The 58,449-nt window shown below is 52.3% G+C and overlaps 11 protein-coding genes across 11 annotated transcripts; 6 read left to right on the top strand and 5 right to left on the bottom strand.

Moving 5' to 3' along the window:
• On the bottom strand, nt 1-2,015 carry ENH_00025160 (hypothetical protein, conserved; the record flags this gene model as incomplete). Its single annotated transcript, XM_013579782.1, has 1 exon — nt 1-2,015. A coding segment is annotated over one exon (2,015 nt), but the record flags the coding sequence as incomplete, so codon positions are not given.
• An 841-nt stretch (nt 2,016-2,856) lies between these two features.
• Nucleotides 2,857-5,235, top strand: ENH_00025150 (hypothetical protein, conserved; the record flags this gene model as incomplete). The annotated part of the gene is made up of 5 exons (XM_013579781.1): nt 2,857-3,144; nt 3,405-3,783; nt 4,009-4,289; nt 4,711-4,797; nt 5,047-5,235. 5 exons carry the CDS (start codon nt 2,857-2,859, stop codon nt 5,233-5,235), a joined length of 1,224 nt encoding a protein of 407 aa, XP_013435235.1.
• Nucleotides 5,236-8,842: 3,607 nt separating this feature from the next.
• On the top strand, nt 8,843-11,345 carry ENH_00025140 (ATP-dependent RNA helicase, putative; the record flags this gene model as incomplete). The annotated part of the gene is made up of 3 exons (XM_013579780.1): nt 8,843-10,105; nt 10,527-10,631; nt 11,154-11,345. The coding sequence occupies 3 exons, from the start codon at nt 8,843-8,845 to the stop codon at nt 11,343-11,345; spliced, it is 1,560 nt and encodes a 519-aa protein (XP_013435234.1).
• A 3,482-nt stretch (nt 11,346-14,827) lies between these two features.
• Nucleotides 14,828-18,167, bottom strand: ENH_00025130 (hypothetical protein, conserved; the record flags this gene model as incomplete). Its single annotated transcript, XM_013579779.1, is given in 6 exon segments — nt 14,828-15,025; nt 15,348-15,492; nt 16,026-16,303; nt 16,308-16,317; nt 17,585-17,847; nt 18,096-18,167. Coding segments are annotated over 6 exon segments (966 nt in total).
• A 3,240-nt stretch (nt 18,168-21,407) lies between these two features.
• Nucleotides 21,408-22,976, bottom strand: ENH_00025120 (hypothetical protein, conserved; the record flags this gene model as incomplete). Its single annotated transcript, XM_013579778.1, is given in 3 exon segments — nt 21,408-22,055; nt 22,039-22,380; nt 22,851-22,976. Coding segments are annotated over 3 exon segments (1,116 nt in total).
• Nucleotides 22,977-26,768: 3,792 nt separating this feature from the next.
• Nucleotides 26,769-28,299, top strand: ENH_00025110 (hypothetical protein, conserved; the record flags this gene model as incomplete). The annotated part of the gene is made up of 2 exons (XM_013579777.1): nt 26,769-26,906; nt 27,310-28,299. The coding sequence occupies 2 exons, from the start codon at nt 26,769-26,771 to the stop codon at nt 28,297-28,299; spliced, it is 1,128 nt and encodes a 375-aa protein (XP_013435231.1).
• A 2,626-nt stretch (nt 28,300-30,925) lies between these two features.
• On the top strand, nt 30,926-34,184 carry ENH_00025100 (hypothetical protein, conserved; the record flags this gene model as incomplete). The annotated part of the gene is made up of 5 exons (XM_013579776.1): nt 30,926-31,865; nt 32,040-32,330; nt 32,507-32,670; nt 32,874-32,985; nt 34,039-34,184. The coding sequence occupies 5 exons, from the start codon at nt 30,926-30,928 to the stop codon at nt 34,182-34,184; spliced, it is 1,653 nt and encodes a 550-aa protein (XP_013435230.1).
• A 931-nt stretch (nt 34,185-35,115) lies between these two features.
• ENH_00025090 (hypothetical protein, conserved) lies at nt 35,116-36,999 on the bottom strand (the record flags this gene model as incomplete). The annotated part of the gene is made up of 1 exon (XM_013579775.1): nt 35,116-36,999. One exon carries the CDS (start codon nt 36,997-36,999, stop codon nt 35,116-35,118), a length of 1,884 nt encoding a protein of 627 aa, XP_013435229.1.
• Nucleotides 37,000-41,448: 4,449 nt separating this feature from the next.
• On the top strand, nt 41,449-44,397 carry ENH_00025080 (hypothetical protein, conserved; the record flags this gene model as incomplete). The annotated part of the gene is made up of 4 exons (XM_013579774.1): nt 41,449-41,896; nt 42,222-43,034; nt 43,183-43,985; nt 44,113-44,397. The coding sequence occupies 4 exons, from the start codon at nt 41,449-41,451 to the stop codon at nt 44,395-44,397; spliced, it is 2,349 nt and encodes a 782-aa protein (XP_013435228.1).
• Nucleotides 44,398-46,973: 2,576 nt separating this feature from the next.
• Nucleotides 46,974-47,797, top strand: ENH_00025070 (hypothetical protein, conserved; the record flags this gene model as incomplete). Its single annotated transcript, XM_013579773.1, has 2 exons — nt 46,974-47,154; nt 47,535-47,797. The coding sequence occupies 2 exons, from the start codon at nt 46,974-46,976 to the stop codon at nt 47,795-47,797; spliced, it is 444 nt and encodes a 147-aa protein (XP_013435227.1).
• A 561-nt stretch (nt 47,798-48,358) lies between these two features.
• Nucleotides 48,359-52,034, bottom strand: ENH_00025060 (DEAD/DEAH box helicase, putative; the record flags this gene model as incomplete). The annotated part of the gene is made up of 10 exons (XM_013579772.1): nt 48,359-48,529; nt 48,661-48,946; nt 49,152-49,383; nt 49,582-49,742; nt 49,848-49,972; nt 50,174-50,328; nt 50,664-50,796; nt 50,950-51,228; nt 51,418-51,509; nt 51,629-52,034. The coding sequence occupies 10 exons, from the start codon at nt 52,032-52,034 to the stop codon at nt 48,359-48,361; spliced, it is 2,040 nt and encodes a 679-aa protein (XP_013435226.1).
• Between the last annotated feature and the right edge of the window lie 6,415 nt (nt 52,035-58,449).

Raw genomic sequence — 58,449 nt, 5'->3', positions numbered from 1 at the left:
CCCGGGGGCCCCCCGGGGGCCCCCGGGCCCCCGCGGAGGTCGATCTGGAGCCCGGTTTGGCGGTCTCCCTGGGGGCCCCCGAAGACCCCCCGAAGCGTCAAGAGAGAGGGCGAGGCCCTGACGGAGAAGACCTTTTTGGCGACAACTCGGAAGAGACAAGGCCCGATTTTGCGGACTTTTGCGGCGAAGTCCGCGACGGGGCCCAGCGCAGCCAGCGGGGCCGGCAGGGGACACAAGTCCCCCCGGGCCTGCTGCAGCAGGAACTCCCTGTCATCTGGCAGCGGGCAGCGCAGCAGCAGCGCGTCTATGGCCCCCGGGGCCTCCTCTCTAGCAGCAAAGACGGGCTGCTGCTGCCCCAGCTGCGGGGGGTGGCAGCTGCAGGTGGGGGGCAGCGGGAGCTGCAGCAGCAGCGGCGCGCGGCGGCGCAGCAGCAGCCGCTGCAGCCAGTGCTGCAGCCGCAGCAGCGGGTTCCGCGGCGCGAAGTGCAGCGCCACGTGCAGCAGCTGCTGCTTCGGAGAACACCAGAGGGCCACAGCCCCCCGCCGCAGCGCCCGCAGCCGGTGGTGCGTCAGCTGCGAGATCAGCAGCACTGACACGGGCCCGAACTGGCCCTGGACTCGCTGCGAGCAGGCCTCGAAGGGCACCAGGTGCTGCAGCAGCTGCAGCGGGGCGGCGGGGAGGCCCGTCACCAGCCCCCGCCGCTGCTGCTGCTGCTGCTGCTGCTGCTGCTGCTGCGGCAGCAGCGCGAAGTCGCTCGAGCCCGCTTCGGTCGTCAGACTCAGCGAGGAGACTGTCTCCAACTCCAACGCTCCCCCGCGACGAAGACCCAACAGGCCCAGCGGGTACGAAGACCCTCCCACGCTCCCGCTCTCCTCCGCTGCTGCTGCTGCTGCTGCTGCTGCTGCTGCTGCGGGGGGGGGAGACGCCTCCAACGGCTCTCCCCCGACGCCCAAACCTTCTCCTGCTGCTGCTGCTGCTGCTGCTGCTCCGCCTTCGCCGTCCTCGGCAGCCCCTGCTGCTGCTGCTGCTGCTGCTGCTCCCTCCGCCCCCAACGACTCTGCTGCTGCAAACTCTGCTGCTGCCGCTCCGCCCTCCTCACCTGCTCCAGCGCCCGCTGCGGAGCCCCCAGCTCCACCCGCTTCCGCTGCTGCAGCTTCTGCTGCGGCAGCTTCTGCTGCGGCAGCTTCTGCTGCTGCAGCTTCTGCTGCGGCAGCCTCTGCTGCAGCAGCTTCTGCTGCAGCAGCTTTCGCCGCGGCAGCTTCTGCTGCAGCAGCTTCTGCTGCAGCAGCTTCTGCTGCAGCAGCCTCTGCTGCAGTAGCTTCTGCTGCGGCAGCTTCCGCTGCGGCAGACTCTGCGGCTGCAGCCTCTGCTGAGGCCCCTTCTGCTGCTGCTGCTGCGGCTGCCCTTTCCGACGCCTCGGCTTCGGCTTTTGCTGCTGCCGCTGCCGCCGCTGCTGCCTCTTCAGCCTCTGCTGCCGCTGCTGCTGCTGCTGCTGCCGCTGCTGCTTCGGCTCTCGCTGCTTCTAGTTCTGAAGCCTTTGCCTCTGCGAGCGCTGCTGCTTGCGCGGCGGCCTCCGCTGCTGCTGCGTCTGCGTCAGCGCGCTGTTTGGGGGGCCCCGGCAGCACCGTTTGCTGCTGCTGCTGCTGCTGCTGCTGCTGCTGCTGCTGCTGCTGCTGGGCAGCAAAGGACTTTTCGGTGGCAATTTCGACGACGCGCCGCACAGCAGCGTCCAAGACAGAGGGGGGGAAGAGAGGCACTTCAGCGAGTTCTGCTGCCAACTCGAGAATGGGCCTTTGCCGGCTCTGCGCGTCTGGGCCATCGGGGGGCCCCCTCTCGCCGCCCTCGCTGTGGGGCCGCAGCCCGTAGGGGCTGCTGCTGCTGCTGCTGCTGCTGCTGCGGCCCTCGCGCCCCAGCCTACGGACGACAGCCTCTGCAGATGCGGCCTGGGGGAACTTGGCCGCCAGAAGCGCCGCAGGCAGCCACAAAAGGGCTCGCCGGAGCCGCGAAATCTTCATATCCAGAGCCTGAGGGCGGCAGCAGCGGAACCTGTGGAGGACCGGCCAGCACACGATCTGCAGCAGCAGCCCCGATCGCCGCCCGGAAATCAACCTCTCCTGGCTGCTGCTTTATGCAATAATGACCAATTAAAACCAAATGAGCGCGAAATGGGAGAAAAGAAGGCTTAAAGCGGGCTGCGAAGCGCGCAAACCGTCGATTGGCCGTTTCGGGAGAAGCCCAGGACACCGCAGGGCTGCAGGAGTCCACTAGCGGGGAAGCGGCAGGCCTCGAGCTTCCTTTACAAGTTCATTAAAAAGGCCAAAGTATTTAAATTATACTTTTCGTTAAGACTCAGCTGAAGCGACGAAGGTACCTGGACGAAACCTTCCGCGGCTGCCAGCTGGCCGCACCCACCCAGTTCAACTGCTTCAAACCTGAACTGCCTCCGTTTTGAGGAAATCCGCAGCCGATGCCAAATACTTTTGCCTTCAAATGTTTAAACAGTTCTTTTGCGTCATTTTTAGCTCCAATTTGAAGTAATTTGTCGGCGCTTTCCCGGGTGATCGCGCCGCTTCCCGTTTGGCAGCTGCTCAAACCGATGCAGGCCCAATCTGCTACGACCCCAGCTGTGGGGCCAGCGGTTATTCCCGCGTTTTAGCTTTTGAGTTAATGGCATTTAGGCGACTCTCCTCCATTTCAACATTTAGCTTCTCAGCTTTCTTCGTTTAGGCTCGGCGAGGCGCGGCGAGCCGCCTCTCCCGCCGCGAAGGCCGGGTGTACAGACTCGAGAAATGCGCGCCTCTCGCACCACTGCTTGACTGGTCTCGCCACTTTTTTCCAAGTTCTCCAGCGGGCCCAATGGAAGTGGACGGGGAGGGGGGCCCCCTCGAGGGGCCCCCCCCGTCAGGGGCTTTGCAGGTGCTGCCTCGATCCCAGGGAAAGCCCCCTGCCTTCTTCATTTCCAAAGCAGAAGAGTGTCAGTCTTCTTTTCCGCCAAATGTGGAGTTGGCGGTGAAGTTTTTGGAGAAGGGGGTGTCTGTACACCCCAACCATGTGGGGCTGCTCGAACGCCTCGCAGCCGAATACGCAGAGATGGGCAGGGCAGAGGAGGCGAAGCAGCTGCTGCAGAGGGCCATGGAGCTGCAGGTGCAGCCTGCTGCTGCTGTTGCTGCTGCTGCTGCTGCTGTTGCTGCTGCTGCAGTTGCTGCTGCTGCGGTTGCTGCTGCTGCTGCAAGTGGAAGGGGCCCCCGCGGCCGAATTTTCGCGCTTTTGCAGCGGGCTGCGGGCCCCTGCGCCCCGCCTGCTGCTGAGTCTGCTGCTGCGCCGGCTGCTGCTGCTGCTGCTTCTGCTGCAGCTCACTTTTGCTGCTTTTTGTTTTATTCTTTTCTTTTTGCTGCCGCCCGCAGCCAGACTCGGGGCCCCTCAAGTTCCTCCAAATGGCCCAACTCGAAGACGGCGCCGCCAGCCTGCCGCTGTACAACAAGGCCATTGGCATGCTGGAGTCTGCTGCGCGGCTGGGCCCCCGCAGCAGCAGCAGCAGCAGCAGCAGCAGCAGCAGCAGCAAGAGCAGCAGCAGCAGCAGCGCAGCAGCAGAGTTCTCGCAGCAGGAGGCGAGGGCCCACTTGGTGCGGGCCTACGCCTCTGTGGCTGAACTCTATCTCACAGATCTCTGCGGCGAAGCAGAAGCAGCAGCAGCAGCAGCAGCAGCAGTTAACAAGGCTTTGCTGCTGGACCCCGACAGCCCCGACGCGCTGCTCTGCGAGGCCCAGCTCAAGAACGTCAAAGGTCTGCTGCTGCTGCTGCTGCTGCTGCTGCTGCTGCTGCGGTCGTTGCTGGGTCAGCTGCTGTTGCTGCGGTTGCTGCTGCTGCTGCGGTTGTCTCTGCTGCTGCGGCTGCCGCTGGGGTTGCTCTCGCACTGCAGCAGCTGCTGCAGCTGCTGCTGCTGCTGCGCGGCCCGTTCCCGCTGCTGCAGCAAGCTCTGCTGCTGCTGCTGTTGCTGCTGCGCTGCAGAGGACCGCGAGGGCGCAATGGCTGCTGCTGCGCGCCTGCATGCGGTGCTGAAGCGGCTGCAGCAGAAGGCTGCTGCTGGGCTGCTGCTGTGGCAGCGCGGGCCAGAGCGCGCAGCAGCAGCAGCAGCAGCAGCAGCAGCAGCAGCAGCAGCAGCAGGACAAGAAGAGGAAAATGCTTCAATTGAACTCCGAGTCAACGCCGGAAGACTCTTCATAGATTTAGAAATGATTGAGGAGGCCCTTGAAGTGCTCTGCACCTGTCTAGAAGAAAACGAAGACGACGTATGCTGCTGCTGCTGCTGCTGCAGTGGTTGCTGCTGCTGCTGCTGCAGTGATTGCTGCTGCTGCTGCTGCGGTTGATGCTTTTGATGCTGCTGCTGCTGTGGCTGATGCTTTTGATGATGCTGCTGCGGCTGCTGTGGCTGATGCTATTAATGCTGCTGCACGTACTGTCTTGGGTGCTGCTGCTGCTGCTGCAGCAGAACCCAAGACAGTAAGTGCAGCAGCAGCAGCAGTTGCTGCTGCTGCTGTGGTTGGTGTTGCTGCTGCTGGGGCTTGTGAAGCTCTTGCTTCCGTTGCTGCTGCGCCTTGTGCCTCCGTCTGTCCGTTTGGCGCTGCAGCAGCAGCGTCTGCTGCTACTCAAGGCTTAGGGTTTAGGGTTTAGGGTTTAGGGTTTAGGGCTTAGGGTTTGTTGCTGCTGCAGCCCGAGGTCTGGCTGGTGTATTCCTGCGGGCTGTTGAAAGCTAAGGAATTTGACTCTTGTCTCAGCGCGCTGGATGAGTTGAAAGACGTAAACCCTAAACCCTAATTGCTGCCCCCAAACCCTAAACCCTAATCGCTGCTGCTAAGCCCTAAACGCGGGCTGCCCCCCCGAACCCTAAACCCTAGTTGCTGCCTTCAAACCCTAGTAAATCCTAAACCCTCACTCCTAAACCCTAGTTGTTGTGTCCCAGCAGCAACAGCAGCAGTTCATCAACGCTGAGTTTTGCTGCTGCTGCTGCTTTTGCTGCTGCTGCTGTTGCTGCTGCTGCTGCTGCAGCGGCTCAAGCAATTTGGCTTCCCCAGCGACCACCCAATGGCAGAACAGGAGAAGGAGCTGCGCGAACTGGCGGAGCAGGGCCTCAATGACCCGCAGCAGCAGCAGCAGCAGCAGCAGCAGCAGCAGCAGCAGCAGCAGCAGGATAGCAGCGACAGCAGCCTCTCCTCCGATGACGAGGACGCCTCCTGAAGGCGCTGCCGAACTGGCAAAAATTTTAGTCTTCGTTGGAGTCCACACTTTGGGGTTTAGGGTTTAGGGTTTAGGGTTTGGGCTGGTGAATAGGGGTTAGGGCTTAGGGCTGTTGAGTTAGGGTTTAGGGCTTAGAGTTGCTGAATTAAGGCTTAGGGTTTAGGGTTTGCAGAATTAGGGTTTAGGGTTCAGGCCGCTGAAGTAGGGCCAAGGGTTTATGGCGCACAGATTAGGGTTTTAGCCTTGGGAAACCCCGAACTTGAGCAGCAGCAGGGGAGCTAAGAAATTAGGGTTTAGGGTTTGGGGCTCCCACTGTGTTGAGCAAACCCTAAAACCCTAAACCCTAGATTAGGACCCTGGCTGGCGCGCAGTGTCTGCTGCAGCAGCTGCCCTCATATGGTAGTTGTGTCCTAGGGTTTAGGGTTTAGGGTTTAGGGTTTGGAAGGCATTCGGGAGGTCTACCGCTGCATTTTAGATGAGCGAAGACAAAGATTTGGCGGCGAAGCGACGGGCGTTTGAGGTCTAGGGTTTAGGGTTTAGGCTAGGGTTTAGGGTTTAGGGTTTGGCAGCGCCCGGCGGCTCGCTGCCTTGCTTCTGCGTCTATTGAGCCTTAGATGATCATTTTAATTCTATTTTTTATTATTAATAAATATTTTGAATTAATTTGTCATACAAATCATTAAAACTGGAAAAGAAGAAGTCAAAACAGCAAACGAAAGCTGGGGCTGGGGGCCCCCTCTTGGGGCCCCAGCCCCAATGAGGCCGCTGTTGCTGCTGCTGCTGCTGTTGCTGCTGCTGTTGTTCATCCTTCGTTTATTTTTGGCATTTATTTATTCCTTTTTAGAGGTTGCATGAATTGCTGGCCCTTTTAAAGCCATTTAAGGGTTTAGGGCTCGCGGTTCGGGGCCTGGGCAGAGAGGCTTAGGGTTTAGTGTTTAGGGTTTAGGGTTTAGGGCCTGCCCAGGAGATGCTGAGCTTCGCAGAAGATGAGGATGTCGATAACACTGCGGAGGACGAGCAGCAGCAGCAGCAGCGGCGGCGGCTGCTGCTGGCCCCCAGCAGCAGCAGCAGCAGCAGCAGCAGCAGCGAAGGCTCGTTTGCTGCTCCCGTGTTCCGCCCTCGTCAGCGCGGGCAGCAGCAGCAGCAGCAGCAGCAAATAGGCCCTGCTGCCCGTCCCGCGCTCACCCACAAGCAGTTCCTGCTGCAGCGTGCATCCGAGTTAGCAGCAGCAGCAGCAGAAGCAGAAGCAGAAGCAGCACAAGCACCAGCAGCAGCAGCAGCAACAGCAGCAGCAGCAGCAGGAGACGCAGGGTCGCGCAAGCGAGCGCGGCGCACAGGCTGGAGCGTGAGTGAGGACGGGGCCCCCCAGGGGGCCCCAGGGGGGGCCCCCCAGGGGGCCCCCGGGGGGGCCCCCCAGGGGGCCCCCGGGGGGCCCCCGGGGGCCCCCGGGGGCCCCCCCGCCACCGGGTGGGGGCCCCCCGTGGACCCTGAGGTGCAGCAGGAGCGGCTGCGGGCCATTGAAATGGCTGTGGGGGCCCCCCGAAGCAGCAGCAAAGCAGCAGCAAATAAAGAAGAAGAGGAAGCAGAAAGGACTTTGGAGCGAATGTGGTGAGTTGGCCCGATCCCCAAACCCCAAACCCTAAACCCTAAACCCTAAACCCTAAACCCTCGCGCCCCCTGTCTACAGGTACGACAGAGACGACAGCTCGGGCTTCCAATTCGGAGACATCGACGACGAAGACCCTCGTCTCTTAGAAAAGGAAGAAAGGCTGAAGAGCAAGGGGGGGGCCCCGGGGGCCCCGAGGGGCCCCTCGGGGGGAGGTCTGTGGCGGAAAGACAAAGACAACATGATAATGAACTGTGGGAAAGACTTTTGATGCAGCGGGGGGGGGCGGGGCCCCCCGGGGGGCCCCTCTTGGAGGGTACTGAAGAAGACGAAACTGAAAAAGAACATATTATTTGCAGAAACTTGCTGCCTCCTTTTTTGAAAGATTACAAACCCTCGGAACGAACTATTAGTGTTGTCAAGGACGACACCAGCGACCTCGCTAACCTCGCCAGGCAAGCCAGGGTTTAGGGTTTAGGGTTTAGGGTTTAGGGTTTAGGGTTTAGGGTTTAGGGTTTAGGGTTTGGGTTTTGGGGTTTGTGTCTGTTCTTCGCTGGCTCCCTCGCTTTCTTTGCTGCTGCCGTTTCTTTGTGGCGGACCAGCGAGTCCAGTTGCTGCCGCTGCTGCTGCAGTTGCTGCTGCTGCTGCTGCAGTTGCTGCTGCTGCTGCTGCTGCAGCTTGCGCTTGCCTCCTTGCTTTCCTCGCTGCTGCTGTCATTTCCCTTTCCTCTGAATTGTTTCCGTTTCTTCCTCACTATTATTCTTGAAATATTTGAACTCGGCGAATTGTCGATTGGATTTGTTTCGCTGCTGCTGCTGCTGCTGCTGCTGCTGCTGCTGCTGCTGCTGCTGCTGCTGCAGGAAGGGCAGCGCGTTGCTGCGTTACACCCGAGACGCAACAGACCGTGCTGCAGTGCGGCAGCGGTTTTGGGAGGTTGCGGGTTCGACGCTGGGGAAGCTGATGCAGGGGAGTGCAGCAGCAGCAGCAGCAGAGGAAGCAGCAGCAGCAGCAGCAGCAGCAGCAGCAGCAGCAGCGGGGACGCGGGAGAGCTACGCAGCGGCGTAACAGAGACTGGGAAGGGCTCCGGCGCTGGTTCTGGGTCCAGCAGCAGCAGCAGCAGCAGCAGCAGCAGCAGCAGCAGCAAGAGCATGCAGCAGCAGCGGGAGTCTCTGCCAGTCTTCCAAGTTCGATCTGAGTTTCTCGCACTTTGCAGAGAACACCAAATTTTAATTGTAGTTGGAGAGACAGGCAGCGGGAAGACGACGCAGCTGACGCAGTACCTGCTGGAGGCGGGCTACGCGCGTCCCGCAGCAGCAGCAGCAGCAGCAGCAGCAGCAGCAGCAGAGGCGCACCCCGAAGCAGCAGCAGCAGCAGCAGCAGCAGCAGCAGCAGCGGGAGGCGTGATCGGGTGCACGCAGCCGCGGCGAGTGGCTGCGGTGTCAGTGGCCAAGCGCGTGGCCGAGGAGCTGTCTGTACACCTGGGAGGCCTTGTGGGGTATTCCATTCGCTTCGAAGACTGCACCTCCGCAGACACCCGAATTAAATACATGACAGACGGAGTGCTGCTGCGCGAAAGTCTCGGAGATCCAGACCTCGACAAGTACTCCTGCATCATCATGGACGAGGCCCACGAGAGGTCTGTGCTGCTGCTGCTGCTGCTGCTGCTGCTGCTGCTGCTGCTGCTGCTGCTGCTGCTGCTGCTGCTGCTGCGAGAGCGCCGCCTGCCTGCTGCTGCTGCTGCGGGTGCGGCGAGGGGGTCACCTCACCTCCCGCTGCTGCTGCTGCTGCTGCTGCTGCTGTGGGTGCTGGCGCTAGTTCTGCTGCTGCTGCTGCTGCTGGTGCGGCGAGAGGGTCACCTCACCTCCCGCTGCTGCTGCTGCTGCTGCTGCTGCTGCTGCTGCTGCTGCTGGCAGGTCTCTGAACACGGACATTCTGTTTGGAGTGCTGAAGGGGGTGGTGGCGCGGCGGCGGGACTTCAAGTTGATAGTGACTTCAGCAACGATGGACGCGGAGCGTTTTGCTGCTTTCTTCGGAGGCGCAGCAATTTTTAAAATCCCGGGAAGGACTTTTCCAGTTCAAATTGAGTTTGCGCGGACTCTCCCCGACGACTACGTGGATGCTGCAGTCCAGAAGTGCCTCGCCATCCACTGCAGCACGCCCTGCAAGGGCAGCAGCAGCAGCAGCAGCAGCAGCAGCAGCAGCAGCAGCAGCAGCAGCAGCAGCAGCAGCGGCGAGATCGGGAGCAGCGCGAGCGGGAGCGCGGCCGCTGCTTCGGGCGCCCCCAGCAGCAGCAGCAGCAGCAGCAGCAGCAGCAGCAGCAGCAGCAGCAGCTTGGAGGAGGAGAGTGGGGACATATTGGTATTTATGACCGGCCAAGATGACATAGAAGTCTGCTGCATCTTGCTGGCAGCAAGAGTGGAGCAGCTGGGGCCGCGAGCGCCGCCGCTCACGCTGCTGCCGATCTACTCGCAGCTGGGGGCGGAGCAGCAGGCGAAAGTGTTTGCTGCGAGTCCTTTTCGGAAAGTAATAGTTGCAACAAACATTGCAGAAACTTCTTTGACTTTAGAAGGAGTTAAATACGTCATAGACTCTGGACTTTGCAAAATGAAAGTCTTCAGTGCTGCAGTGGGAATGGATCTGCTGCAGCTCGCGCCGATCTCGCAAGCTGCTGCGCTGCAGCGCAGCGGCCGCGCCGGCCGCTGCAGCAGCGGCTGCTGCTTCCGGCTCTACCCCGAAGCAGCTTTTTTGCGGGAGATGCTTCCCGCTGCAGTGCCGGAGGTGCAGCGTTCGAACCTCAGCAATGTGGTTCTTCTTTTGAAGAATCTTGGAGTTGAAAACATCCAAAACTTCGACTTAATTGACCCTCCTCCGAAGGACTCTTTGCTGCAGGCGCTGCACCAGCTGTGGGCCCTGGGGGCCCTCGACCCGGGGGGGGCCCTCACTGCAGCGGGGCAGCAGATGGCGGCCTTCCCGCTGGACCCCCCGCTGTCGAAGATGCTGCTGGCAGCAGCAGCAGCAGGCGGCAGCAGCGAGATGGCTTCTGTGGTTTCTTTGCTGTCAGTGCCTTCTCTCTTCTTCCCCAACAAGCAGCAGCAGCAGCAGCAGCAGCAGCAGCAGCAGCAGCAGCAGCACAACTCCGAAGCAACGCGAGAAAAGTTCTTCGTCCCCGACAGCGACCACCTCACTCTCCTCAACGTCTTCCAGCAGTTCAAAAGGGCTCACGCCAGCCCCCAGTGGTGCCTCAAACACTTCATCCAACCCAAGGTCTCCTGCTGCTTTGCTGCTGCTGCTGCTGTTTTGCTGCTGCTGCTGCTGCTGCTGCTGTTTTGCTGCTGTTGCTGCTGCTGTTTTGCTGCTGGGGGGGTGGTGGTGGTGGTTCGAAGGAGCCCACGCCAGCCCCCAGTGGTGCCTCAAACACTTCATCCAACCCAAGGTCTCCTGCTGCTGCTGCTGCTCCTGCTGCTGCTGTTTTGCTGCTGCTGCTGCTGCTGCTGTTTTGCTGCTGCTGCTGCTGCTGCTGCTGTTTTGCTGCTGCTGTGGTGGTGGTTCGAACGCGCTCATGGTAGTCCACAGGGGTGTCTCAAACACTTTGTGCAGCCGAAGGAAACTCCTTTACCGCCGTTTTGCTGCTGCTGCTGCTGTTTTGCTGCTGCTGCTGCTGCTGCTGCTGCTGCTGCTGCTGCAGGCAATGGCGCGAGTGCAGGAGGTGAGGGCGCAGCTGGTGGACACCATGCGGCAGCAGGGAATTCCGGAGGTTTCTTGCGGCACGGATTGGGACATTTTGAGAAAAGTCAGTTTTTCATTTCTTTTTTCCTTTTTGGTCTTTTTTGTTTCTTTTTTTTTCTTTTTTGTTTCTTTTTTGTCCCCTTTTTCTCTCTTTTCGGTCCCTTTTTTGTCTCTCTTTTGTCTCTTTTTTATGTCTCTTTTTTGTCTTTCATTTGTCTCCCTTTTGTCTCTTTTAATGTCTTTTTTGTCTCTCATTTGTCTCTCTTTTGTCCTTTTTTTGTCTCTTTTTCGTCCCCTTTTGCCTCCCTTTTGAGGTCTATTAAAGATGTTGTTTAGGGTTTTTCAAAGCAAGGGTTCGTGTTTTACCGAAGTTAGGGTTTGAGAAAAGGGTTTGAGGCTGTCTAGGGTTTACGAGGGTTTGCGAGGGTTTGCGAGGGTTTGTGAGGGTTTTTGGCGGTTTTCTGGCGGTTTTTGGTGGTTTTTGGTGGTTTTTGAGGGTTTTTAGGGTTTTTAGGGTTTGCGAGGGTTTGCGAGGGTTTGCGAGGGTTTACGAGGGTTTGCGAGGGTTTGCGAGGGTTTGTTTCAGGCCATTTGCGCGGGCTACTTCCACCAAGCTGCGAAACTCCGGGGAATTGGAGAATATGTAAATTTGAGGACTTGTGTTCCTTGTCATGTACACCCCAACTCTGCGCTTTACGCAGCTGGACAGACACCCGACTACGTCGTCTACCACCAGCTCCTCCTCACCACCAAAGAGTATATGAGAACTGTCAGCTAGGGTTTAGGGTTTAGGGTTTAGGGTTTAGGGTTTAGGGTTTAGGGTTTGGTGTGGGAGGGGGCTTGAGGGGTACTAGCAGCGCCTTTTCCCCACCAAAGAATACGTGAAAACTGTCCGCGATGGTCTAGGGTCTGTTCTTCGTGGCTTAGGGTTTAGGGTTTAGGGTTTTGGGGCTAGGGTTTAGGGTTTAGGGTTTAGGGTTTAGGGTTTAGGGTTTAGGGTTTGCGTGCAGGTGACAGCGGTGGACGCGCACTGGCTGGCGGAGTTTGGCCCCATGTTTTACACTTTGCGGAAAGTGGGAGTTGGCCTCGAGAATTTTGAAAAAGAAGAACTTCGCCAAAACGCAGGCAAGGGTTTAGGGTTTAGGGTTTAGGGTTTAGGGTTTAGGGTTTAGGGTTTAGGTTGCAGGGTGGGTTTTTTCATTCCTTTTGGTTCTTTTTGTCTCTTGTTTTGTTTCTTTTATTTTGTCTTTTTCGTCCTCTTTGTCTTTTTTATTTTATCTGTTTGTTTCTTTTCTTTTTGTTTCTCATTTGTTTCTTCTTTTATTTTTTTGTTTCTTTTGATCTCCTTTGTCCTCTCTTCTTGCTTTCTTCTCTTTGTCCTTTTGTCTCTTTGCTGCTGCTGCTGCTGCTGCTGTGTGCTGCTGCTGCTGCTGCTGCTGCTGCTGCTGCTGGGCGAAATAGTGCGGGCGCATTGTGTTGCTGCTGCTGCAGAATTTGAGGCCCAGATGCAAAAAGCTGCAGAGGAGGAAGAGCGGAAGCAGCAAGCAGCAGCAGCAGCAGCAGCAGCAGCAGCAGCAAAAGCGAACTTCGCAGAAGCAGCAGCAGGACGCCGCCGGCGGCCCCCCGCAGCGCCTCTGTCTTTGCCAGTTCCCGTGTCTCTGTCGGAAGAAGCAAAGAATGAAATAAATGAAATAAATGAAATAAATAAAATAAATAAAATAAATCAATTTAATCAAAAAAAAACTAAAGAAACTAATGGCAACAATTGGGAAGACACAGAAGAAACTGCTGCTTTCAACAAACTCAAACTGCTGCGCAAAGCCGCGCAGCTGAAAGGCCCGAGAGTGAAGGAAGAGAGAAGCGACGAGCAGCAGCAGCAGCAGCAGCAGCAGCAGCAGCAGCAGCAGCAGCAGCAGCAGCAGAAGCAGGATGCGGCAAAGCCTCCCAAGGGCGAGTGACTTCTTTTGTCTCTTTCCTGCTCTTGCTGCTGCTGCCACTTTTTGTTTCTTTTTGTCTTTTTGGCTTCTGCTTTGCTTCGGCTTCATTTTGTTTCCTTGTGCTGCGCCAAACCCTAAACCCTAAATTGGGGTTTGGTGCAGCCCAGCCTCCTCTAGCTAGCCCCTAACTCTAAACCCTAAACCCTATTTTTCTACACTCGCAGCCCTCCTAGACCCCGCGAACCAAAAACGCAAACCCTAAACCCTAAACCCTTAAAATTAGGGTTCAGCGAATGCGATGCAAACCCTAAACCCCAGCAAGATTGTAAGAGTTTAGGGTTTAGGGTTTGCGGGCCCCTCTTGGCCCCTAGCCTCTCTGTGCATTTGCTGCTGCTGAGACGCATCCTAGCTGCTGCTGCTGTTCCTGCTGCTGCTGCTGCTGGTCCTGCTGCTGCTGCTGCTGCTGGTCCTGCTGCTGCTGCTGCTGTTGGTCCTGCTGCTGCTGCTGGTCCTGCTGCTGCTGCTGCTGCTGCTGGTCCTGCTGCTGCTGCTGCTGCTGCTGCTCTTCTTCCATCCAGTCGTCCATGAGCGTTTCCACCTCTGCTTCGTTTCTGGGGTCGACAAGAGGCCCGCAGCCTGACTCAGTCTGCTGCTGCTGCTGCTGCAGTTGCTGCTGCCGCAGCTGCTGCTGCTGCTGCGCCTCTTGCCGCAGCTGCTCGGCCAGGGCCTTTTTCCGCGCACTAATTTTCGGCCCTCTTGCCCTGCAGCAGACACACGAACTGAGGTGTACGTACACCTGAACTCCACTGTGTACAGCACTTTAAATAAGCCCCCGACACGAAGTATGGACAGCAGCAGCAGCAGCAGCAGCAGAAGTAGCAGCAGGGGCAGCGCGCAGTGCTGCAGCAGTGCATACAGTCTTGCACAGCAAAGGCGGCAGCAGCAGGAACTGCAGCAGCAACAGCAGCAGCATCGCCACTACCACCACTACCAGCAGCAGCAACAGCAGCACCATGGCCACAACTCCCACAACCCGCAGCAGCAGCAGCAGCAGCGGGAGCAGCAGCAGCAGCAGCAGCAGCAGCGGGAGCAGCAGCAGCAGCAGCAGCAGCAGGACCTGGGGCTTTTGCCGGTGAAGACGAGGGGTTTATTTGTTTGTTTGGGTAACATTGCAGGTCTTCTGAAAAGCCGAACTCCTTTGGGAAGAAAAACTTCAAAAACTTTTATTCCTGATCCACTAATGCTGATCCAACCCAGTCCGGAAATGCTGAGATCGTCTTGAGGTGTACGTACACCTCCGTACACCTGCACTCTGCAGCGAGCAGCAAAACCCCAAAGTCGAAATTCGGAGTTCAAATTCGAATTTAATCCGCTCAAGTCCGGGAAAACAATTAAAGTTACACTTTTTAATAAATTAAAACAAAAAAATGAAATTAAAACGCAAAAATGCAGCCAAAACGTCCGCAATTAGCGAAGCCGCAGCGCTTGAAGTGTACAGACACCCCAGCGGCGGGCGCGCGAGGTGTACAGACACCCCACGCACAGGAGCCGCGAGGCCAAAAAGCAACAAAAGGGGAAATTAAAAAAGAAAAAGTTGTGCATTTGGACAAAAGAAAATATAAAAAGATTAAATAATAAGAGGAGAGAAGCAAGGGGAAAGAAAAACCCAAAAGAAACAAAGAGAAAACTGCAGCAGCTGCAGCAACTGCAGCAGCAAAAGCCCATCAGCTGAAAGGGAGAGCCAGCAGCGGGTCAGCTGTTGCAGCAGCAGGCAGCAGCAGCAGTAGCAGCAGCAGCAGCAGCAGCAACGCGTAGCAGGAGGAGCGAAAGCACCGGAGTAGTTGCTGCTGCTGCAGCTGCAGCAACAGCAGCAACAAGGACGCACTCCGGTGCAGCAGCAGGAGGAACCAATGCATGAGAGAAGTCGCTCCAGCAGCAGCAGCAGCAGCAGCAGCAGCAGCAGCAGCAGCAGCAGCAGCAGCAGCAGCAAACCAACCTGTGTTTGACAAAGGGCTTGAGATTGTTGAAGTCCTCAGGGTGGTGGGGGGGGTAAAGAAAGACTCCAGCTTTCCTATCAAGAAGGTCTTCTGTTTTATTTGTCCTGTTTGCACCCATAAATTAATTAGTTAGTTAATTAATTAATTAATTAATTAATTAATTAATTAATTAATTAGTTTATTATTTATTTATTTATTTATTTATTTGTTTATTAATCCCAACCGCCCACCCCAAAACCCCAAACCCTAGCCCGCACCCGCACCCGCACGTGACCCGAAAACCCTAAACCCTAAACCCTAAACCCTAAACCCTAAACCCTAAACCCTCACTTGCAGATGTGGAGGGTGACCCTGTGGCTGAAGTAGCAGGTGCAGAGGGCCGTGGTTCCTTCCACTAAATCAATTCTCGCCAAAGACCCCACAATTAGGGTTTGGCCTTTTTTGAGGGGATAAGTTAAGGGCTGCATGCGTTTTGTGGGCACTACTGAGAAAAGGTCAAACCCTCGACGCAGCAAACCCGTCACCTGCAACCCAAACCCTAAACCCTAAACCCTAAACCCTAAACCCTAAACCCTCGACCCTGAACATGGTCTCTAACCCCGGAATCCTAAACCCTGATCCCTCATCCCTGAACCTGGCCACAAGCCGCTAGTCCCAAACCCTAAACCCTAAACCCTAAACCCTAAATCCTAGCCCCGAACTCGTAAACCCTAATCTCTAGCCCCTGGACGCTAAACCCCGATCCATAATCCCCGAGCCCTGGCCCCAAGCCGCCAGTGCCAAACCCCAAGCCCAAACCCCAAACCCTAAACCCTAAACCCTAAACCCTAAACCCTAAACCCTCACCTGGTGCTCCGAAGGCACCCCGGGAGTGTCGATAAGTTTGAAACCCTTGGGAAGTCCAAAAGGCAAAATGTCCAAAGTGGTTCCTGGAAGAGGAGACCTCGTGGCGCCTCCCACTGCGCGCTTCAGGTGCAGAGTCCCGAAGTGCCTGCATGCACACGCTGCTGCTGCTGCTGCTGCTGCTGCTGCTGCTGCTGCTGCTGCTGCTGCTGCTGCGGTGCTGCTGCTGCTGTGGTGCCGCTGCTGCTGCTCGGCTTCTTGATCAGGGGCTTCCTTGGAAGGGTTTAGAGAACTATTGGGAATTTCGTGCTGCTGCTGCAGTTTTATTTACTTTATTTTAAATGGTTCAGCCCTATAGTTAGGCTTTCTGCTGCCTCGCGTGTTTGTGGGGAATAAATAGCTGCTGCGCTTAGCTGCCTCTCTAGTGGCTGCTTTAAGCAGCAGCAGCAGCAGCAGCAGCAGCAGCAGCAGCAGCAGCAGCAGCAGCAGCAACAGCAGCAGCAAAATAGCCAGCAGCAGCAGCACTGGGCAGAAGCAGCAGCAAGACCCGCACGAGCAGCAACGCAAGCAGCACTGCCACCCACTCCACCACCATAACCACACCCACCACCATCACCAGCAGCAGCAGCAGCAGCAGCAGCAGCAGCAACTGCAGCAGCAGCAGCAGCAGCAGCAGCTGACTTGTATCCGACGAATTTGAGGAACCTGTTGACGAAGGTCGACTTGCCCGAGTTGACTCTGCCCACAACGAAGATGAAGCGCCCCTGCTGCTGTTGCTGCTGCTGCTGCTGCTGCTGCTGCTGCGCGTCTTCATATGCGTCTGCTGCCGTTGCGAGCGTGCCGCCGCCTGCTGCTGCTGCGTCGCCTGCTGCTGCTGCTGCTGCTGCTGCTGCTGCTGCGCGGGGCCGCAGCCGCGGAGTGTCTTCAGACAAAATCTCTCCAATGCGGCGCTCCAAAGTGTCAAAGCCGAAACCTGAAAAAAAACATTTTTATTTTAGTGCAGCAAATTAATTAATTTAATTACTTTTTAATCCAAAATACAAATCTTGATATCAATTACTTTTAATTCAAAGTATAAGTCTTGAAATAAATTACTTTTTAACTCAAAATATAAATTATAAAGCAGAAATTAATAATTTTTAATTTGAAATATAAATCTTGGAGCAGAAATGAAGGCCTTAAGTGCAGCAAATAAAGCACCTTTTTAATTCAAATAGTAAATCTCAACGTTGCAAACGAAAATAAAAATAAATTATGTATAATATATATTATAAATTAATTATATTTTATATATAATTTATAATATATAATAATATAATATGTAATATAATATGTAATAATATGTGTAGTATATATGATATATATATATACTACACATATTATTACATATTATATGTGTTATACATTGTTATATATAACATATTTATTATATATGTTATGTATATTATATTTATTACAAATATCATTTATATTATATTTATTATTTGCATTACACAAACATTTGCAGCAGCAAAGAAGTAAAATGAAATGAACCATTTGCTGCAGCAAAGAAGCAAAATGAATGGACCATTTGTTGCAGCAAAGAAGCAAAATGAAATGGACCAGCTGCTGCAGCAGCAAGAGCGAAGCAGAATGGACCACTGGTCTGCAGCAAGAGCCAGTGGAGTGGACCAATGGTCTCACCAGTGGCTGCAGAAATCAACACGCAGTCGTCAATGTGCACATTGCGAATTTGCCGGACCATTCGCCGCACCCACTGCCGCACTCTGAAACGAACAGCCACTCAGCTGTACGTACACCTCAACCAGGTGTACATACACCTCAACCAGCTGTACGTACACCTCAACCAGCTGTACGTACACCTCATTCAGGTGTGCGTACACCTCAACCAGCTGTACGTACACCTCAACCAGCTGTACGTACACCTCATTCAGGAGTACGTACACCTCATTCAGGTGTACGTACACCTCAACCAGCTGTACGTACACCTCATTCAGGTGTACGTACACCTCATTCAGCTGTACGTACACTTCAGCCAGGTGTATATACCTAAACCCTGCACCCAGCCCCAAACCCTAAACCCTTTACCCACCCCCAAACCCTAAACCCTGCGCCCAGCCCCAAACCCTAAACCCTTTACCCAGCCCCAAAGCCTAAGCCCTGCGCCCAGCCGCAAACCCTAAACCCGCACCCAGCTCCAAACCCTAAACCCTAAACCCTAAACCCTCGGGCTTGCTGACTCGTTGAGGTCCGCGTCTCGGGGGAGGCAGTCGACTCTGTTGAGGGCCCACAAAACCCTCAAACCCTTTTGTCTGCAGCTTTCGAAAAGCTCCGGAACCACCGAAGCCTCCAAGTCGCAAATATCCACAAGTTTAATTACGAGAGAACTTCGCGGCATTTTGCAAACCACTTTCGAAACCACCGAAGAAACTGACAAACCCTCAAAACCCTCCAAACGCCTCCAAACCCCCGACTCCCACCCAACGTCGATGCTGCGGTAGTGCTGCGGCCCACACCCGCACGCAGGGTTTAGGGTTTAGGGTTTAGGGTTTAGGGTTTAGGGTTTAGGGTTTAGGGTTTAGGGTTTGGGGGAGGCGGATGCGTCTGTCGGGCGCTTGCGCGTGGGCACAGCGGGAAAGGCTCAGTTCGCTGATGCGCGGAATCTAGGGTTTAGGGTTTAGGGTTTGGGATTTAGCGCTAGGGTTTAGGGTTTGGGATTCGGCACGAGGGTTTAGGGTTTGAGGGAATTGCCTGTATTCTGTAGCACCGCTGGCAAGTCAGGAGAGAAGTGCGGACGCGAAATTTGGGCGAGTTTTGCTGCATGCGCACAAACTCAGGCTTAAGGGTTTAGTGTTAAGGGTTTAGGGTTTAGGGGCTAGGGTTTAGGGTTTAGCGGCTAGGGTTTAGGGTTTAGCGGCTAGGGTTTAGGGTTTAGGGTTTAGGGTTGGGCTTGCCTGCAGGACTTCCACTCCGTCTGGCACACATTCCACAGCCTCTCCACGAGGCTTGGGCAGCCTTTTCACCCGGCCACCTGAGACAAGCCAGTCTAAACCCTAAACCCTAAACCCTAAACCCTAAACCCTAAACCCTAGGGGCTAAATTTCAAATCCCCTAAACCCTGAGCCTTGCAGCTTGATCCCCAAAGCGCAGGCGTTGAATTCTGGGCCTCCAGCTCCTAAGCCGCAGCCGCTGAACCCCAAACCCTAAACCCTAAACCCCAAACCCTAAACCCCAAAGCCCAAACCCTAAACCCTAAACCCCCGCGCGCACCGGAATACTCCTCGAACTTGCTCTTGGGAACAAAGCCAACTGCTGCAGCATCTTCTGTCTGCAGTGGGGCCCCACACCCCGAGCAGCGCGTGGGTTGCATGCGGTCGGTCTGCAGCGAACGCATGCGCTGAGGTGTACGTACACCTCGCGGCCCCAGGTGTACGTACACCCCGCGACGGCGCGTGCGGGCCGCCGCGAAGGGCTAATTCAAAACTTTCATTTACTCACTAAATTCAAAACTTTCATTTATTCATTTTCGAGCATTTTAGAAGTTCAAAGACTTTGCAAATGCACAAAAAGACTTGCAAATGATTCAACAAACGCCGGAGGCAGCAGCAAAGAGTTCTCGAGAAGTGCAAACAGACACAAAGGGTATAAATGCATTTAGGGTTTAAGCAACTAATTCTTTTTAAAAGAATGAATTAAGTTGATTCTTTTAAAAAGAGTATTTGCAAGTGTTTGTGGCTGCAAACAAAACGCGAAAACTCGAAAAACGAAAGTGTGAAAAATGCAGACAGAACGAGGTGTCTGTACACCCCAACCCACCCAAAACAGATCCGTCGTGATGCCCGTGAGACTCTTTCGATCATTTTCTTTTTCTTTTTCCAAAGTGCATGCACTTGGCCCCTCAGAACTCAAATGGCGAACAGAAAAACGCAAAAGAGACAAAAAATAACTGCAATTAGACTGAACTCCCGGGCCAACAGACCTCCCCAAAACAGGAGTGAGGAAAGTGCTCCTTGGGGGCCCCCAAGAAGCCTTGAGGGGCCCCTGGGAGCCCCCCTGGGGGCCCCCCGCAGCTCTTGGGGGGCCCCTAGGAGGGGCCCCCAGCGCTGCTTCCGGGGCCCCTCCTGGTGGGCCTTCAGGGCAGCCCACGGGGGGCCCTAGACGGCATTTGGGGCCCCTAAAGAAAAGGCCTAATGCCCTAAATGAGGGTATTGGCTTTGGGGGCCTCAGGGGGCCCCGGCTGTTTCTGTGGGCAGCGGCGGCCAGCGAGCGAAACTTCGTGCGCGGAGTCAGCGGGAGAAACATTGGTGTTTGAGAGTTTAAAATCCGTTTTCTGCATCCGTAATGCTTTTAATTTGAAAATTAAAATTAAATAAAAAAGAAAAAAAGATTTTTGGACGAAAAATGCGAACTTTAGTGACGGGAAGTTCACACGGGCAGGGAGGTGACCGTCGATTCAGATTCTTGAAAAGTAGAAGAGAACGCAGCTGCGCATCTAGTGATCCATTCTTTAATTTAATTTTCAAAAAATAAACATTTAATTTCCCTGTTTTATAATGAAAAAATAGAAATGAAACGCTGGCGAACAGGGGCCCCTCCGACGAAATTGCCGCAGGGAAGTGAGCTGTCTGTACACCTCAGAACGCGGGGATTTCAAGTCCTCAGTTTGAGCTTTAGAAGTTCAGAATATTATCCTCACTTCATTTTATTTCCTGTTTAATACCTCCCACCCGAGGACTTCACACTGTGAGCCCACTGGGGCCCCCAGTGGGCCCCAAGGCCCCCAAGTGAGAGGCCCCCCGTGGCTGTAGGGGCCCCTTTGGGGCCCCCAGGGGCCCCTACCCTTCTTTTGCTCAAGTGTTACAATTTTGAAATGTGGCTGTGGGTGGCTGGCTGCAGCAAATGTTTCTTGTTGCTGAGAGCCAGCTCGCCTGTAAACCCTAACCCTAAAACCCTAGCAAATGTGGGGATAATGAGGGTTTAGGGTTTAGCTTTAACCTCCGATATTCTAGGGTTTGGGGCAACTAAAAGGCATTTTAATACAATTGAAATAAATGCCGTCCAGGGATGAAGCTTACTGTGTTCATCTTGAGGGTTTAGAGCGCTTCAAACCCCCAAACCCTAGCCCCACTAAAATTCCCAGGGTTTCCTTTGGGGCTAGCACTAGGGTTTAGGACTGGGGTTTGCAGCTAGGGTTTAGGGTTTAGGGTTTGGCAAATGCGTGGCGACAGGGGGCGCCTCCCACGGAGCCAGCAGCCACCGGCCAGGCAACGGAAATTTGCGCTTCAGGGTTTAGGGTTTAGGGTTTAGGGTCTAGGGTTTGGGAGCCCCCAAAAGCCCCAAAAGGACAAAGTGGCGGGAGCGCATGCAGTGAAGCAGCAAAATAGAATAAAAGGAGCAGCAAAAGAGATTAAATGAAATGTTTGGTCGGGTCTAGTGAAGTGCAGCAGCTGCGCGTTGGGCTGTCTGTACACTTGCGAAGGAGGTTTAGGGTTTAGGGTTTAGGGTTTAGGGTTTCCTTCTGCTTGCGGGGTTAGGTGGAAATGCTCAGAAGCGGTTTTGTGCAGCAAAACGCATGCAGTGCTGCTGCATCCCTGAGCAGCAAAAGTTTGGGAGAAGGAGCAGCAGCAACTCCTCGAAGTTTCGTTTCGAATTATAAAAAAAAAAAGTGAAGTGAAGGCTCTCGGGCGGCTGGGGAGAGCACTGGCGGTGCGGGCAGCTGGAGTGTACATACACCCCAGCTGTACGTACACCCCAGCTGTACGTACACCGCAGCTGCAGGTACACCGCAGCTGTACGTACACCCCAGCTGTACGTACACACCCCAGCTGTACGTACACCGCAGCTGTACGTACACCGCAGCTGCAGGTACACCGCAGCTGCAGGTACACCCCAGCTGCAGGTACACCCCAGCTGCAGGTACACCCCAGCTGCAGGTACACCCAGCTGTACATACACCGCAGCTGCACATACACCGCAGCTGTACGTACACCGCAGCTGTACGTACACCGCAGCTGTACGTACACCGCAGCTGTACGTACACCGCAGCTGCAGGGAGAGCGGGGGCTAGTGGAGCTGCTGCCAGAGCTGCAGCAGCCGCTGCGGACTGACAGGGTGGACAGCGAGGAAGTTTTGGAAAGCGGCGAAGTCTTCGGAGTCTGCGGCGTAGAGGCTGATGGGGGCCCCCGGGCCAGTGGCCTCGAGGGGGGCCCCCAGGGCCTCCAAAAGGGCCCCCACGAAGCAGTCCTCGTTGCTCAGCAGCGGCTGCCAGGGGGCCCCCCGGGCCAGGAGGGCCCCCAACTCCCCCGAAAGAATGTAGAGGGGCCCCGCAGGGTACGGGGGGTAGTGGGCCCTGTGGGGCAGCAGCGCGGGGTCTTGGTAGTTGCGGTGGGTGGGGTCGGTGATGAGGGGGGCCCCCCTGCGGGGGGCCCCCGCGGCCAGGGGGGCCCCCCGTTTGGCCTCCAGGAAAGCCACCAGCTTCTCCAAGTTGAGGTAAATGTCTGCGTCGGCCTTCACCAAAAAAGCTGCTTCTTTGCAGAAGTTTGCGGCCCACTGCAGCGCAGCTTTGGTCTTGTGCGTCAGCAGCCGGTAGCTGTCGGGCGCAGCAAGCTGGAGGATGTCTCCGTGTTGCTGCGCCTCGCTGCTGAGTTGCTGCAGCAGCAGCAGCAGCAGCAGCAGCAGCAGACACCGACCCCACCACGAAAAACACACGCACTCGCCGCCCCCTCACCACACCCTCGCCACCCCAAGTCCCCCGCACTGCAGCACGAGCTTCCCAGGCCCCAGGGGCTGTCAGCACCAGCACTGCAGCAAACGGGGGGTCTTTGCTGCAGCTGCTGCTGGGCTGCAGCAGCAGCGGCCACTGCGTCTGCACGGGCAGCGACAGCAGCGCAGCAGGAGCTGCTGCTGCTGGCCACTGCCAGCCCCAGCCCTCGCTCGCCAAACTCAGCAGCAGCAAAACCACCAGCAGCAGCAGCAGCAGCCACTGCGCCCTCACAAACTCCCCCGCCGTCCCGTAAACCTCCTCTTGCCCCGAGCCCTGCACAAGCACAAAGCCGACTGCCTTTCCGGGGCTAGGGTTTAGGGTTTAGGGTTTAGGGTTTAGGGTTTAGGGTTTAGGGTTTAGGGTTTAGGGTTTAGGGTTTGGGGTGTTCAACTGAGGCTCAGGCGCTCAAACTAGTGAACTTTGAATTTTCTACTTTAAGTGGCATGCTTCGTGCATTATTACTGAGCCTGCCTTTCCGGGGCTAGGGTTTAGGGTTTAGGGTTTAGGGTTTAGGGTTTAGGGTTTAGGGTTTAGGGCTTGAAACAGGGGCTGGGGAGCTGAAACTGGTGAAAATCTACATACTGAAAGTCGAATTTTCTATTTTGAATTAATCACTTTATGCAATATGTAATGATCATGTGAAGACAAGCAAATGTGTCCGAGAAGCCACTAGTCTGCCAACGCGTCCAAACTGGCGAATTAGGGTTTAGGGTTTAGGGTTTAGGGTTTAGGGTTTAGTTGACTTTCGGCGGTGTTCTCTCGAGGTCCGGGGCAGCGATGCAGCTGCTGTTGGGCGAAGAGGTTTGCGTTTCCAAGTCTTCGAAATATTCTTTTAATTCGAAATTAATTGAAAATTCGGAGTTTTCCATTTCAGCGCAAAACCCTAAAGCCCCGCCGCGAAACCCTAAACCCTAGGCCCAAAACCCTAAACCCTAGGCGCAAAACCCTGAACCCTGAAGGGCTCTGGTCACAGCCTGCTGCTTCGCTGCTGCTGCTTTCCCCGCGATCTCGTGGCCAAGGAGTTCATAATAATAAATTCAAAAGTTTAAGTTCGAAAAATAATTCAAAAAAAGTGGAGTTGCTGGAAATTCCGACCAGTGCGCGCTGCAGAACACTGTTGAATCGAACTGCACGGCCGACTGGCTGTCCCGGGAAAGCTGGCGGAAATCTCTCGCAGCCGAAGTTTTATTTAAAAGTAAATTTTAATATTTCAAAATCAGAAAAGAGAAACGAAGTTCAAGTCTTCAGAGGGCGGAGCCGACAGACCCAGCACCGACAAACCACTGCCGCGGCGCCTCGGCCGAAGGCGACCCGTCGTGCAGCGAAAGCGCCGCCAAAGAACAAAACCCTAATTTTAAAATGACAAATTTATAAATGCTGCGAAGTTCGCAAAAAAGAATTATAAATGTGCAACGAGCAGCTCCTGTGGCTGGCTTCTCCGCCGACTGTAGCAGCGAGGCCGCGCGAACGCGATAATCTGAGGTGTACATACACCCGAAAATTCGGGAACCCCTCGAAGTTCAACCAGTTTTATTCATATCAGAAGAATATAAAGGAAATTTTTCGACTAAGTGCCTCGCTGTGCATGCATGCGGCGACAAATGTGCTCTGGGAGGACAGCTAGGGCTTGGGGTTCACGCCAGAGCGTTAACAGATCTTCAGTGTTCATGCCTTTCCCTCTCCGGAAATAAATCCCCACTTTCAAATTCTTAATTTTTATCTCATTTATTATTTTTCAACTCCAGTTGAACTTCCCTCTGAGTCTGCAACAAGCTCGAGAGCAGCAAGCGGCTTGCGCGGGCAAGCCACGCCTCCGCGCCTTCCAAACCCTAAACCCTAAACGAAACCCTAAACCCTAAACCCTAAACCCTAAACCCTAAACCCTAACCACCACTGCATTCCTTCTAAATCCCAAACCACAAAGGAGAGATATTTACTTCTGCAGAACCTCCTGAATGGCTGTGCATGCCAACGCGGTGTCTGTACACGAATGCACACCCGCTGTACGTGTGTGTTGTAGCCGTATCTGCCCATAGAGGCCTCATTACTTTTATTTTTTAAATATATATTTACTTTCAATTACGTTTTACAGATCAGATATTGAATATTAGATTTTAAATGAGAGTTGCTGCTCTTAAGAACCTGCTGTGGCTAAGAACGCAGCAGTTGAAAGCAGACACTCCAGATATTCTTCTGGAATTTTTTAATTCATTTTTGTTTAATTCAAAAGTTATATTCGAAACTCGTCTTGCCCATTGTTGACAGCCGCAGCAGTCCCCTCACTTCAACTGCAGCAGCACAAACGCCCCTGTGCTGCTGCTGCTGCTTTTGCTGCTGCTGCTGCTGCTTTTGCTGCTGCTGCTGCTGCTTTTGCTGCTGCTGCACTTACTACTGCTCCAGCGTTTAAGGCGAATAGAACTCTTGCAGCAAAAGGGAAGGGCGTGGCTGGCAGCCGCCACTCTGCAGCACTTTAAAACCACGGAATTGTTTATTTTTCAGAAAGCACAAATGATTTATTATTGTTTTATTATTTCTTGAATTTTATTAAAAGTATTTTCGCCCATTCAAATGTGCGGCATTTCCGCTTTCTAGAACCGGCAGCAGTTCTCCAGGGCAACGCCAACTTGCGCGGTGGTTTAGGGTTTAGGGTTTAGGGTTTAGGGTTTAGGGTTTCGGGCTTGAGCTCTGAGGTTTAGAGTCTAGTTTTTACGACGGTGGTCCGGAGTTTAGGGTTTAGGGTTTAGGGTTTAGGGTTCAGGGTTTGGGGCTTGGGCTTTGAGTCTTAGGGCTGTGGGCTACAGGCTTCCTGCTGTGTCTTTTCAAGAAGCTGCACTTTTGCAATAAATTCAAAATTGCAATAATGAAGAAATACAAATCTGATTCAATTTGCATTTGTTAAACACGAAAAAGCAATTATGGAATGAAAAGTGGAATTTTAAATTAAAAAAGAAATCAAAATAAAGCAAACAGATAAAATCCGAAACTTTCAAAGCCCTTGAAGAATTCAATAATTTCAAAATCTGCAAAAAGTGCCTTTAATGAACTGAAAACAAAAGTGGAAAACTATTCAGCTTTCACTCCCGTCTGTGTTCATGGGTTTTGTGGCTGCTGTAGAAGAAGAACTGGATTGTTATGAGGACGCATGCAGCAGCAGCAGCAGCAGCAGCAGCAGCAGCAGCAGCAGCAGCAGCAGCAAACCGTAGAAGGAAACCTGCTGCAGCCAGATGCTCTTTCGCTGTTTCCTTGCTGCTAACTAGTGGGACTCAGCCTGTTTCTTCAGGCCTGGGGTTGGACGTGTCTGGGCGGAGATTATGGTTTAGGGTTTAGGGTTTAGGGTTTAGGGTTTAGGGTTTGGTGCGCTTTGCCGTCGCGTCAAGTTGAAATCAGGAACCGTTGCATGGCCCACTCTGCAGGCAGCTGTGCGAAAGTTCTGATTCAACTGGCGAATTAATCATTTAGCTTTCTTTTTTTCTTTTTTACTTTATTTAATTTTAAATTGCTTTCTTTTTGTCGGCTTTTTTCACTTTTCAAGTTGCTTCCCGTGAGGTATTTCCCCTGCAGTGAAGCCTCGCCGCCGGTGAGGTCGGCGCGGTGAACACCGCAGCAAATAATGGCTTTTGAGAAACTAAAAAATCTCCAAGACTTTCTTTTTGCTGTTTTAAGTTGTTGATTTATTCAATACATGTTCTAGAGCTGGAAATAAGGGTCTGTTCTCTGTGGTTCAACTGCAAACGTTGCCGGTGACGGAGTGGAAGACCTGGTGTTGCGTTGGCGCGGCGTGCTGCTGATCCTGTCCTTAGCGTTTGATTTAAAGTTGTTAAATGCATTTTAAAATGAAAATTGAATTCATTAAAGCACATAAAGGTGCAGCGAGACAGCTGCAAGACTGCCTAACAACACGTGAACAGATCATTCGCCACCAGCATGCGCTGCAACACAGCACTTGAGGTTTCTTCGCTGCGCAGGAGCCACTCTGCTCACTTCGGGCTAACTTTTGGCTTTTTTATTCAATGTTTTGCATTTAATATTGAATTCCAAAGTGTGTTATCGGCGTAAATGCCGGCGGAGTCTGCAGCACGTCGGCTCAGGACCAGCCACAGGACGGCACAGCTTTCCGCCTCGGGTTTCCAGCGAAGGATTGACTTCTCCCTTTACTCCATTTCGCCTTTTTAAATGAATGAAACTCAACTTAGTCTGCACACTGCTGTGCCGGCTTTGGTGCTGACGGCTCGCGAAAGCGGCGGCGCGGGCCGCCCACAGCCGCACATCGCCGGCGCCGCTGAACATTCATCTTTTCGAAAAGTTGAACAAGTTAGAAGTTTGGAACTTCTGGAGGCTCTCAAGGGCAGTTTGTTTGGCCCACGGAACGCAGTTTTGCACTTGTGTGTCGAGCCTTGAAGGCAAGTCGCAAGCATTTCAACAAACTGCTGAATAGCCTGAGACCTCGAGCAGCAGCAGCAAGTCTTGCTGCGCTGCACTGCCTGCGTTGCAGCTGCGCTGCTGCTCGAACTGCCACTTCAGCCAGCCGCGTGGCCCAGTGCATCTCAGGGGGTCTTGCTGCTCGCCGTGGAGTTGAAAAGATAAATATTTGCAATTAAATGCTGTTTTTTGCACTCTTTTTCACTTTTTCTGTTTGCAGCTGCTTTGCAAGTCTGCTTTCGATGGCGCCCTTCTTGAAAATCAGCAACATGGAGGCCGCCGCCGACGGAAGTCCGCCGGAAGGCGGAGGGGGCGGCGACTCGCCCAGCGAGGTGTACGTACACATTTCGCCTCCCCACGAGCAGCGGAAGCAACCAGCTGTGAGTCAGTTTTATCTTTTTGGCGGAAGCTGCCCAGAGATTCTGCAGAGGCTGTCTTCCCGCTGCCCGCAAGTGCCTTCTGAACGCGCGTGCATGAACGCCCCTTAAATAGAGAGAAGTCTATTAAATGCCACGAATTTGAAAATCTCACTTTGTCACACTTTAGCTTTCTTGCTTCAGTTAGGTGAAAACTTATCCGCTAAAGAACGCAAAATGCTCATACTGCCATATTCATGTTGGCACTGTTACAGAGCCCATGGGCTGTGGCGGCAGCGCCACAAGGCTCTAGATAGTCCTCTGCAGCGTTGTTGTTTTATATTTTCAAGTTTATTTCAAAGTTTTAAAGTTTTCTGTTTCTTGAAGCAGAGGCGCATTTGCTGCGTGTGCTGCTGCTGCTGCTCAGAACTTGAACCTGCAGCGCCCCGCGAAGCAGCCGACGCCGTGGTGGGTGGTGTTGCGTCACGCGTTTTACTCGCTGTTGTTTGCTTCTGCATTGCTGATTTATATAATAGTGTCGAGAGCGTGTTCGTGGGAGTGGAAAGGGGAGCCGCAGGCGCCGCTGCTGTCGCTGCCGCTGAAGACTCAGTGGGAACTGCTGATCACCCCCAAAGTCAGCTGCGCCGAAGACCCCCCTTTCGTGGCTTTGATGGCAATGACGGGGCCCGCAGACTTCGACGGCCGCCAACTCGTGCGAAACACTTGGGGGGGGGCCGAAATGGCTGCAGAGCGGCGGGTGCGGCTGTTTTTCTTGCTGGGCACTGCGCCCGGGGTGGAGCTGCAGCGCCTGGTGGAGAAGGAGGCGGAGGTCCACGGGGACTTGATTCAGCATGCAGCCCCCGACAAGTACACGAATTTGTCAATTAAATCCGCCACAATGATCCAGTGGGTCGCAACTTCCTGTCCAGAAGCCAAGTTCGTGGTCAAGGCGGACACAGACACCCTCGTCAACCTCGACGTGATGGTTCCGTACTTGAAAAAGATGGAAAGCAAGGGTGATATCGCTCTAGGAGCCCGCCTAGACCGCATGCCCATCATTACTTCTGAAAAACACAGAAACTACCAGGATCCGCTGGTGTTTTCGCGGCCCACGTTTCCCCCCTACCTCTCCGGCGCTTGCTACATTGTGTCGGGCAGCCTGGTGCAGAAACTGTCAACGGTGCTGTCCCAAGTGCCTCGCGTGAGGAACGAGGACACGTTTTTAGGAATGTGTTTGGAAAAACTGGGAATAGATCCCACCAATATAGGACGGGAGGCGCAGATCAGCCCCTGGTTCGACCCCTCCAAGGGCCCCTGTGCAGCTTTCCGTCTAGCGGCGGCCCACCCCTTCAAACGCGACTTGCTGCTGGCCATGTGGAAGTGGTGGAAGTCAGGGGGCTCTAAGATGTGTCACTGACTGCTGCTTCGCTTTGATTTAGTGCTGTCATGTTGCCAAGCTCAAGGCGGCGAAATTCAATAACGGGAAGGAGTCTTGTGGCGCCCAGCCGGCAGACTGCGAGTCCTGCTTCCCACACTTACGCTGGAGCCTTTTTGTGTGCGTTTTCATGCTTTTGAAGGCCATAAGATGCCTTTCTTTATTCTCCGCGCCTTTTCGTGGTGGCCTTCTGAAGGAAAGGACCACCGCTTTCAGTGTCCACGCACTCAGTCTGAGCCTAGGAGGACCTTGGGCATGCAGGAGTGCACAAATAAACATAAAACTGCAGGTCACCAAATAAGCTACTCAACGGGAAAAGTAGCTCCATATGAGTCCGAGGGTTCTGCGAGGGGCCCCCCGTGGCAGAACCACAACCGCTTTTCACGCACATTCCCCTCCGTTATGGTTAATGCGGAAATACTGCGTGGTGCAGCGGCGTTTGCATATGTATACAAGTGGAATATATATATATATATATATATATATATATATATATATATATATATATATATATATATATATATATATATATACATATATACATATAAACATATACGTTTTTTCGTACATTCGTGGATGTGTATTGTCCAGTGAGCATCCTGTCCGCGTTGCTCTTCTGCATTTTGGCTTGTGTAATGAGAAACAAAAATAGCGCAAAGCGCGGTTTTTATGTCTTTGAATGAGCTTTGTTCCCAGTTCATTTCTCACTCTGAGCTGAAGGAGTGCTTTTTGAATATTGCAGCACTCACATTGTAAAGTGATGAATAGCGAACTGAGCTCTTTCCATTCTTGAAGCGTTTGCAGCTGAAGGCTTTTGCCGTTTTTACTTTGTTTTGGACAAATTTGCCACAAAAGGCCTCCAAGACATTCTAGAGGCTTGCTATGTAACCTCCAAAATGCCTGAGAACGCTGCAGTCGAGCAAGTGCTCGAAATGTGGAAAAGTTGGAGAGTTTATTTCACTAACAGTTGAACATACAGAATGTCAGTTCTGCTGCGCTGCCCCTCAGTGGCCTCAGGTTGCCTAAAACTGAAGCGTATAAACGAGATACACGCATCTTAGCCCATAGCATTTTTTATTGCAGCTTTTAGGCCACGGATCTATTCATTCGCGAGAACAGCGAAGAGGCGACAGCAGAACTGTCGGCAGCCGAGAAAGTGTTTCTCTGGCGAAGTAAAAGCCTTATAAGCATCGTCAGCCGTGTAAAAGCCCGCGAGCCAGCATGCAAAGTGCAGAATGCGATAAACACTACTTATTCGGAAGCTGTGAGCCCCGAATGCTCTTCTGCAAAAGTTTCAGCCGTGAGGTCGCCTGGCCTCGTGCAGAAGGCTAAGGCATTAACAGCATGCTGGGGGCGACACGTTTGTCCACATTCAGTGAAAGATCTAAAATATTTTAGTCTGTTTGCCCAGCACTCAGGATTTTTAGCTTACAGCCTGCTGCTGCTAACCAAAGACGGGGCTCGGGCGGAACAAACACCTCCCGTCTGCTGCAACCCTAGTGGAAAGCCGCACCAATTCACGGACAGAAGCCGCCATATTTACGTTATGGACTCAGAGGCGTTCACAAAGTATTTGTGTCAAAATTTGAACGAAAAAAGCTAGCGTTTTTCTCAGTTTCGGAGAGGCGTGAAAAGTGGCATGTGGTGATGCGCCGATACTGCAGTGCTGCCTGGTCAGGCTGCTGGCATTCCTGCGGCTACTAAGGGCAGGTTAGGGCGATAAGGCGTTTGTTTTCTTTTCAATCATAATTATTGTTTCAGATAATTCTCTGTTTCGCTTCCAGCGCTGATCTGCGTGGGCGCTGTTGCCCGGGGACTGACGACAATCGGTCCCGCGGTTGCAGCTAGCGTGCCGATAAAGGACCACCGCCACCTGCAGGCCCAAAACTGCGCAAGAGTGACACAGCTGTCCTCCTTTTTGATTTCAAAGCTCAAAATAGGTGTTAAATTATTCAAAAACTGTTCTTCCCTAAAGAAAGGGCTATCGTTTTGTGGGCGCCGCTGCCGCCTCAGCGACCGCAGGGACCACAGCCGCCTGCAGTTTGCAGCGAACGTCTGGCTCGTATTTCTTTTCTTTATTTCTGGTCATTTCTTTATATTCACTTCATTACGAAAGTATTCCTCTCCCACTCCACCCTCCAACAGGCCCCGAATAAGCTGCCATAGCCCAAATCAGCGACGCCGAGAGCACCGCTGCAACGGCAGTGGCAACCATCGCTCAGCAAGCCGAGTGCGCCATCGGTGGATCGCAGCTGACAGTGAGATTTTCATCCACAAAGGTAAAACTTCAGAGCAAATACGACTTAAAACACCCCCAACAATAGCACAGAACCGTGAGGTGCCGGCTGAAACTGAGTTTTCGGAAAAGCTGCAGGCGGGAACTTGCGTTGAATGAGCACTGGGACTCAGCCCGTTTGCCGCAGCCTCCAGTGACTATGTGCACAATTTTTAAAATAAGAAAATGCATACGAATAGTGAGCCTGACAGTCAACGAAGAAACCCGCTGCGGAGGCGGAGCAGTTTCCCGCGTTCGCAAGTTTGGCAGCGACAAGCGCCTCCAGCCTCCCCCATGTCCCCCATATGAGCATTTTCGGTTTGTTCAGGTAATATGGAGGGGAACGGCGCGAGCAATGGCTCGCCGCTGAGCGCTTCGCAGCCCAGTTCCAGCCCCAACACGGTGCGGTCACTGATTCCCGAGGCGACTCATTCCTTGAACGCGGCCGGCGCCATTCCCGAGTCGCGTCCTGCGCGTCTAATCTTGCGGCCGTACGAAATGAACTCACCAGGTTATCCGGGCATGTCTCCTCTTCAGTCTCCTCAGTCCGAAAATTTGCGGTTCTACAACTCGCGAGATGCTGGAGCGGGCTCGTTCAAGTCGCAGCAGCTGCGCCAGCAGCAGCCCCAGCCTCCGCCCAAGTACCAAGTCTCGCTGGACGACATGAACAGCAAAATGCAAAACTCCTTCGTTACTCCCATGAAGCCCGTCGTAAGCACTCTGCCGGCGATGCACGAGGCGCCGCATCGGCCGCCGGTAGGCGTCGGCCGCGCCACGCTGCCTCTCAATGCTTATGATCTTCCGCCGCCTCTGCTCGAAAGAAAGCACCCAAAAGAGCAGAGTTTTTTGCAGAGTTGGAGCAAAGTCGACCTCGCGGGCGCCATCGCCACTTCTCGACTCGAGCGTGTGCCTCTGCCTATGCTCGAGCGCGTGCCGGGTGGAACTTGCCGCCCAGGGCTGCAGGGGCCCCTCGTTAGGATCAGACTCCCGCAATTGCCTTCTGTGGAGGGGGATTTGCGGCGCTTCTGCCAGCGAATTTTGGCAGCTTTCAGCGGCGCAGCCGACGATTGCCGCCGGCTCTTCGTTCCCTGCACAGACCTGAGGCTCCCCAGGCTTCAGTGCTGCGCGCCCCAGCCTCCCGTGATACAAGAATGCAAAGAGTGCGGATACAAAGGACATTTCTGTCCAGAATGTGGCACTGGGGCGAACGGGAGTGCCATGAGCGCGGCCGGCATGCCGTACGCTCGTATGCAGCCCTCCAGAGGCGTCTTAGGTGAATTCAGTTTCGACACTGTGAATCTTGAATTGCAAACTAGTGCCTAACCTGATCTGCTAGCTTTAAATTATCCACGAAAAGCAGACAAATATACAGCGCCACCTGGTCAGCTCAGCTTCTGCAATGGCAGAACCAATGGCTCTGTTTTTATGTTTGTTTTTGTGCGAACAGTCGCTCAAGAGGGATGCCTAGAACGTTGCATGCGCTGGCACTGCTCTCTGTTTGAAGAGGTGGGAGACGCGATTGACCAGGAGATCTTGTGTGACCGCGCCGGCGGCATCTTCCGCGAATTCGGCGAATTTGTGGACAACTTGGTGGCAGAGGGGATTCACACTATCAGTCTCAACTGCGCAGGGCTCTGCGGCTCGATTCCTGGCAGAAGCCACACCATAGTAGAGGGGTACCCGATGTACGAACCCGATCCACAGTATGTCCGCAAGGAAAGACCCACAAGTACAACAGGTCAGTGGCAATGCAAGACTAAAGCATAAGACAATAGACTGCATTTTTATGTGAAACTGACATCACGTCTGTGTCAATTTTTGGGTGATTTGCTTGCCCAATGTACGAATAAAGCCATAATACTTGGATAGAGTAAGACAGCGCACTCAAAATTGCTGCGGAATAAATGCCTGCAGGTAACGCATGTGTGGACCAGCTGAATGCTTTCCTTGATGCCTGCCTGGCCGGCCGCTCGAAGTTACCCCCTGACTACCTGCCGCCCCCCATCCCCGATACCCAGAAAACTGGCAACTGGCTGATTGATGCCACTAATGCCGCGCTCGATTACTGCCTGCAAGACGTGAGTCCTCATTCAGGACTGCACAAACTCATGCATTTCTTTTGGCTCAACAAGCTAGCGCTGCGGTGCTGAGTGTTCGCACTTATATGTTTCACCAGTATTTGGGAAAATATAAGCCTCAGCACTGCCTACAGACGAATTCATTCCTCTACCCCGCGCTTCTCAAGGCCTCAGGCTTTACTTGCTGGCTTGTAATGCTGCAGCGAACGCCCCCTCCTCCTCCGCCTCCACGCAAGAAGACCTGCCCGCTAGAAATGCTCGTTCCACCTTGCTGCCGCGAGCGGCCTCCCCCAGTGGTGGTCCCTCAAAAGCAACGTATGCTTCACTCTTAGCACTGTAATCTAGCAATTACCTACACTATAGCGTCCGCAGCTTGGAGGGCAGTTATGAATCGAGGGCTGGAGATTAGCTTAAGCTGCGAAGCTTGGTGATTTGTGTGTGGCTCTGCTGCAGCGATGTGCCCACTACTGGAGCGCTGCATGGGCCGCGAGCGTGACTGCCCGCATTGCCATCAGCCGATCCGTCGCTCTGGAGGCAAATGCAAGTTTATTTAAATTTTTATCTTATACCTGAAGTGCCATGCCCTGAATTCCCACAGTTACCCATTGCGTTTCCCCGTATTTTGCCTCCTTCTCCTGTTCTAGCCGATATGTTTCTCGTGTCTTGTGCATGTGCGAGCATTTCCATGTTTTGTAACTGTCTTCGCCTCTTGCAACAGGCCCTAAGGAGGAAATAGGCGGATGCCAGATCCAGTTTTGCCCCGTCCGTGAGCCAGCAGTTACTGTGCTCCCCACAGGCCCCTCATTGGTTTATCCCTACAGAGAAGAGGGTGGGCAGTGCAAACGACCAGACATTAGGCCCCTTCCTCCATCTTAGCTGCAAATCCACACTCAGGACAGCCATCCTGAGACACCATTGTGATAGCCACTTTCCAATTTCTCATGCTCTCGTGGCTGATTCGTGTAGCCTTCGCCGGAAAGCACGCTGTACAGGTAGTACTTCATCTTTACTGGAGCGATAACATAAAAGGGCGCACGTAAGAGGCGCTGCAGGTGTTATTTGGCTTTGTCTGTGATGTCAAGGCGGCATGCGCTTTCTCTTTTGTATCTTCTCAGCATTTCAGGCTCACGACCGCTCTGGGCTAGTACGGGCATTGGACGATCACGCAGAAGGCGTACCACTCCCTCAAAAAGTAGTCGTGACTTAACTGGAGACGATGCGGCCGCACAATAGAGTTTGTGCTGTTATTGCCGTGCCGAAAATTGCGATGGGCAGCTGTTTCTTCTTTTTAGTCACCCATGGCTCTACTGCACCTTACTCGGATCCTCATTGACCTTGAGTACTGCAGCGCTTTGTCGGTTTGACAAGAGGGGTTTGATGTAGCTGATGAGGCCTCCGCCTTCATTGTGTTACCATTTGTAACAACTTCGGGTAACAACGTCGGCATTACCCCTGCTGCCTGCTGCACCACAGCTGCTCACGATGGACTGACGGACTGCTCTCTGGCCCGCTAATTCGCATTTGTAAAAGGTACCAGCTCCTTGTATATTTGCCATGTCGGCCTTTGCTCTTATGTGGTCAAATATCTCTTCGTAACTCTGGTTTCGCTGAGGGTAGACAATGATCAATACACCCTGAGATCAGCAGCCAGATCGCCCAACTTTCACAAAGGCAGGAACAGATAATTAGCCTCTAGTTTCCTGTGACAGAAGTTGGCACATGTAAAACTGGCTTCTGGCAGCCGCGCGTTCATAGCGCCGCTGCTTGTTGTTCATGTTGGCCCTTTTTCTTCCCGGTGCAGACGCACAGGTCTGATTGTCCGAAATGTTTATAATCCGCCAAGTAGCTCATGAAGTCTTCTTGGTACAGTCTGTCGTCTAGCAGGTTAGTCCTACCCTAGTAACGAATGTGAGACTATGCGGGTATCCCCAGAGGGAAGTCTGTTAGGGTCTTTCACAATGCTACGGCCTTCAGCCGGTGGCACTATTTTACAGCCCACATATACTACAGACTGTAAACTCTAGGCTTACGGCGGGGTTGCAGGTTCCACAGTAGACACTGTGTGGGGAAAACATGGCTATCGGCAACCCCTCACTATCAGCCCCAGAACCTTAAAGTAGATACTGGGTGAGGGAAGCAGCACGGCTATCGGCAGCCCCTCACTATCGGGGCTACCAGACCAGCACGGAGCCTTCGGATGGCTAGGCTGTTGGAAATGCAGATGAAACCGAAACAACGGAGTTGCAGAAGTGACAATGAGCTACTATGAGCGCCAGCACAAGGAAGCAGCTGCTGTCCCCGCAGTCAAGTGTGCCTGTTGCATTATGAGCCCACTGACTCATAGCAAAGCACACAAGATGGCTGAGACTAGGAAGCCAGACAAAAGAAGGACCTTTCTCTGCTTGCTGGACACTGGGGGCAGCAAGCCGCGAAAAAGGAAACCTGTCACATGAAATCGAAGTCTACGAATTCTTCCTTTGGAGCGGCGGTTAGCAGCAGCCAGCAGAACAAACCGACAACGCTGAGTGCAATAGAAAAAGCCTTCAGAAGAGAAAGAACACCGCCCACGGGCCTGCCTTCTGTCGCCGTGCAACTTGAGCCGTATCCGCGGGCTGCAGTGAGTGCTGTGTCTTTATCACGCGGGTGTACACTGCCCAGGCTCGAGCGAGCAGCGGAGCTCCTGCGTAGGTAGGGTTTCGTATTTTGCTGTTTTTGTTGCCTCTGGGTTGTGGATCCTGCACTGACACGCTCCAGCAAGCCCTCCGGTGTGAGGGCCGGAGCTGCGCCGCTGCCTCTGTTGAGGGATCCGCGGCAACCCAAGAACGGGGCCTTCACTGGGGGCTCCCTGCCAGCCAACATATCCGAAAAGTCTTGTCTGAACTGGCGGGCACTCCAGGAGTCGTAGGAGGTGTTCAGCAGCCGCCACAGACACACAATCAGCACTACAGCAAAGCGAAAACACCAGCCAACCCTACCCATAATGCGCCACAGATCCCCGCAGGGTGATAGCCAAACTGAGGCAAATGAGCCTCCGCCGAAGAAAGAAGAAGCTGCGCAGGGTCTCGTGTCGCTGCCAGGGGGCTCATGCCCAAATCCACTGCCGCAGATGTTGAGGCCACCGGCTCCCACGCTCGAGGCTTCTTCCTGCTGTTGGGGAGGTCGCGGCCAAGACCGCAGCTGCTCTTGCTGTGGCTGCTGCTGCTGACGCATTTGCTGCTGCTGCAGTTCCTGCTGTTGCTGCTGCTGGCCTAGTGCCTGAGCCGCGTAGGCAGGTGCTCCCTGTCCTCTTTGTTGTTGACTTTTCTCTGTCATGTTCGAAAGTGCCGAGCCTCTGAGGAGCCCCTCAGCCAGTGAGCGGCCTTCGCCGTTGCTGCTTTCCGCATTCTTTCGCACAGAAAAGCCGTAGTCTTCGTTCGCAGCATTATGCGCAGCAGCAGCAGCAGCAGCAGCAGCAGAGTTGAATCTCGAGCTAGCTGCCACTTCGCGCCCCCGGGCGCTGGTGGTCTCGGAAATGCAGGTGAAGAGGCCAGACCTCTCGAAGGAGGCCGTGATCTGCGACAGCTCGCGCTGGTCAGAGGCATCCAGCTGCAGCGTTGCATCATCAGCTTCGACCAAGTCTGCATGCGCGTTGCCGGCGCTGGTCAGGGGGTCTCGAACAGTCCAGCTGCTGCTGAGACTCCCCTGCTTCCTCTGCTGCTGCTGCTGCTCTTGCTGCGGCGCGGCCACGGGAAGCAGGCTCGTGTGGCTTCGCCCAAGGCTCCACGAACACACCGCCTCCCCCGCCACGCTGCTGTTCTGGCGGCGCAAGTCTGCCCCCACTCGGTTTGCTGCTTCCCCCTCTTGCAGTGCAGCAGGGGCCCCCCGCCCCCGCGGCAGAGGAGGCCCCTGCCGCAGCGGGGCCAGCCGCGGCAGCGCATGCAGGGAAGCAGTTGGAGCCAGCTGGCCAGCAGCTCTGTAGGGGCTCTGGCTGCGGACGCGGGAAGCAGAGGGGTTGTTGGGCGCAAGGAGCTGGCGGGGGGTCTCAGCGGCCACGCTGTGGTCTGCGCCGCCCGCATTTCTGCTGCGCCGGCGCGAGCTGCTGGTGGCCCTCATGTAGTTCCGCTGCGAGCGTTCAAGAGGCTGCGAGGCAAGAGAAGAAGTGGAGCGGCCCACTGACGGCGAGCGCGGCGTGTGGGTCCTCAAGTTCTTTGCAAACAGCCTCGTCTGCTGGTCAGCCCCGCATGCGCTGGGGCGCCGCAGCGGCTCGTTGTCGCTGAAGACGTTGCTGGTCCGCTGCTTCGCAGCGATGCTCTGGGCTAGCGCCCCGGCGGGCGTGGGCGGCAGCGGCATAGTCAGGCGTCCGGGCAACAAAAGGTGCGGGATATGAGTCAAGAACCATTGAAGTCACGCAACAAGTCGCTTTCTGGTTGCGGCTTCTTGAGCAGTCGCGGAGAAAAACAAGTTGACGCTAAAAAACGGATCGCGCAGCAGGGAGGGCTCCAGCTCACGCCGCGCTGGACCTCTCCGTGAGGCTCTCTGTCAAGGCTCTAGACATCCGCAGAAGCAATAAGACAAATGCTAGGTTACGAGTGGACTTTGAACGTGAGCAGGCCGTTGTGTAAACCATCGGGATGGAAACAGGTGTGAGGCGGAGTGGAGGGCGGGTGCGAGGGGTCACAGCCAGGCATTTTCTGGCCTCTAGAAAAAACACCAAGTAGTGAAATAAAGGACGGGCTTACATTTATTGAGAGAGACTTAATTGTCACGTTGTTTCTGACTGTTATTTTCAACGGGGCTGAGTGCCCTGGACATTTTCTGGTGGGGTTGCAGAGTGTGTTCATGTCTTCTCCAAATGAGCAGCATACGTACACGGCTGCATGACCTCCATTGAATTATATTCCAAAAAAGGACTTTTGAACAATTCACGAGCGTCTTGACCGTTCAGCTTCCCGTCGCTACGCTGCACACTTGACGCTCACCGTAGAGGATGTCTTATTAACCGAAAGGCAGTATCTGGCTCGCGTTCGCTTGTAGAAGATGGGGCGAAGTACACTTTAAAACGGCAGGGCATGGCAAGGCTAATTCTGGCAAGGGTTTGCGGAATGCAGCTAGTGCCTAGTGCAACTACTACGCTTCGTACACTTACCGCGCCCAGGCTGACGGCGAAATATGTTAACAGTCCAGTCGTAGGTGAAGAGGCACATGTTGAAGTCACGACCAACAGACAACAACGCTGTAGTAGTTGATAAGTTTTTGTGTGTAGAGACGAAGTAGGATGTGTTCAAACTTAACTAAACTTGGAGGGTCGGCTTCGACGTGGGTTGGGTGAGACGACAGACGGATCCGACTGGTTTACTCAGTCTTGTGCAAGTAGAGTGCTCTAGCCCATGTTATTGTGGTGCTAGCTAATAATTGAAGGTCTTATAGATACCTAGACGCCGCCAGTCACGCCGCGGCTCGGATGGGCTCTTAAATAGGCCGTCCTCTCCTTAGCCGCTTCGATGAGGATCCACACAGGAGAAATGCAAGAAAAGCTTGGCGCCTCTACATAATGAGGAGCAGTATGGGGATCCAAGAGCTCCACTGAGATACACAGCGTCATTGCAATGTCCTTTTTTCAGCAACTCACTGCCGCCGACGCATTTTGTTCACGAGTGTACGCACCAGCAGCAGAATTGGTATCCTGCTATGCCTAGGAACACCGAGCATATGAGAATAGAAACTTTAAATCGAGCAACTGCCCTCCGGCCTTGGTCACACCACTTAGTTTCCGCCGCTCGCAGCTTACCAGCCGGCTTGTTGAATCTCGCCACCAGCGCGTTGGCATGTCTGCTATCCTATTAAGGTTTCTTTCCTATCACTCAGTCTTATAAGCCGAAAATTCACCTGAGTGACAACCTTATCAAGGTTTCTTTCCGACCATTCAGTCTGCTAAGCCGAGAATTCACTATATAATTTGAGCATGGCGGCAATTGCTTGATTAAAGGTTTCTATTCTCATATGTTAGGCGTTCTTGGGCATACAACGATACCACCCCCTTGGCACATCTGCCACCGTATGAAGGTTTCTTTCCGACCACTCAGTCTGCTAAGCCGAAAATTTACGTGAATGATGAGTAATGCGACCTATTAGAAGTGTCAGCTTGCGAACAGATGGCATATTTTTGCACAATAGGCATACAACGGACTGGAACAACAGGTATTACGCATAACGGGAATCTAGGCTGCGATATAGCTACGCCCATAAGTGAAATGCACGAGTGCAATAATTCATGCAAATCAGACAGGTAATTTTGCAGCCATGTAGAGCCTGGATTAGATTCATCGACCTGCAGCAAAGGCTTAATATGTCTTCGCCAGAAATGAGCTCCAGGGCCAGCCTACGGCTTTCCGAATAGGGATGGTATCTTTAAGTATCGGCGTGCATGGTAACACAACACAAAGCAGTCTCGTAGTGGCCAAGCTGAGCTTCCACCAAATAAGAGAAGAGGTGGAAAACACGTACACCGAGCTATTTACTGGGTTTCCCAACTACCGAAACTTCGCCCGCTTAGCTTTCGCTCAAGCGCCCTCATGACCATTGCATCTTTTGCCGTGGCAAGAGTCTAGGTAATGCCATTATCCGTGCATGCTACCTGATATGCTTCACTTCATATGCAGTAGATAGCCAAGCTGCCCAACATGGCGTGGACAGAATCCACGTGCTATCCAGTAGGAGTCTTGTAAGTCGCTGCTACAAACTATGGCGGCAATTCCAGCAGGCAAAAATCGCGAATATTTGCTAAATACGGGAAGTTTCGTGCCGGCAACATCGTTTCAGTTTCTCTGTGGGCCCTTTGGAGACAGTATCGAAGATATTGAGGAAGGCAAAGTATTCTTTCACCCCGGGCTGAAAGAAGGCTCTATAAGATTCTCATGGCAGTGACTTGAAGACGCAGGCCCATCCAGTCGTGAACTCACTTTTATGCAAATCTACTTTTGCCTCCAGCTTAGGGTCTGCCTTTTGTGAAAGCATACTAAGCAGTTCGGACCTAGCAGTGAGCCTTGGCCTTTCCCAGCGCGTTCTGAGCACCTTTCCCATGCATTACTTTACGCTAATTTTCCGAAAATGCAAGTTCGCCGGACAGAAGTTCATCCAGTTGGTCTAATCTGCTGGATCAGATGGTATTGAACCCGCGGCCCACAAGTTAGAAGAGGCGAATGTATCACCAGGGGCGCTCAATAAAGCACCCAAGTGCTGGAGTTCCTCAGTACCACCAAACATTGTTCCATGCGCATGGAACCAGAGTTAGTCGAAGCTCCACACTGCCTTGTTAAACCCACCATGTAGGTTGCACTTTTGCCTGTGCGAGCCTACGCAGCAACTGGTTGGCTACGTAGCCCTTCATGTTCCTTACCATACGAATTTGCGTTGGACACAGGTGCGTTGGTTAAAGTAGGGTGCGCAGTACTTCGAAAAGCGTTGCTGAATGAAGCTACAAGCCTATGCTGAGGCGACGCCCATAATACCGAGCACGCAAGCCAACAAGTACGAAGCCAACGGGCGAATATCCAAAAGTTAAGCCTGTTGCGGCCGTAGACCTCCCAGGGCTCTAAAACTATTCAAATCTTAGCAACATCTCGTGACTTCTGATACCGCTTGAAACCTGATACTACGGGGAGTGACACCTACACGTTGCTCCTGTGCACTATACTAACATCCAACGCACTAACACGAGTCCTGCAGGGCTTGCAGGTGTTGGTGAGGTATTATGAGATAATCATGGGCTTCGTTTTGAGGAGTCAGTTTGGAGACGCACCCAGCAGGGCCGCACAGCAGTAAGCGAGACGGGCAAAGACACCCTCATTACCGCGACAAAACACCTGAAAGCTGAACAGCATACACTTTAAGCAACAAACCGCACAACTCCTTTTCAAATATTGAGTTGGCCCCGCAGTCACGAGATTTAGTGCAACAGCTTGCCGGGCCCCCTTGTGCTTCAGTTTCTGTAAGACGTAAGCGAAGCTAAGAAGCAACAGATGCGTTCATTATTGGCTGCTTCGTTAAGGATGCCGAAGATTGTGGTGGCTGCATTTAATGAAATAATGGCGTTAATATGATGTATTAAGGCTGCTTCTCTTTCCTTGCCCTCTGCATGCCTGTGTTAATACCAAGACTCAGAAGGAGCGCAACAGTCGCGCCTGCGTTCTTCTGTGGCGTGGGAAGCAGTACGAGGCTTTGCATCGAATTCATCTGAAGTCTAATGTTGCACAATTCCCAGCGGTGAATTAATGATGTGATGGGGTAGAAGACTGCAATTGAGCGACATTATTGCGTCCGTCTCTGTTCCTTACCAGCAGTCGTTGTTGCTGTGGTCAGAGCCGAGGGTGACACATGCACGGGACTTTCTCTTTCACTTTTTGCGGATTTCCGGCCTCATGCAGGATGAGCTAGTTTTGCAAATTTTCGGTTTTCTGCCTTTTTTTCTCATCCACTGTCTCGCTGAAGCCAAGACCCCCACATCGCAAATGACTCATTGTCAGGAATGTATGTAGCGCCGCTGGAACTTGCAACATGCCTGCAGCCTGAAGACAGCTACGAGCCGCTGCTGAGTGTTGGGACACCTGTCTGGTGCAAGCGCGATCTAACAGCACTGCGATCTCGGCAGGGAAGGACAGTTCGCGCGTTGCTGATCCAGGGCAGTGGACGCAAATCGGAGCGGTCAGCAGAGAACTCGACATTGACTTTCTTGGCTGATAGAGATCCCCGGCAGAGTTGTGCTGTTTAGTGGGAGTGGGAAACAGTCCAAAAGTAGTGGAAATGCCACGACTGCTAGCTCGACGCTGCATGGCTGCAGGCTCAAGGACTTGCCTTGTGCCTGTAGCGGTTCTGCTGAGCCTGCTGCCAACTGCATCTGTGGTTGCTTCATCGACTGTGAAGCCTTTCCAATCAGGGGATGAGTTTCAGGAGGGCGATGCGCGCGTGCCACATTATAATTCATATCATGTGGTTGAGGACATAGAGGGCATTGATGGGCAGGTGAGTGCAGAGTGGTTGGACCTCCATGCTCATCTCCCACTCCTCAAACTGGCTCTACCAGCCACTTACATGAGCACCTTGACGGACGTCAACGTGCCTAAGTACGCAGGCAAAGTTGAGTCGCAGAACTTGGGTGTCGTCGACCAGCTGAAAGATGGAATTCGTCTCATTGATGTCCGGCTGTGGAGGGACGAAAGAGTTGCAGACCCATTATCAGGGTGGTTTACAGGTGGGGACGCGAGGAAAGCACCAAACTGAGCATCTTCGTACTTAGCCTGTTCATGCACGTGCATGCAACTTCGTTAGCCCTCATCCGTGCATCGCAACCCATGTTGTAGGTGTGCATCGCACCTTATGCTCCTGGTGTTGTGAGTCACAGTGCGATTTGTATCGCACGCGGAATAGTACTGCGCGATAGGGATTTGAAATTGACTTCTGTGTGGTGTTGGGGTGAACCGGCTGAGCTAGTATTAAGTCTAGACGTAGCTCCGCAGAACAGCCTCAAGAGGTGTAGCACGTTGTTACTGTTTCAGTACGCTTCGGATTTTTTGCAGAGGTGCCATGGCGGCTGTTTGAAGACGCTGAGCTTCTAAAAAGCCTCGCAAACAGGAAGAATTTAGGAACTCTCTCAGCGGCTGAGGAGGAGGCTTTGAACGTTCACAGTCGGACGGATCTGGTGGAGGGTCTATTCAAGCCAGTTTTGCAATTTCTACGCAAGTCAAAGACAGAAATTGCAGTGGTTGTCTTCTCGGCAGTCAACGGGAACACGCACACCAAACGCAATGCAATCGCGAAGGGTTCAGATCTCGCAGACTCTCTTGCCCATGCAGAGAAACAGCTAGAGTCATTTTTGCAAAGCGGAGGACCTTACAGCGACAACGAGCATGATGTGGAGCCCCAGAACCCACCCGCAGCTCCCAGTGTAGTGCGGGTTGGGCCGCATTCGGCTTATTACAGTCCATTGCTGGATAGTTTTGTTAAAAAGAGCGTTACATTTAACCATTTTGCGGAGATCACGGAGCTAATCGACAAGTTCTGGGGTGCTCTGCTGCCTCGCCATTCGGATGCATTTGTGGGAGCGGACGAGCAAATTCACCCCATGCGGGATAGTCAAAAGGACCCAGAAGGTTTCAGACAATGGCAGCGAAGCCAAGGTGCAGCATTTCTTGCGAAGCCTGTTTCCGAATTGCGCGATGCGAAAGTGCGGCTTCTGTTGCTAGTAGACGACCCGCTGCTTGCGTGGTTCATTACAACGCAGTCGCAGCACCAGGTGATGGCATTCGTGAAAGCGGATCATATGTATGATGTTTCCTACAAGTCCGAGTCGCATTTTGCGCCATGCGCTTCACCGCATACCGCTCGAAACGGTAAGCGTCACACGGAACAGCTGGGAAAGTTTTCTGTCGCGGTTGAACGGTATTCGTTTTGCTCGTCTGGGATTTATCATAGTATCTGGATACAAATTGTGCAGCCAGTGGATGCTAGCTTGTTGTCCCACCGTGCGGTATGCTTCAGGAAAGCCTTCAACCAGCCGCGTCAGCAGTTGGCCAGTCTGCCGGAGTTTGTGCAACACGGTAGGGCCGAAGGAGTGTTCGGCATGGTCATGGAAGCCCGACGAATCCTCCCAGAGCTTAGAGTCTGTACACAGCCGTCGTGAAGGCGACTTGGGTAGCTTGTGGGACGAGAGGGCGGATGAGGAGCTAGGAAAATGCGAGCTGTTTACAACGCCGCTCGTTGAACTATCTTTTGAAGCTATTACTCAGGGAGCAGATTGTCCCAATGAAGACCTGATGACCTCTGAGCTTCCGTGGGATACTATGTCGGTTGTGGGTGACCTACTGCTTTCAGTTCTTCCACTTGTACATGTGGAGGCACCTCCAAGTGTTCGCCGACATAGCATGCGAAAAATGACAAACGTAAAGTTTGGGTTTGACTCGCGAGTCTGCATGCTCACAACAGGATCCCCGAGCGGCCACGAGATGAAGTATGGCATTTCGCAGAAACTGATTCGCGTCATTTTTGCTCCGCCAACACCGCAGATCCGCATAGAGGCATCGCAAAGACCGGCTTATAGCCAGAGAAGCGATGTGGTGAGAAGATTCAATTCTGCGCTGGCAGACTATGTACTTCTTCTCCTGTCGAGGTACCGTATCCTCGAAAGAGATCTAGTTGTGAGCAGGCCCATTAACGCTATTCAAATTTCCAAGTATCACAGTGTCAGAAGCCGCCTGGAGCCATTTGCGGCTGCGACCTTCTTTGAGCACATAGCAATTTTGAACCCTTCTGGATTGATCGGCGCCAACCTGATGGCGTTTCCGGTGAGTCAGTCACAGCGCCTAGGTTTTGCAGCATCTTGAAGTGCGTTGCATTGGGTAGCCTGGATGTTTTGTTTAGCTACGGTCCAATGTTGCGTTAATATTGGAACTTGCGCATCGTGTGGTACAGGAGGGTGGCTATGGATTTCCGTGGACGGATCCAGCAGCCGAGACAACTACTAAAGCTGTGGAGCCACCGCAGAGCGGGCCCTACGTGACGATGTGGTTGTGCTTCATCGGGATAATTACTGCAGTATCTGTTTGCGTTTTCATCGCCACGCTTTGGTGCCCCTGCCATTTAGCCGGCTTCTTGCGGAAGGTCTGCCGTCGGCGTGCGACAGCGGCTGGCCCATCAGCAGGTTCAGGTGGCGTGGTCAGTTTATCGAATGTTAACTCTTCTGGAGCCGCTGCGTGAGCAGCTAGGGGATTTACTTTTATGAGAGCGGGCTGTGCATCGATGATGATCTGCAGCCTGTGGAGGGTCTCACCTAGATGCAGAGCAGTTTGAACATGAATTCCAGCAAGATAAGTGGATGGGCTGTTTGTAAGCGGCAGCTGCGGAGAGGGCATGAAGAGCACCATTGCTTAACAATCTTAGCTTGCGTGGGCTGTAAGCATTGCCAGCGATTTTTGTATGCCATGGTAGTGCGCGTGCCCCAGACAGAGCAGTTGCAGCCAAGATACGTGTACATGCATCGCTGCTGTGGTGTGCATCGTTGCACCACGCACTACAGAAAGCGTAGAGCAAATACAGGTGCTCGACTAGATGCTTGAGGGCGTCGCTACTTTTGTGGCAACATGGCGGCGAGGCTGTACGGTGATTTTTCTTCGGCACTCACGTGACCTTGCGTGCAAGTTTCTGAGCATGCGAAGGAGAGGGTCTGGTAGATAGCAATTCGGCAACAAGCTTCCGCAGACGGAATTTCCACCGTTTGGCGGACTAAGCATCTCTATTTTCCTGGCCTCCCATGTACTTTTAGTACGGAAGATGAGCAGTTCCTTCGACACGGAAGTAGATTGGATATTACATGACATTGCTCGTAGGATTAGAGTGCTGCTTTGCTGCCGAGTCGACGGAGTTGTACGTATATCAAATGTCCTCGCTGGCTGGCATGTACGTGGTGCTTTTGATACAACCCAGCAGGGTGGCTTTGCTCTTTTTGATGTGATAGAGAGTGCCCGCATCTGCTCTCTGCAGTGGCAGGCGTGCGGGACCAACATGAGTTGCCCCGTTGCTGGAGCAGGAAAAATGCTCCTGTACGCTTACCTATAGAAGCACTGCCTATGGTGTTGAGTTCCTGAAGCACGGCAAATTTTGACCATTGGAGGGGTGGAATTAGCATTTGTTTGCTTTGAGGATTTGAGCATCTTGTCAAGCCAGTGCCAGCGGCCTGTTCAGAGCTTGTTACCATCGGCGAAGGCATGGACAGAATCCCAATTTACACTGCTCATTGGCAAAATGGAAGGGCTTTCACCGCCTCTCTTCTTGAGAGCATCAGCTTTCAACTCATTCGCATATTGCAGAGATGTTGCATGGCGAATGAGCAACTACTGGCTTTTTAATAACAAGAGCTTTACTTAGAAGTAGTGACAAATGGATCTGAGTCCCCGGAGGCAACGCCTCTGGCTCATCAGAGGATGGCGCCTGAATGTGGGACGTGTTGAGACAAGGGAGCCAGGTGCTCCAATAGCATGCGAAAGCAGCAGTGTATATGGCAATTAGCTTAGAATGTGGCCTGTAAATATGTCTTAATCAGCAGTGTAGACATTCCTGAAGTAGCTGGGCTCCACTGGTTGGTGTTATGAGGAGATGTTGCAGTCTGCCTTGCAGGAATGGAAATGGACGTCGCTCAGCATTGCATATTCCTGGCGAGACACTTATGTTAGGGTGCAATCGAATATGGGCTTCACACCATTAGTGGATAAGCCACACCCAAATAGCTAATTAGTTACACCCAAATAGCTACAGTGGTATTGACAGGGTAGCAGTGTAGACTAGCAGGACACTCGGCGAAAACGACGTGATCTGAAGGTTTGCTCAATGTAGCGCCACGGCTAGTGACTCCAATTAAGCATTTTCGAGGAGTCGTGTTCCTACTGCAGGTATTTGTGACCTTAACAGTCAGGTTTCAATTTTCTTGCGGCTTGTGCTATTGGTTTGAGGTGAGGTACAGTTCTATTAATTCGAGCAAATATGAACTGTAAAGAAGAGCAAAAGTTTAATGACAGCAAGCATGCGGTTTGAAATCAACGAGAACACTGAAACATCCAACTAGCAAGCCAAGTTTCATGATTGGAAAATGCAGCGGCTTCCTGTGACCAACGTATTAGTACGGTGTGGGGTGAGGCCTTTGGCGCAAGTGATGAAAAATACCTGCAACTAACAGGCATTTCTTTGCTGCTGATGATCAACGCACTGACAATCAGGTCTCTATTGCTTGATTCCACGGGTTCTTTGCACGATTGGTGGCTCTTTGTAAGAAGATCCGCCGTTCTACATCATGCTACCACACGTTAGTGGCCAGATTAGAGAGCAGTTAGAAAAGAGTTCCAGAAACGTAAATAGGTGCTGTATGCGTGGAACCCCACAATGCCAGTAAAACCCAGGCGTGACATGATGCTGCACGTTAGCTACATTGAAACAGGAGACCGCTAATCGAGAGGTCTCCTTCAATGCACAGCGTATATATGGTGTGCATTGAAAATTTGATATGCCATCTATGCGGCACGTTGTAGAGCGAAAGCAAAGCAGACTCTCAGTAAGAGGAGACGCGGGCGGCAAACAGGGTCACTTTGCGTTCCGGCTCAACCTTGACATTGACTCGACGAGCCGCCAAAGAGGCATCTATATTAAGTCATGAAATGCCAGAGGTACACCAATGTTATTGGCATTCCGGAAACTCGTGGTGCTATTTCGGTGCTGCACAATCCTGGGCGCAGAGGGGGTGCCCCTCACTTGACGCACGCCCGACATTAAATGTGCGCACTGAGATGATTGCTTCTCCGAATGTTCCATTCTTTGTTAACAGAACCTACTTTCCTAAAGGACTCCTGGGAGAGTTACAGCAAATGCTGCCCAAAGTTGCAGCACGGAACAGGGCGCTATCTTGGCTCGCCCTCCTCGGTGTGGTCTTGGCCCTATCTAGCGGCAGTGTTTGCGTCCACTCCTCGAGTAAGCGAATAGCCTATATGGGATAAGATGTCATCAGATAGCCCGTAGTAATACTCTTAGCCGCATCATTACCGCTATGGCGTTTGCCGTGCCGGACACAGCGTCCTTGTAGTAGGCGCTGGGCGGGCGAGTTTCACTGGACCGAAAGTTGAGCGACACCAAAAACACGTACATATTCCTGTCTTCCTGAAGAGCTCTTCAGTCTGTGCAGAGCCGAATGCAGCTAAGCAACTCATATTAGCGCCCACAGACAAGTGGGTACGCAGTTGCAAACTGAAAACTGTAGATCCCCTACGCTCGTGGCCCGCTGCTTGGAATCATCGAGCTAGGCTCACAGCTTTGCAAGGACTGCTTCATAGTGCTTCTGCCTGCACATTCAGGCCTGCCTCCTTGGGCGTGCGACGGGAAGGAAGGCTTCGTACAGCAATGCGGGAAGTGTGTAGCAGACTCCCAGTGTGAAAGCGGTCTATTCTGCTGCCCCACTCTGAGAGTTTGCATGCGCACTCGATCAGACCGATGCCGCAAACCTTACAACGTATGCAGGAGCACGTACAGAATGCGCAGGCCTGAGTACGCAGACGAGATCACTTGGGCAAGGGAGTGTGAAGGTCCGGGCCTTGTAGAATGGATGGAATGCCCATAACCTAAGAACCAATGCAGTGCATTCTCGGCACAAAAGCCGGGGCCTTCTAGCAAACTGTAATTCTTGCCTTGTGGCCTCTGAAACGAGGGATTAGAGCCTCTATCCTTCTGAGCTTCCTTAAAGTCGAACGGGTCCACTTTAGAACTTTAAAGTCGGAAGCGTTCGCATTTGAGCCGAACATTCAGGCGCCCTTATTACCTGTAGGTGATTTGTCAAATTGCCCTAATTTGCTGAAAAATTGCAGAAACTTGTGGCAGCCCTAGTAAGAATACTTTAAATAAAGTTGGAGTTCAAGTTTGCCAGCTGCGAAGCTGATTCCCTAAGCGCCGCTAGAGTAGAATCTAAAGGAGCTCTGCAGCCGTCTGAGCAACCTAAAAAAATGGTTACAGGCCGTCTAAACTGGCATTCCTGAAGAGAAAAAGGCTCTTCGTCATATATGCACGCAACTGCCAAGCGTCCAGAACCTTTTGGCGTTCCTCACGTGGCCAAGAAGCAAGCACGTGCCACAGTAGCAAGTTGCGGAAACAATGATCTTATCCAGTTGATTAAAAATTTAAACCTTTACCACTCTCCACCGTATTTCCCAGTGCCACCGTAGCGGGACCCCGAAGTCAAATAGTCCTTGCCCGTCGAGCCCTGAGTTTGCCTTTTCTGGCTTTCTAACTTCGGGCACTGTCCAATACGATGGCCCAAACCGCCGCAGTATGCACAGCCTCTAACACCTCCAATTTCCTTAGGAGCACAGACACAGTCGCATCGCACTTTGAAAGAAACGTCAGGCCCCGCACGTCGACACGCAAGCATTTCAAAAGAAACTGAATTAACAAACTTGGCTACAGATACTTGGTCCCGAAACCCCATACCTTCAGATTTAAGCCCCTGCTATCTAGAGCATCCAAGAATGGAGGAATTCTTTGGCCGGCCTCGATCAGAAGAGCTTTAAGATCTAGCAGAACTGTCTCCTCGGAATTTTTGTTTATGAAGGTTGTCGCTACTCCTGTACGGCCGCATCTGCCCGTTCGCCCGATTCTGTGTACGTAGTTCTCGATTTCTTTCGGCATGTCAAAGTTGATCACATGCTGAATTGCAGGAAAGTCGAGCCCTTTCGATGCAACATCTGTTCCGACAAGTACGTCCTTCCGACCCTCTCTGCACGTGCGAATAAATCATAATGCGCATTTCCACAGGTGGTCGTGCCCCGCTTGCAGCTCCGCCGGTCTCGATTAACAGCTTATCAATCCCTACAATAACTGAGCTAAAAAAATGAGATCTGCTGTCATCTTGCGCGCACTGAATAGCGTTAGCTGACATCGTCTAAACACAACCAGTGAGATCGCCAGTCAGCGCAACGCACTTAAACAGGCGAATAGCCTCGCTGCGTTCTTCCTGCGCAAGACCGCCGTGAATTGCTACCGCCTCGACTCCCTTCAACAGCAGATATTCCTGGATGTCATCCACATCCTTTTTGTTCTCACAAAAAACCAAAGCTGGAGGCTCTGTTTTTTGCAAGCAGTGCAAAAGATAAGGAAGCTTATTTTCTTGTTTCACGTACTCAACCTCTTGAATGACGTCCAAGTTGGCAGCTCCTGCACGCAAAGACAAGAGATCGGACGAGTGACCAGAAATATAAAGCAGACGGGAAAAAACAAAAGCAAGAAAACTTTTAGTCACCACTGGAAATCGAATAGACTGCAAAGTGAACAAGATTATGGAGGAGTCCACTAAACTCTCTCCAAGCTAATCACAAACGCGAGCACGTGCGGCTATGTGCATCCTGAACGCACCTGCCCTGCCAACGTTGACAACTATGGGATCAACAAGAGCAGATTTTGCAAATTCCTGGATCTTTCGAGGCATGGTGGCGGAGAATAAGAGCGTTTGCCTTTGGTGACCAAAACAATCAAGTACATTCCTAACCTCCTCTTCAAAGCCCATATCCACCATTCTGCAAAAGACACAGTACGCCTTAAGGTACTCCTGGAAATCTCCTACATTTCTTTTACGCCCTATTACAGCAATGTGAAAAAGCGCTCTCCCGAGCTGCAATTACCTATCTGCTTCATCAAATGCCAAATAACGGCACTGGTTCAACCCCATGCGCCTCTTGTTAAGCATATCGGTGAGCCTCCCTGGGGTTGCCACCACGCAGTGAACACCGTTACGTATGAATGCCGCCTGGAGGAAAAATCACAACAGAGGGCAAGTGAAAAAGACAACAATGCCACAATAGCAGCTCTGGCTGCAGAATAAGCAATTTCCGGTCAATCGTGCAATGCAAGGCAAAAACCTTGTGATCGCTAGGTCTACAAAGGAGCTAGAACAAGCCCAAAACTGGCTGCGAATCTCTTCAAGTGGCTTCTCTATGAGAACATGCACCTGTTCCTGCGTACTGACGCCTCCAATCATGCAGAGGCAGCGCAGCTGTGGATATCCACCTTCATGAAGAGCAGTGGCGAAAAAATTGACAACATCAGTTGTCTGGCTGGCCAGCTCCCGCGAGGGGCAAACCACTAGACCCCAAGGTCCTTCCCCTGAAGCGGGATCACGCACTCTCAGCTTGCAAAGGCTTACAGCCAAACATCCTAGGATGACAAGGGTAGCTTTGAACAGCAATTGCAATTGCAAAAGAAAGATTATGCAAAAGCCATATGCTGTATACACTGCGTGGAAACAATATGGCTTGAGGAAAGAGTGTGCTGTGGCAATTCTTATTGAAAGCTCGCAGCAAAAAAACGTGTCCCTCTATTGCCCCTTAGGCCTGCAAGCCTAGTGCCTCCCTGACTTCGTACAGTGCGACAAAGAAATTCACGATGCGAAAATTGATCAAACCCGCTTGCACAGTTGTGTTGCGCTGTACGCTCCTCACCGGCGATATAAGGGGATCTCATCTCGGACTCTAAGGCCCCCATTAACATTGGCAGAGTGAATACAAGAGTCTTGCCACTACCTGTGAAAGCAATGCCAATCAAATCCCTTCCTTGCAGTAGTGCCGGTATGCCCTGAGAGCCTCGCATGACGATGCACGTGCCTAGGCTTGCAAAGTGTACATCATTTCTTGCTTAAACACACGTTCTTTCATATTTACAAGACGGTAGCTCATGAAGTTTCTTCCCCACAGAACTCAGCTACACTTCTTTGATCGAGTCTCTCACTTGCATCTGAATTTGGGTAGGTGCCGTGATATTTTTCTTCTTCAAGGCATCCAGAATCGGCTGCGGAAAGCACATGTCTTTGAAGTTTCGGAATGGAGGTGGCACATCGGTCCCGTTAACGTCAACAAAGAAACGCTCCCGAACTTCTTTTGCTTCCGCTTCCGTCATTTCACGGTACTTTGAAGGCATTGTCCAAGAGGTGGCCATTCTCTTGGAATAGACGATTCCCTTCGCTCGCTCTCTAACGCCTTGCAGTGGGGCTCCCAGTGACTTCGATACCTGCATTTCGCAAGGGCACACCATCAAACACAGAACTTATGCACGCACGGTCGAGGTCCCAGTCGTACTGTTCCTAACCAACTCATGCTTAAGCGGCAGATGAATAATAGTGACAGATTCAGGCTAATATGTAAGCTCTGTTCATGCCTGTTCGAGGATGCGCTGCTCTTCTTCCTCAATTTCCTGCACAACATCCTTTTTGTTCTTTTCTGCTTCTTGACGCAACTTCCGGCTCGTAGCAAGGAGCGTCTTCCTAAAGTCAAGGCGGGCTTTTGAAATGGCTGCACACATCAGGGGATCTCAGATCATTGATTGTCTCCACATAAGGGGTCAGCTCACTCCACTAAAAGTCTGCTCACAGCAGCGACAGATCAAGCACAACTACTGCCTGACTGCTAACCTGCTTCTTTCTGCTTCGCTTCCCTCTGTTTGGCCTCCTCATCTAGTTCAGATCCACTAAGATCCGGTGCCCCCTCCTCCACCTCCAAATGAGCATTAAGTGCCTGTAATTGTTTTTTCAAAAGTTTCTCGCGTATTGCTTTACGTTTCTTAAGCGGGACGTACTCCGTAGCCCCTGCAGCCTCTGTTTCCTCCAGCAGCTGCTGTAACAGGGAGACATCTTCCTCTATTTGAGCTCGTGCTCGTTTGCTAGCTGCCGCTCCCGCAGTGGAGTGTCCAGCGTCCTGATGATCTGGGGCAACGGCAGGAGTATGCAGGGCATCTGCAGTACTTGTGTCCCCTCCAGGAGAAGAGGCGGGCGCCGCGGTTGCCGTTGTCTCACTAAAATGGTTCTCCACGGTCCCCATATTAGAAGAGACGAGGCACTGCGGTGGAACAGTTGATCCCCTCACGGCCTCGTCTTCAACTACCAGTAGGCTACGACACTTCGGTAGGCAGCGTTCTGTGACAGTAGCACTTTCTCCCGAAGGCAACTTCACTCATTAGTCTGGTTTCTTGGCTTAGGGCTGAATTAACAAATAAAACTCAGCCTAAAAGGAGCTCCACAAGACTCATTAGCGGGTGGCGCAGCAAAGGCTGTTGATCTGCTTGGTCTGTGTATTAAGGCGGAGTAGCTGCCTTTGCAGAGTACCCGTAAGTAAGCGCACAAAAAGCCTTAGAGAAACGATAAGGCGCTTATGCATAGGCGCCTCGTAATTTATTTTACATGTCGCATTCTCAGCTTGAGTGCATGCAAGCCCCAACGAATGCAATATCCATCGAGGCCCAATCTGCACAGAGTAATGCGTCGGGCTGCTCCTACACAGCAAAACGATACGCGCAAAGCCATAACTTGATGCTGATTCAGCTCATGATAAGAAATTTGCAACAACAAAACCTTGCGTTGCTGCCACTAGAAGCATTGGTGCGAAATGATGGTGAGTTGCAGATAGATGGTGTTGGATGTTGGGTGTTGAGGAGAGTAATTCCTTCCACCGGATGGCCTTCCACTATTGAATCACAGTCCCGATTGACTGGCTGGTTTTCAACTGACACGCAGCACAATACTGGGAGCCGGAGCAACGGTCAGTTGCATCCGTGCAAGCTACACTTCTCACCCTAATGTTCTAGTCAGCTCGCTCTCTAGCTCCTCTACCACTGTTCGTTTAAGGCACTCCTGCATCTTTAGTTTCTGCATAGGCTTCAAGCTGCTTGAATATGAAGGCGACGTCTTTTTCCACGGCTCCTCAGCGAGGTTCCGCATGTCCGTAAACCAAAGTGTCATCCTGTAGCTCAGCATTTTTACTGTCCTTTGTGGCAGCTAGCGAGAATAACGTAGGCAGATACTAAGTCTATGGTTTGTCTTTTCTCTTTTCCGGATTCCATGGCGGGTGCTTCGGAGCTGTTTACTTCTGCTTTGGCGGAGGACTGAAGCGCAGTGAACTTTGCTTGGTGCAGGAATCCTCATAGACTGTCTATCTCAGCATATGCCTCCTCGACGACGAAGTTACAGGTGAGATTAACGCCAACGAGGGAAAACACAGCATGGTGTGTATTGGGCTAAACGGGAGAAAAGCTCAGATTCAGCAATTGCTTCCCTAGACCTATGGGTGATATCCATGAAGGCCAATGTGCCAAAGGCCGTTGGTGAAGCCTGCAGTTTCGACTTTCCACGGACTAGTCCTCCTGTGTCCCCTTTCCCTATAAACTATCAAAACTTTCTTATTCTTCAGCGAAGATCTGCAACACTGGAACCTCTCTTACCAGCAGCTTCATAAAAATAATCGACTGCGCACCAAAAGAGGCGAAAGAGAGTACACGCCAACAACTAGAATTTCGCTGGCACAAGGCCCGCCTATGACGATAATCCGGCAAAGGCAGACTGGCTCTCCACGCCAAACGCCGCCATCTTCAACTGTCTCACTGAGCTGTAAACAAGACGCTCCCACATTCCTTTGAAGGCAGCCATATCCAATCACTTTCATCAATAGGTTTTGGCCAGCTATTTCATTACAGCATATTCAGTAACTGAGGCATACATTCGGCAAAATTCCTGCTCTGCGTATCATAGATAAGAAACAGCCGTGAGTAAGAATATCAAACAGTTTGAACCGGCCAGCACAACTAAGTGTGGACCTTTCGAACTATCGTTGGAAATGTCTGCTGACTCTGAATATTAGTACCCCACAGTGAACAAATATCCAGACAATGGGCTCCGCCCTTGGCTTCGCTCTTTCCGGATTTGGTTGAGTACTACCTCTGCTTTAGGTCCTAACGGTCTCTTCTTAAGCAAGTGCACAAGTGCTACGTTGAAGCATGTTGATGCATTAATCATAATCCTCTGATGCTGCAGCTTCACAGACTGTCGGACAGCCAGGGATCATTTCAGTATCTTTGGCATACGGTGGTTCGGCACAGTCTTTGCTGTTATATGGCGGAGATTTCTTCCGCCAAGTCCTGAAATGTCATTAAGGCTGCCCTAGAAGACATAGATTGCTCAGAGACTAGGCCACTTTTCTGGACAACCTAGAAAAGTAATATGAAGCTGAAACACAAAAAATAGTTGCGTACTCTAGGAAGGGCACTAACTTCTCCAGCATGTATAACGCGCATGACGTACTATGAGAAGCTAACATGAAAGAAACGTCCGATGATGGGCTGGGCACGAACAGTGGCGTGCTTCCCTTTGAGTTACTATGTACAAGAGCATCTAAGGGTGAAGAGGCTATAGCGGAGACGGGCTGCGCAGGTGTGAGAACCACCTGAAACAGCAAGAGACAAACAAGACGTCGAAAGCCCAAGTCGCGTGTTGAATAGTAGACGAGGATGGCTTCCAGTTGAGAAGCGAACACGCGGCACTGCCATGTGCAGCATGTGCCATTCGAGTAGCTATTTTAATATTCGTATCGAGGGTGTTTTGGGCAGAGTGAGTTTTAGCGTACGTGTAGTGCACAGCACCTACTGCTGCGACTACGCTGCTACCTGCCCACTCGAGTAGGGGCCTATGATAACCGTCTACCTTCGGCGCATTTCCTTAAAACAGTACTCCAAATATCACGAAATGCAGTTATTTATAGTTTTTCAACGTCTGTTCTCTTGACAATCTCTCTTGAAAATCCCTCCCACTCGGTGTTCTCGCCTCCTAGGCCCTGTGGGGAGGAGGCCTGCACCGGTGCCGGCACTATCGCCAGCCCCAATCTCCACGTATTTACAGGCATGTCTAGTGTATGCATGCTAATTCGCGGACAAATTGCCTTACATCGATCCTAGTAAGAGGGTCCTGTCCTCGTTGGGCGTTATGGCCTCTTGGAGGTCGCCAGCTAGCTATCTTCTATAGGTCCCCAGCAAGCCCTAATCTAGTGCCTGCACTACAGTACAGGCCCCGATACAGTGGATTTGGACCCAGAATGCTGTGCCCGCCGACAGCGGCCTCAGAAGCAGCTTTGGTTGGCTGCATTAGCGAAACTGAAAGAACAGCAGTTCGTGCTATGTCAAACTAGGAGGAGGACGGGATGGCCGTTGAGGCTCTTCCCCAGAGGAAGCAACGCTCTGGCTGGCAGGACTGTGTGCACTCCGCTGTACGCTTTTGGCTGCATTTTTGAAAAACAGCAAATTCGTTTAGCTATATCTCCTTTGTCTAACGAGATTAGCAGTGTTACGTCCTGTTGAGCCTGTTGAACCGGCAGAGCGGCAGTGTCAAGCTAGTTGTTCAGGGTTCCTTGTCACCGCATAGGTAATTAGGCTAATTCTGAAGAAAAAGCATCACTTTGAAAATCGCTTGGGGCCACAAACTGTTTTGCGATAATGTGCTGGTGAACTCATGGCTGTTGTTGCTTCCCTCTTCAAAAGCATTCGGAGGGCTGAGGAATCTTCACTTGCTTTTACGGGCGCAGCATAGCATGAGGAATCGCTGGCTTCGACACCCCTCCAATCATCACCCACAGCTGGCATTTAGTCAAGAGCATTGTGAGCACATTTTCTATACTATCGAAGTAATTATATCTGCCCGTGTTTAAGCGCGCGGATCGTTGCAGTTCCAGCGACCATAGTAGTTAGCGCACTATTAGTTAGGGTCTCTTCTGTGTCCAAATTTGGAACAACTCCCTGAACATTTGTCAGTGTGAAGGGTTCAAAGCTTCTCTACAGCGACTTTGTCTTGCCTGGTTCGTCATGGGCACCATCTGAAAAACCATCTGACCGATTATTTTATAGTGGCTTAGAGTAGCATCAATGCCACTCAGTTTGTTTCTAGCATGTAAATAAAGTGACGAGAGGAGGTTTCTGAACCCTTTATCTTCCAAATACTCAGAATGGCCTCGTCTAGCCCCTGAAGTGTACGCCGACGCTTGTCATGCTATTAGTAGATAGGGTCTCTTCTGTGCCCAGATTTGCAACAACTCCCTGAATATTTGTCAGTGTGAAGGGTTCAGAGCTTCTGTCTTGCCTGCACTAAAAAACGCCAATACCAAAATGCAGCAATGGGCCAACTTCTATGAAAGACAAGACTAGAGCAATTCAGAGACAAGCCGAAATGATTCGCGACTTGGGCCACAGCTCGATTAAACTTGGAAAGAAGGAAGCTAACCATAGAAAATGGCTTACTAGACCATCATGCATTTTCAGTGTGAACCTGTCCCAGAAACCCTTGGGGTAAATGAGCAACTGCTCACAAAAATACAGACAGTGAGCGAATAAATACCTACTTAGGTGCAAATTTGCGAGTATGAGGAAGGAGCTTTCCACCGATGAGTGCCACTAACGCTTTCGCATCACTCTCGAGCTTGAGCTACTTGCCTTGTTATCTGACGCAACGAAAGCCTAGCATGAACTAAGAAGGCAAAGTTTACAAGCTGGCATTTGCCGAAACAAGTGGACATCGGACCGAAATATGCATGAACAACCAGGTGAACTAAACATTGCCACCCTAAAACCTGTATACTCTGTTGAAAACGAAATGCGCGATGTGCATGCACAAGATACAAGCACATTTTCGTTTTTCTCTTCAAGGCTGGTGAAGCTCCTACACAAGAAGCGCAACATAAGAAGTTCCAGGAACACTTAGGGGGCCTTCTACATTCTATTCAGCACAGTATTGCATACAAAAGGGATAAGCGCAACGGCCGAGACAGGCAAATGCAATGCGCAAGCCTCCCCAATAGACTGGGACAGCTGTAGTCAAAGATGAATAGAGGCATCGAGTACACAAGCTATCTTTGGCAGCGCAAATGCCAGAGCGTATTGAAACCATACAAAAAACGATTGGTCAGGTTACGTTTTTGTTTTTCGTATAGATACTTGTTGCCTACACTTTGGGAGCCTGATCAATTCACAGAGTGGCCACAGGATGATTCATTATGACTCATTATGTAGTCAAGCCGTGCGTAGCTAAGAAGAGAAGCCAAGAGGAAAAAGGCTTGTTTGAACAGCTGTAACACCTGCGAAATGTAGCAGCTTCAAAAAGAATTTATGAGGCAGTGGCAAAGTTATATATAATTTATTTCTCTCTATGCATTCGGGGAACCATGTCAGTTGACTTGCTAAGTGCATACCAGACATTGAAACAGGACTCCAGGCGATACCGAAAAAAGCATTCGCCAGCGCTCAGGTTTAATATGTGTGGGCACCTCTCTCTCTGGGCCTGTGGCGTCCTAGTTTGTTCTTAGAACGGCCTGCCCTTGAAGGAGCATGGCCTACATTTCATCAGTGCCGGTATTTAGAACAACTCTTTAAAAAGGAAGCTTAAAGTTCTAATGCCAAATATGGCCAATTGAATAAAACGATGTGTGTTGCGAGACATCGACAGTCAGCCGTACGTTTTTTTTAACAAAGAGACACAAATAGGTATTTCTACGATTTGCCCATTCATGCATCTCAGAATCGACAGACAAACCCTCCACTCAGACCGAGTAGCGTCTCTGGAAAGAATAAAAGCTCGAGGAAAAGGCAGCAGGTATCACCTGAGCAAAAGTGGAACGCAACAAGTAACATTTTTAGAGAGCTCCAAGGCAAAGAGCTGATGGCTGAGAGAGCTGAGAAGTAATTGTCAACAAAGAGCAGTAAATAGGCAAAAATTAAAAGCATCCAAAAGAAGAACGAAAAGTACAAGGAACACAGGATGACGGGAAAAGCAGGTTTATAGTCGACTATGCACAGGATGCGCATTTAGAAGTTCACGTAAGCCAGCAACGTTCAGACTGGGAGCTACGTTAAGCCAAGACTAATGCAGCTTACTGCCCCTTAGTGAGCGAAACTGGTCGGCTTTGCGTTGCCCCTTACAGGCTTTTACAAGCATATATAGCTCAGTCGGTGAGTAACTGTGCACTTGTTTTTTCGTTTGTGCACGCTCCGATTTTGCGTGTAGTTCGCTGCATCCTGCGCTTTGCTAGAAAACCAGCGCTCACTCTTGAAGCTACACTAGCTTCAGAGCAGCAAAAGCGTACAGGACGATCAAAGCGGCATTTCGTTAGCCTACAGCCAGAAGTTCAAATGCAATGTGTGGCAAAAGGCCCGTGAACGCCTCCTTCTTCCTAAAAAATTATTTCACACTAGACTTGAGAGCTTAAAAGTGTTTTGGGTTCTCTCAGCACGGGTATATGGCATTTCTCCTGCTCGTGGCAGTACTTTCACCAGAGGCTCACCTAATTCACTTTTGCCGCACGCAAAACTCTAGCTGCGGCATCTAATCAAGGAACAAAGACTTTCGCTTTTGCAAATTCAAAAAAACAATTGGGTATTCGCACTGCGCATTGTAGCGCTTGCTGTATTTTGTCCTAATTCCGGACC

The sequence above is a fragment of the Eimeria necatrix genome, genomic scaffold, assembly GCF_000499385.1.
Source record: "Eimeria necatrix Houghton genomic scaffold, Enh_scaff192, whole genome shotgun sequence".
In the NCBI taxonomy this organism is placed as follows: Eukaryota; Apicomplexa; class Conoidasida; order Eucoccidiorida; family Eimeriidae; genus Eimeria; species Eimeria necatrix.
Note: the sequence above shows the minus strand (reverse complement) of the source record. Positions and strands in the feature narration are given on the sequence as shown.